The 72,089-nt window shown below is 34.2% G+C and overlaps 11 protein-coding genes across 11 annotated transcripts in view; 7 read left to right on the top strand and 4 right to left on the bottom strand.

Annotated features, from left to right (window-relative positions):
* LOTGIDRAFT_177989 (hypothetical protein) overlaps positions 1-8,195 on the top strand; it is a gene marked incomplete at both ends in the record, with an annotated part of 20,611 nt that extends 12,416 nt beyond the window's left edge. The window contains 17 exons of the mRNA XM_009050544.1: positions 1-9; positions 331-441; positions 893-1,004; positions 1,356-1,483; positions 1,671-1,782; positions 1,861-1,931; positions 2,140-2,247; positions 2,590-2,713; positions 3,147-3,248; positions 3,625-3,780; positions 4,090-4,189; positions 4,411-4,522; positions 5,132-5,266; positions 5,700-5,806; positions 6,228-6,343; positions 7,651-7,851; positions 8,077-8,195. The exon at positions 1-9 is cut by the window's left edge and continues 131 nt beyond it. Coding sequence (XP_009048792.1) covers positions 1-9; positions 331-441; positions 893-1,004; positions 1,356-1,483; positions 1,671-1,782; positions 1,861-1,931; positions 2,140-2,247; positions 2,590-2,713; positions 3,147-3,248; positions 3,625-3,780; positions 4,090-4,189; positions 4,411-4,522; positions 5,132-5,266; positions 5,700-5,806; positions 6,228-6,343; positions 7,651-7,851; positions 8,077-8,195 — 1,923 coding nt within the window. The remainder of the gene's footprint in view (positions 10-330; positions 442-892; positions 1,005-1,355; positions 1,484-1,670; positions 1,783-1,860; positions 1,932-2,139; positions 2,248-2,589; positions 2,714-3,146; positions 3,249-3,624; positions 3,781-4,089; positions 4,190-4,410; positions 4,523-5,131; positions 5,267-5,699; positions 5,807-6,227; positions 6,344-7,650; positions 7,852-8,076) is intronic.
* Positions 8,196-14,987: 6,792 nt separating this feature from the next.
* On the top strand, positions 14,988-18,043 carry LOTGIDRAFT_157959 (hypothetical protein; the record flags this gene model as incomplete). The annotated part of the gene is made up of 6 exons (XM_009050543.1): positions 14,988-15,163; positions 15,555-15,711; positions 16,208-16,442; positions 16,905-16,952; positions 17,062-17,245; positions 17,638-18,043. The coding sequence occupies 6 exons, from the start codon at positions 14,988-14,990 to the stop codon at positions 18,041-18,043; spliced, it is 1,206 nt and encodes a 401-aa protein (XP_009048791.1).
* A 1,679-nt stretch (positions 18,044-19,722) lies between these two features.
* Positions 19,723-21,680, top strand: LOTGIDRAFT_157958 (hypothetical protein; the record flags this gene model as incomplete). Its single annotated transcript, XM_009050542.1, has 5 exons — positions 19,723-19,776; positions 20,213-20,330; positions 20,816-20,870; positions 21,092-21,185; positions 21,570-21,680. 5 exons carry the CDS (start codon positions 19,723-19,725, stop codon positions 21,678-21,680), a joined length of 432 nt encoding a protein of 143 aa, XP_009048790.1.
* A 3,106-nt stretch (positions 21,681-24,786) lies between these two features.
* Positions 24,787-25,044, bottom strand: LOTGIDRAFT_77680 (hypothetical protein; the record flags this gene model as incomplete). The annotated part of the gene is made up of 1 exon (XM_009050541.1): positions 24,787-25,044. A coding segment is annotated over one exon (258 nt), but the record flags the coding sequence as incomplete, so codon positions are not given.
* Positions 25,045-28,914: 3,870 nt separating this feature from the next.
* Positions 28,915-50,205, top strand: LOTGIDRAFT_157956 (hypothetical protein; the record flags this gene model as incomplete). Its single annotated transcript, XM_009050540.1, has 7 exons — positions 28,915-29,869; positions 42,558-42,723; positions 43,072-43,174; positions 43,363-43,534; positions 46,079-46,215; positions 48,849-48,899; positions 50,056-50,205. 7 exons carry the CDS (start codon positions 28,915-28,917, stop codon positions 50,203-50,205), a joined length of 1,734 nt encoding a protein of 577 aa, XP_009048788.1.
* A 1,003-nt stretch (positions 50,206-51,208) lies between these two features.
* Positions 51,209-52,336, bottom strand: LOTGIDRAFT_157955 (hypothetical protein; the record flags this gene model as incomplete). The annotated part of the gene is made up of 2 exons (XM_009050539.1): positions 51,209-51,328; positions 52,127-52,336. 2 exons carry the CDS (start codon positions 52,334-52,336, stop codon positions 51,209-51,211), a joined length of 330 nt encoding a protein of 109 aa, XP_009048787.1.
* A 1,984-nt stretch (positions 52,337-54,320) lies between these two features.
* LOTGIDRAFT_157954 (hypothetical protein) lies at positions 54,321-55,178 on the top strand (the record flags this gene model as incomplete). The annotated part of the gene is made up of 2 exons (XM_009050538.1): positions 54,321-54,743; positions 55,095-55,178. The coding sequence occupies 2 exons, from the start codon at positions 54,321-54,323 to the stop codon at positions 55,176-55,178; spliced, it is 507 nt and encodes a 168-aa protein (XP_009048786.1).
* A 2,538-nt stretch (positions 55,179-57,716) lies between these two features.
* LOTGIDRAFT_149783 (hypothetical protein) lies at positions 57,717-59,311 on the bottom strand. Its single transcript, XM_009050537.1, has 3 exons — positions 59,145-59,311; positions 58,404-58,508; positions 57,717-58,232 (listed from the first exon to the last, which is right to left on the bottom strand). Exons 1-3 carry the CDS (start codon positions 59,211-59,213, stop codon positions 58,035-58,037), a joined length of 372 nt encoding a protein of 123 aa, XP_009048785.1. The 5' UTR covers positions 59,214-59,311; the 3' UTR covers positions 57,717-58,034.
* Positions 59,312-59,484: 173 nt separating this feature from the next.
* Positions 59,485-64,174, top strand: LOTGIDRAFT_186398 (hypothetical protein; the record flags this gene model as incomplete). Its single annotated transcript, XM_009050536.1, has 5 exons — positions 59,485-60,263; positions 60,663-60,819; positions 61,197-62,919; positions 63,184-63,569; positions 63,995-64,174. Coding segments are annotated over exons 1-5 (3,210 nt in total), but the record flags the coding sequence as incomplete, so codon positions are not given.
* A 734-nt stretch (positions 64,175-64,908) lies between these two features.
* Positions 64,909-66,187, bottom strand: LOTGIDRAFT_157951 (hypothetical protein; the record flags this gene model as incomplete). Its single annotated transcript, XM_009050535.1, has 2 exons — positions 64,909-65,614; positions 65,886-66,187. 2 exons carry the CDS (start codon positions 66,185-66,187, stop codon positions 64,909-64,911), a joined length of 1,008 nt encoding a protein of 335 aa, XP_009048783.1.
* A 669-nt stretch (positions 66,188-66,856) lies between these two features.
* LOTGIDRAFT_112447 (hypothetical protein) lies at positions 66,857-69,871 on the top strand (the record flags this gene model as incomplete). Its single annotated transcript, XM_009050534.1, has 6 exons — positions 66,857-66,936; positions 67,402-67,526; positions 67,984-68,114; positions 68,571-68,669; positions 69,132-69,284; positions 69,707-69,871. 6 exons carry the CDS (start codon positions 66,857-66,859, stop codon positions 69,869-69,871), a joined length of 753 nt encoding a protein of 250 aa, XP_009048782.1.
* Positions 69,872-72,089: the final 2,218 nt, after the last annotated feature.

Raw genomic sequence — 72,089 nt, 5'->3', positions numbered from 1 at the left:
TTATTAAAGGTAAGCTATTTATTATATTCAAATGATTTTTATTTGCAGGCTAATACCATCAGAGTTAAGGAGTTTAAATTCCAGGAAGATGGCACCTTGGCATTTTTCATTTTGTTTTCCCATGTATTATATAGTTGGGTGGAGCATTGATTCTTTACATAAGTGGTTGTGGATTCTAATTTTGGTATCCGCCTGTAACTGGGAAAGATCAATGCCAAGAGGGTTGGCCAAGGACTAGCTGATAGAAAGGAACCTAAGTTGTTAACCTTGTAAAATATAGTTGTTTCTTTCTTTTTCTCTTTATCTTAGTATATTTTGATTATTTTGTAGGAGAATGATGCGTTAATGATAGATGAAGTTAATGATATTAGAATCATAGGAATGATAACTATAGTATTCTTACTAGCTATTGCTATTATTGGTATGGAATGGGAAGCCAGGGTAAGACATACCAATTCTTTTTAGTTTTAAAGAGATGTTTGGATGCTTCTAGTCTTCATATGCTTTATTAAACTGACATGCTGGTTCCAGAGCAGAGACTCATCAAAATGTATTCCAAGTCCTTCAGGGTACATTTTAAAATATCAATTTGTACCCAGCTTGTACCCATCTCGAGAACGCTCAATCATTATGATATAGGATCTTGATGTGTTGATATACGGAAATACTTGTGAATTTTTCAACCCATTTTTTCCTTATGATAAAAACAAATCAGTGAGTTCAAGAGTGTACAGTCCTTTGACTTGGAACTGAGGACATTATTGCTATATCTGTATATGTTACAGATAATAGGAAAGGAGTAGGCTAATGCCTCCCAAGGGACAATCCTGTCCGTCCACCAATAATAATTACAATATGCAATGCTATAAGTATATTTCTTCATATATTTAAGGCCCAGTTAATTCTATTAGGAGTATTAATAATAGCCTTGATAGCAGGAGCTGTAGGAACCTTCATTCCACCAACTCAAGCTAAACTTGTTAAAGGTTTTGTTGGCTACAAAGGTAAGATTGGAGTTTTATATATTTGTAATATGAAACTATAATATGATGATATTAGTTTAAAAGAATATTATTTTCACATGCACCTGTAGCTTGGGTTCAGTGATCATGGACAAAATCAAATGTGCTGATTTGTAACACAGTGTTATATATGTATTTTTAGTGTACTCAATGAAATGAAATGGAGTTTACCTCTTATATATCTAGAATTGGCTAATTAAGATGCAATGCCATACAGTGTGCAATGAGTGAACATTTGCCATGGGAGCGATTTAGTGATTTTCAACATGCACAGTCTATAGTACATCTGTTGACTGTAAGATATAATTTGTGTATCTTACTTCTCCATTTCAGTTGAATTATTTAAAGAGAATTTCACCCCTAGTTTTAGAGATGGTCAAAGTTTCTTCTCTGTATTTTCTGTATTCTTTCCTGCTGCTACTGGAATTCTTGCTGGTGCCAATATTTCTGGAGATCTAAAGGTAAAGTCCCCCTCTGTTGATAATATTGTTTATGATACTGTTTATCTACAGGGCATTCAACTCACTTTCTGTCTTTACTGACATCTATAAGTGTTTGATAATAGATACATTTATCTACATGACGTTTCTTATCCCTTTCAGTATAATAGATTTTTGACCTGCTAAAAACTTTCTGATTTAATTTCAGGATGCCTCCCATGCTATACCAAAAGGAACCTTACTGGCCATTCTATTATCTACTATAATATATCTTATAGTGGGCTGGATGTTAGGTGCTTGTATGTTACGAGATGCTACAGGTTTTATTCCAGCCTTTTCTAACCTAACAACAGTTATAAACGGTAGTTTAGTAGAGATTAGTAATCCCTATACTATAGATATTGTTAGAAACTGTACGTTAGTTGAAGGTGGTGTTTGTAAGAAGTATGGTCTAATGAATGATTATCAGGTATGTTAATTCTTATTAATTCTTTTACTGGCATAGAAAATTCTATCATTAGTAACATGACAGACTTTGAATGGTTAAATATGACGTCATTAAGGCGTTAACGTTTGTTATAATTATTGTTATAAATTGAGGAGAGGTGGCCAATAAGTTCTAGATATCATATTTTAATTGAAATAACTTCAATATATTATGTTGTTTATAATTATAGGTAATGGAGATGTTATCAGCTTTTGGACCACTTGTTACAGCTGGAATATTCTCTGCTACATTATCATCAGCATTAGCTAGCCTTGTCTCAGCACCTAAAGTCTTCCAAGTAGGTTTTCTTCATTTTACATTTTGTTCAGTGGTTTTCAAAAAACCCTTCTGTGAGTGTGATCAAAAGATTGTTTGACAAACTTCTTGTAGATGCTTATATAGTGGCCTAAAGGTTAAAGAAAAAGGTTTTTTCACTTCTCATTTGAGATCTGCTTTTAGCCTTCTTACAGACTATGACTGGTGAACAAATTAAGGCCTAAAACTTGTGTATATTACAGATCCCTTAACAGTTAGAAAAAAGTTGACTGCCCTGGAGAAATTTCTCTCATTCCACAATGTATTAGCACAATCAGGAATAGAATTGTGGGAGGTAAAACTTATTATTTTTTGACTTTTTCAGGCTGTATGTAAAGATAAAATATTTCCTAAGATACATATATTTGCCAAGGGATATGGGAAAGATGACAATCCTAGAAGAGCCTATCTCTTAGCCTTCGCCATTGGTTTTGCTTTTGTATGTATAGGTTAGTAAAATAATAAAATATTTTCACTGTTACATTGCTGTATTTTATAAGCATTAACATTTATCATAATATAATATTGTGTGCAGTTAAAATAAGGCTCTTGGGATTATCCCATTTGGCCAATAGGGCTGCTAACGTGTTAGTATTTTTCAGTCATAATCTGTGGACGCATGAAGAAGTCAAAAAAGCTTTACCAAAAGGCCTCTTGTAGGAATATAATATTCCAAATTTAGCCTAGTCAATAAATAGTTTTATTCAGCAACCATGAAAATATTTGACTGCGGCAGTAGTACTCATTAAGTAAAGGTCAAGGACCATTTACCCAGTTTTTCTTAATTACGAGACTATTATTATTATTATTATTATTATTATTATTATTATTATTATTATTATTATTATTATTATTATTATTATTATTATTTTGTAATTTCAGGTGATTTAAATGCCATTGCTCCTGTGATATCTAATTTTTTCCTCATGTCTTATGCTTTAATTAATTATTCGTGTTTTGACGCCTCGTTAGCTAGGTCACCAGGTATATATATATTATCAATATACATATTTTTCTCGTCGTTGAGTTTATTTCCATCATGGTAATACTGTATGTTGTAGTTACCTCAACCTGATCAATAAGAGTATACCGGATCTTCGGAATTTACTTTTTACATATGACTTGGAATCGTCTGCTCTCATTTGCTTGATTAGCCCAAGTAGGATTTGACAAGTATTTCTGCATTTCATTCAACAGTCTTACTGTTAATATACAGTATATATACTACATTTCCCCTTTTGATTCTTTTTCAAAAGTTGGTTCAGAAAATAGGATGATGACCTATGACCTTCTTTTCATTAGCAAAATCTTGTCCAATAAAGATCATCTCATCTCATCTTGTTTCATTTCTGTTATCTAGGTTGGAGACCAGCGTTTAGGTTTTATTCTATGTGGATAAGTTTAGTTGGAGCTTTGATTTGCCTCGCTGTGATGTTTATTATTAATTGGTGGACTGCTCTTATTACATTTGGTGTTACTTGTGCCTTGTTTGTTTATGTTCATTATAGAAAACCAGGTAAGAGCATATTTTTCGGATTGAAAAACAGTGGTTGCTCTGGTCAAAGTCTTGCTATATTTCAAAAAATTACCATGTTTTTCTACTAATTTATTTCTGCCTGTAAGATAGAATATCTTATACAGAATAGTGTCTCATTATTTGTGTGACTATTTCTAATTTTTGAAGTGCCTTATCATCTCTTTGAGAAAATGACTGGAACTTAGCAAATTTGAAGTTCGGAGTTCCAAGTTCAATTTTGTTGATACTCATAGTACCTTATGATTTAGTTCGAACAGTTATTATTAATATCATACCTGTATTTTCTAGATGTAAATTGGGGTTCATCAACTCAAGCCCATGTTTATAGAGGAGCTTTACAGTCAGCTTTAAAATTAATCTCTGTTGAAGATCATATTAAGAATTTTAGGTAAGTTTCTTACTTTAAGATATGTTACAGTTTATGTGCTTTATGCATAGCATCATCTTAATCTGATAAAAACCAAAGCTTACATAGTGACTACAAGCCTAATTTGATTTTGCTTTTACTAAGTTAAGGGCAATAACTCAATAAGATGTCCTAATAAGACCAGTGAGAAATAGAAGTATGATGTAAAACTTCATTTCATTTAATTATTTGATATTTTGTAGACCTCAGGTATTAGTTTTGTCAGGTAAACCAGAAAATAGACCAGCTTTAGTTGACTTTGTTAGTCATATCACTAAAAAGATTAGTTTGATGGTGTGTGGTAACATTGTTGTGGTAAGTTTATTTGTATTTAGCTTTTAAGACATGTTCTCACGAGCATATTATTATTCATATTCATAAACTGTTACATCGAAACATCCATTACAGAGAGTATGGAATTGAGGACTGCTTACAGCCCAGTCGTTATGGTGGGGTCTGTATGGGCTAGGCCCCAGCAAGTGAGAATTAAGCCCCCAAGCAAAACCTTCTTCAGTTCAGCAGAGTTTGACACGTTTTTGGCACCTCCAAATTGTCAGAAATGAGTTCTCAGGGCCTCTAATTCTTAAAATTTTCTGAGTACAAAATCTGAGCCCCAGCACCAATTCATTCCTGGCAACGGGTCTGGCTGCTTGTTATATGTGATGGAGTCTACATAGCTTATCATTTCATTGTCAGCTCAGCATTCTTTCCCTTGAGTTTCAATATATAGCTACATCTTGGTTATTTGGTAGATTTTTGTCAACTTGAAAACTATTTTTGAGAGCCTATATGGCTAATAATTGATAGGCGTCTTTGCCAAGTCAGCAGAAGTTCAATATTTACAATAATGTTTGCTCAACGTATTTATGATTTGACTATACTTTTGAGAAATAGGTCATTAATCCATTTGGTTTATTATTTCAGGGAGAACAACGAGATAATTTAAGAGTAGTATTATCAGAAGAAGCCTACAGCTGGTTAAATAAGAGACATATTAAATCCTTCTATAGAACATCTACTGCCCCCTCTTTTAGACTGGGAGCACAGGCTTTAATGCAGGTAGGAAATCTCTTTATTCTTCTTAGTACATAAAGGATTGTATTTCTTCAAAATCTAAGTGTGCTATGACGTCACCATCGAAAAAGGCCTTAAGATATTATCAGCGGCTTTTTCGATAGTGACGTCTATTGGAATTGAACAACAGACGTCTGACTGAAGATTGGAATGGTGAAAACTGATGCTATAGGTGTCTCTAAGACACATCAAAAGTTTGATTGAAAAGATTTATAGATCATTTACTTCTATGCTAAACTTTTTCTATTTCAAAACTGATCGAATTATTTTGAAATGCTTGCTGTATTTTGGAAGATTTTGTGGATAAAGTATTGTTTTAGTAAATACTTGTATGTTCTTCTTAAGAATATTAAAGCACAATAAAGACTTAAATCAATGCCGACTGTTCCCCTTTAATATTAAAACTATTAAATTGTAGTTATCTGGTATTGGTAAACTACGACCCAATCTATTAATGATGGGATTCAAGTCAAACTGGCATTCTTGTAAAGGAGAGGAAGTGTTAGAATATTTCAATGTTATTCAGTAAGTCTATTGTTTTATTATCTTATCTTGGGGCATCTTCAAAGTACTGTGGTAGCTTAAAGTACCATCTCACGATAGTGATCACCAGTAGCGTATGGTTTAGAATAAGAATATCGGTCTTTACATTAGAAGGCATTTCTCAGAACTCATGGCCTCATTCGCAATCATACGCAACTGGTAATCGCTATCGTGTAAGGGCACCTTTATATCTTTGAGCCACCTGCTTCATTATCCCAACCAAGGGCAGAAAATATGACCTAAAGCTCCCCTATCAATTTTGTTATAAATCTTTAATGCTTTTGTATCTTATGTTCAAATTCATCGTTCAAAATCTTTTGGTTTCTCTGGTTTGAAGACTCTAAATATCAAATAGCTGTTATTTTACAACACTAGATATAAATTTGTTGGTTGTTTTTTTCAGTGATGCCTTTGATATGAGATTTGGAGTAGGAATATTACGTCTAAAAGAAGGATTTGGACTAGATGTCGACCACGAAACAAATTACTACCCCGATACTTACGAAGATGAGGCTGATGGTAAGAAATGTTAATTTAAACAAAATTCTCTCTGTTTCTGCTCTCTCTTGTCTCTTGATTCTCTAGAATTCTCTAACACTCATATATATTTTGAGTTTTTAATTAATAATTTTGTTAATTGCTCGTTAAAGAATGTTAATTTTCATCTTTATTTTGTTTCCTAAGGAATGCATTATAGAAAAAAACCAACTAAAGGTAAAACTATAAACTACAGTTGGTTGTTTCATGTATGTTTAATCACTTCAACAATTTTCATTTTTATTTCACAAAAAATTCAAGACATTTCAGTTCATTTTCATTTCACTTAGTCATTTCTGCAGTTCATTTTTCATTTCACTTAGTCATTTCTTCAGTTCATTTTCATTTCACTTAGTCATTTCTGCAGTTCATTTTCATTTCACTTAGTCATTTCTGCAGTTCATTTTTCATTTGACTGTGGACTATTTGATGAAATTTCATATCACAAACACTTCACTGGATACTTTTCTTAAGACTAGAGCTTATCTCATGCTGCTGACACATGTTTCAGATACATAATCTTCATCAGGACAGCTTTATTGAAAATGGGAATTAACGAGCAATGTTAGCTTTGAATTAACTACACATAAATGCCATCATTATATAGTGCCATTGGGCAGTTGGTGAAATTGATATTGTAATGTTACTGTCCTGTCAAAGTTCGTCCATCATTTCATAATGTTTTGTCAAGTGTTTCTCCCAGAAATTGTTTCCATTTACTACAAATAAAATTCTTACCATGCATGCTTCATCCAACACAATAAACACAAGAAAAACTTCACATTTTTGAGAATTTTTAATCACAGTTTCATAAAGACAAATGTCTTCTTAAAAATTATCAAATTTCTTAGTCCTTATTTCATTAGGGTATATTGGTCACTTCTAAGGCATATAGCCGTCCAAATATGTAATGCATCTAAGTAAAAGCTTCCTGCATCACTTATAAGAATACAAAATCTGACATCTAGTTTGTCTGTAATTAAAACAAAATGCATTTACAACAGTCCTAAGTCAAAGTGTTCAGGGCCTGTTCCTCAAAAAATCTTTTTGAAAGTTTCACATTTATGACAAATTCTTATTGTATGTTTTTTTTGAGGAAAGGGCTATTATTTGTTTCTCCCAATTCAAATGTCACAGGTGTGATATCTGTAAAAACTGACCTTTGAAAAATATGTTCTAAAATCCTTTGATTATGTTCTTATATTATGTTCATATGTTATGTTAATATATATCATGTTAATTTATTACTTATGTTCATATATTATGCTTATGACTATGCTAATTTACAGATAGTGGAGATGATTTAACACCAGAAGAAACACTGATTCAAGAATCTAAATCGAAAGTAAATGGTAAAAAATCACAAGATAATGGTACACCACCCAAACCTGATTTACAAATCAATAAAGAGGTTTTAAAAGCCATGAATAAATTTTATCGTAAAAAAGAAAAAGGAACCATTGATGTTTGGTGGCTCTTCGACGATGGAGGTAAGAAAGATCTTGATTTATAGTATTGTTGGTGACGCTCAGTTGTTGAGTTCTGCTTATTCAGAATTCATGTAATGGAAAGTTGAATAAAACTGTTTGAGCTATTCTACTACCACTTTTTGTTTAAAATTGTTATTTAACAACGAAATATAACACATGATCACTGAGATATATTCATATGGTATTTTATGTACATTTGTATATATTTTTTTACTTATTTTTCAGGTCTAACCCTTCTGATTCCGTATATATTAACAACTAAATCTCACTGGGGAAGTTGTAAATTACGTGTATTTACTGTCAGTAAGAAAAAAGGAGAAATAGATAGAGAACAACAACAGTAAGTAGAAAATTTATAATTAAACACTGCAGTTTATGCAAATCAAATTATTTTTCCCTGTGAACGTGATAATGATTGTATTTTTATTTCCTTATTTCGTTACTTGTTTAAATTACAAAACTCATATACCTATCTTACAGGACAAACTAACCTAATCAATCAAATTTGAGAAAGTTTGAGAAACTTGGGTTAAATTAAGAGGGAGTTTGCTCCTCCCTTAATAAATTTTAGATATCGAATAAGAAATACCAGTAATGTTACTTTAATATTCTTGATTAATAAAATTCTGATCAGGGATATGAAATTTATGTTCTTATTATTAAATTGATAAGATATCTTTCTATTATACAGAATGGCAACATTATTAGCGAAGTTTAGAATAGAATGTAAAGATATGGTAATAGTAGATGTAACAAAACCACCTAAAGAAGAAAGGTAACTTTCAGATTATTATGTTTCCATTTCCAAATACAGTGTCTGTAGATTCCAGCTTCTGTTAATTGACTTTGTCTCGGTGATTTTGCTAACTCGTAGACCCGTAGGTTGGGTTGAGATAATGCCTTCGAATTTTTGAACCCCTTTCCACTTGTTTGAGATACAGGTTTGAAGGGGCTGATGTGGAAAATGATTGGAAACCTTCCAGAATAAATGTATGAACTAATTATGTATACTATATGTATAAATGTAAGAATATTTAATTACAGTGTTCGTGAGTTTAACTCTAGGTTACAAGATTGGTGTTTAGATGAAAATAAGGGAGAAACACCAGAAGAATCTCCATGGAAAACATCAGCTGAAGAACAGGCATTACTGAAAGATAAGGTAAGAAATTATAAACCATCTAATAACAAAAAATCAGCATTTTACCTTTGTACATATGATGACACATTGTGGTCTTGAAGGGAAAATTATTGTGAGATAGCAAAGTCCAAGGAGCAATATGACACATTTTTTAATGGAAAGTTAATTGTTATATATTTAATTTTGTAGACGAACCGACATATCAGACTAAGAGAATTAATGATAGAGAATTCTAGTGATGCTTCATTGATTGTCATGTAAGTTATTATAATATTATAAATTATAGTTAATAAATACACCAAATACTAACGATCCAAACGAACCTGAAATCTAAAACAACATTCTGGTGAAACATTGGTAGCAGCTAATGAATATAAAGCAATGATAATTGTACTCATTCAGGGATGATTCAAAATAGAAGTAGGAGATGTTTTACCAAACTGAGATGACTTATATTTTCGCTCTTTTTAAACATATATGCCTCTCCCCATTTTATTATCATGTACTAACACTGTTATATAAATTTCTGTTTATTTATTACAGGACCTTACCAATGCCACGTAAAGCCAACTGTTCAGCTAGTATCTATATGTCATGGATCGATACATTAACAAGAGACATGCCACCAATATTGTTATTACGAGGAAATCAAACTTCAGTTCTTACTTTCTATTCCTAGTCCAACATTTATTTGGTTGTGAAAAGACAGTTTACACCAAGTGTTACTAGCTGCTGTTTATTGGTCCAATACTCGTTCACTTGCTTAGATAATGTTCATAGGATATGTTCTTATATTGGAGTAATTCTTCAAAAATGTGTTCACTTACTGCAGACCACTGAGTTTGAAACATTATACCACAAACTTTAAGAAGAATTTTTAGAAGAATTGCTTTTTCTGTCTTGTCTATAAAGAAGATATAGTCATAATAGACAATTTATAAAAGTATACATCAACAAGTAATTATCTTCAAGAAATGGAAAGGAGATAATTAAAACTGTATAACCAATCCCATGGTGAAGAAAAATGGAATCTCAGAATACTATTTAGAGGTTGTTTAGCTCTCACTGCTGTATTAAGAATCTGATTTACAGATTGATACAAGATCTCTACGCATTAAGATCCCTTTGAAAATATATATAGTCTGCTTTGATCAAAACAATACATAAAGAGTTTTATTTAATAGAAATAATCTCAGAATGTTATATAATGTTAGTAAGATGACACTGCCACATATTGCCGCATTTTGAAGGAATCTCACTTATATTGATACATTTATTAACGAAATAGAGATATTCCTAGACACAAGGGACATTTTTGATGTATTAGCTAACTGATATCTATAAACAATAATTAGTCATTGAAACTAAACCAATAATGCCTGTTGTATGACATTTAATATGAAATATTGGAATAAAATTAACTGGTTGACAAAATCAAAAACTTGAGAAATTAGGCTAGAAAGGATTTGAAATAGATATATTTCATCTGATGAAATAATAAAATCTGATCAATGTCCATGCTTATTTAAAGTCCATTACTTAAACCTTCCATCCACCATTAGTGAAGTAGAATAATTAATATAGAAAATTTGTTAATATGCAATATTTTTAGATGCATTTGTATATAGTTGTTAGAAAAATATTAAAACAGCCAGAAATGGAACAGTTTTCTAAAATCGCACATTGTCAAACTTTGAGGAATAACAAACTTCAAGACAATTTCGAAGATTACAAAAGATCTGAAACTCATGTTTCGAGATCAGTTATCTGAAGATCGCACAGTTGAAACTCCAAGTAAACACATGTTTCAGGTTCTGGTTTGATATTTCTATTTTGTCCTACAAAAGGTTGAGCACTATTTTAACAGTGAAAATATTTTTTTCTTGTAATTGTAAGAGATCTATATTTTGCTTGAATTGCTTAGTATTATTCATGATAATGTGAAAATTAAAAGGGATTGATCTAAACCATTTGGCCAGGTTGAATAGCTTCTATTTTATTAATTAATTTGAATTAATTTTGTTTTAAAGTTGTTAAGATACTGCTTGGCAGGGTTGTTGGATGCATTTGCCAGTCTTGTCTTGTCAATGTAACAGAAATATTTTGATGGTTGATTCCAAAGATAAATGTAAGAATTAAGAAATTGATGTTTATGTATTAAAAGGATACAGCCTAAATATTCAAAAAAACATGTCTGAGAAAGGAAATGAAATGAAATTGAGTTTTAAGTCCTACTCTTCTGAAACTTGTTAATCCAGATGATCTGAAAGAGATTAATAAGTGGACAACCCTGCTGTTAAGTGCAATAGCCATATCTCATTCCATGCTTGTATATATTAATTCTTTCTTTATCTTTCATTACTGTACAAATTTATGTACATATTTCATTGTTGAAATGTTTGCTATAATGCTAACTTAATATCTACTGCAACAGCTAATACGTGGATAGCTGAAATTCAGCTCTATTAGCTAGTGATGTTTACATTTTTATAAATATACAGATAGATTAAAAGAAGCTCTATCAGCTGTTAAAGCTAATATTGAGATGACTATACAAATACCAAAAATTCAGCTCTGTCTGTTGGTAAAGCCAATATGTAGATTATTATACAGATAGCTGAAATTGATCTTTATAAGCACGTAAAGTAAATATTTAGATGACTATATAGATATCAAACATTCAGCTGGTAAAGCCAATGTTTAGGTGATTATACAAAAACCAAAAATACAGCTCTATCAGATAGTAGAGTACTATATAGATACCAAAAATACAGCTCTATCAGATAGTAGATGACTATATAGATATCAAAAATTCAACTGGTAAAGCCAATGTTTAGGTGATTATACAGAAACCAAAAATACAGCTCTATCAGATAGTAGAGTACTATATAGATACCAAAAATACAGCTCTATCAGATAGTAAAGTACTATATAGATACCAAAAATACAGCTCTATCAGATAGTAGAGTACTATATAGATACCAAAAATTCAGCTCTATCAGATAGTAAAGTACTATATAGATACCAAACATTCAGCTCTATCAGATAGTAGAGTACTATATAGATACCAAAAATACAGCTCTATCAGATAGTAGAGTACTATATAGATACCAAAAATACAGCTCTATCAGATAGTAGAGTACTATATAGATACCAAAAATACAGCTCTATCAGCTGGTAAAGTACTATATAGATACCAAAAATTCAGCTCTATCAGATAGTAGAGTACTATATAGATACCAAAAATACAGCTCTATCAGATAGTAGAGTACTATATAGATACCAAAAATTCAGCTCTATCAGATAGTAAAGTACTATATAGATACCAAAAATACAGCTCTATCAGATAGTAGAGTACTATATAGATACCAAAAATACAGCTCTATCAGATAGTAGAGTACTATATAGATACCAAAAATACAGCTCTATCAGATAGTAGAGTACTATATAGATACCAAAAATACAGCTCTATCAGCTGGTAAAGTACTATATAGATACCAAAAATACAGCTCTATCAGATAGTAGAGTACTATATAGATACCAAAAATACAGCTCTATCAGATAGTAGAGTACTATATAGATACCAAAAATACAGCTCTATCAGATAGTAAAGTACTATGCAGATACCAAAAATTCAACTGGTAAAGCCAATATTTAGATGATTATTTTAGTATGTTATATTCTTGTAATAAAATGTTTATTAATGAATCTCAAACCACATTATATTATATTATTATAGTATTATTATGTCATCTGTCTCCTGGGATTTTCTGTCAATTTAGAAGTGTGATGGTTGACAATCATTGTTACGTAAACTGTACAGTGAGATGAATTGAAATAGAGTTTTACACACTGCTTTTCTGTTGCTGTTAGGGCTAATGAAGACAGGTAATGCAGCCTGCAATGAGGGAAATATTTGGGTGGTATTTTTTAATTCCATCTGCCATAGAATCGTGATCAAATTATATGCTTACAAAATTTAGAGTAGGTGTGCAAAACTGCAAAATTTTTCGTTATCGTTGGACATGCATCAAAAATATTTCATAAGATATTTTGAGAAATGTTTCCCCTACACCTTTTAAACCAGTGGATTGTTTGTGTTCATACAGAATGAGAACAATTTAAATATAATTATCAATATTTCTTGGGTCAAAGAAGTTTATGAAAACTATGAAAAGTTGGTTTAAATGTGGCATGTATATAAGAAGATGTGTGTTGAATTGTGTGTTGAGCTAATCTGACAAATCGGGCACTATCAGTTCCTCAGAAGTGATTTATTGATTGGATATCTGCTTCTATAGGTACAGATATTCCATTAGTTTATCACATCAAAGGAACAGAATCTGTTATCTATATGATAGAGCCAGATTTGTGGAGCTTAACTTGAGCCAAGTTGATCATTTGAAATACACCAAATACATAATCATTGTGATATCATTCAAGTGTCTTCATATTTCTTATTGTTATTATGAATGTTTGAATCATTATACACTGTAAATAACTGAAGTTTTCTCAGACAACTAATAACAGTATCATCAGGATACTTATTATAGCAAGTCTTCATACTCTTTGTGATACAGTAAGGCAGGGGTTTTCAACAAAGGGGTAATTTTGAACTTTTTGGGGGTAATGAGGCACTTTGTAGTCTAGCATAAAAATTATGGACAATTATAATTGTTGTTGTTTCAATCAGTCAGTCTGACATGAAATTTTGCAGAGAAACTTAAAGAGAGAATAACATAGTAAAGTTTAAAGGGGAGTAATGCAATCAATCAAGAATCCTGAAAGGGGTAATAGAGATAAAAAAGGTTGAAAACCCCTGTGTTGAGGGAGACACATATATATGTCAAAGATTTGATTTTGATTTTTATTTAATTGATTTTGTTTTTACAGAAAAAAATCTCATGTCATTTTTGCAGTTGATGACAATATTGACTTACAGATAGGCTAGATATAGTATGTCAGTCATCTATTGAACATCCCTTAATTTCCTATTGAACTCTTCCACACATGCATAACTTGTATCAATATAAACAGTATATGTATGATTGGGAGAGCTCATTTGTAAAATTAGGGATGTTTTTGCTGCCTGTCAAATTATATCTAGCCTTGCTGGTTGAAATCATGTTGAAAAGACTTTTTCATGCACTTTTATGATATTGCTACCAAAATCATTCAAAAATAGGGATTCACATCTTCGGTAAAGCCATTTTCTAGCGATACGATAGTATAATTTGCTATTGACACTGTAGTGTTCATTAGGTCTGCCACAGACATCTTCACAATGGTCAAGGCATTTTGTCTTCTGTTACCTTTTTTCACAGAATGCAGCAATCTGGGCTCTCCATAGAAAGACTGTAACAAAATACTTACTTATGAAATCGAGAGCTCTGATTTGCTGTATTCACTGGCATACCATCAAATTAAATCGCTGACTATTTAACAAAAAAGTGGACCATTGCAGTCAAGGTAAAAGATGAAGACGTAATGCCTCGACCATTGTGAAGATGATCACAGTGGACTGTCCACAATTCCCAGAAGTACTGTAGTGCAGAAATCTTTGTTACGCTATTTTATATATACTGTTTATTTGTATTGTAAATATTAAAAATTAGATTTGCATTTAAACAGTTTGTTAACCAGCTTTTGTTATGTTTATATCCCATGCTAATAACAGGAATATTATTACTATAGCAATGTACTGTGTCCTATCTCCGGCTTGAATCTGAATTTCCAAATCCCCTGAGGACAGATCATTTTGGGTATACTTAGATAATCTGTGTGGCGGTATATCGAGTTATATCATAAGAATATAAATACACTCTTTTATCATGTGGGCTATTGAAGACGGGCAACGCCATGAAGGTTGCAATGAGGGAAATTTTGCCATGACAGCGGCATTAGCTTGTTCTTTTTTTCAATTTCTACCTTTACTGTCGATAGACCTTTTTGGAGCATTGGACAATCCAAGTCGTTATTTTAGACGAAAAGCAATATGGCGGCGCCCAGGGCAAAGAAGAAAAAGAGAGAGAGGGTGTTAAAAAGCAAAGTAACTACTGATCCAGATTCTGTAGAAACTGATTGTGCTGCTTATGTTCTCACCAGTTTCCCTTACATACTACAAAACATATTTGAAAATTTCTCAGCTAGAAGGCTTACTAGCTGTTCACGGTAAAAAGTTTTATTATTGACATTCTACTCTGACTTTATAATATGCTATCATATAGAGAGTTGACTATTGATAGAAACAGGCGCCTGTGTTTCACGGGTCATTCGTGACCCAAGGAATTAACGGTATGTTTTCAATGGACTGATTACATGGGCGTTCATTTGGTACACAAAAGACATTCATTATTCGAGAAATGAACATGTTCATTACTCGTTAAGTGAACTGGGCGAGAAGCAAGGTAGCCAATATTTCGTGACAATTAAAAGTGAACCCTATGTAACCATTCAGGAAAATGAGGTGTGAACAGTTAAAACGTCTAAATACATCTAGACTGAACTGTATCGCCTATTAAGAAATTAAGAAAATGTTTAAAATGAGTGTTTCAACTTTCAGTGTATGTAAAATTTGGAAGGAAATAGCAGATAGAGTTTTAAAAGCCCGTCCTCCATTCTATTGGGATTATTTTACCGAGAATGAAAAGGAAGCTAACAAGGCTGGGTTCAACGATCCTATATTTTATATGTTAGCTGAGATAGCCAAGTCAATAAAGGTAGGGGTTTTGTAAGTCTAGAATTTTTTAATTATCATAGATTTTCATGGAATAACTAAATAGTGGTACCAAGATTAGATGACCTTATTTCTGCCATCACATCTACTTTCAATTAATCTTATATTATAACTTTGAATGACTATTCTGGGTGTTATCTTATGATAGATATTTCTGACGGTTGTAGCGCTCGATGTTGATCATGCTTACTGTAGTCGACACCTGATGGTACTTCTCTTTGGAGGAGTCCACTACTATGCTATTAAATAATCCATTAGTGACATTTAGGGGTAGAGATCACATTAAATAACGGAACACAATTTTATGGTATACTACTCTTTAGTTCATTAAGAAGTTCACTAAGAAGTATACAATAAAATTGTGTTCCATTATTTAATACTATACTATTATTACTTCAAATATCATTTTTAATTCCAAAAATATTTTCATCTAGAGAATGCCGATAGTGCCTAAAACAGTGATGATATTTATGTCACAGATGTTTGCTGATAGAATAGAGGATTACGCTACACACGGCACGGAAGATTTTGTATCGGACATAGAATGGAGACTCAGTGATTTGGAGGATCCTTTAGTAAATTCGAAGGAGTTATTCCCCCCTGGAAGAACAAATGATAGATTAAAGAGAAACCATTTTAATCTTGTTGAATGGATTACTTATCAGATGTCGATGGAATGCCTTGTTTCAGCAGTTGTAACCGATGGTGTAATAGGTAGGTCAAAATCGTCTTGAACCCTGTGGCTAGTGAGTTAAATGAGCCAAAAGGTCCAGGGTTTGGTCATGGTTGAGTTACTACCCTCAGAGGGGCTGACATGGTAAAGGCGTCTGGTCATTTGGATGGCATGAATTACAGGCTGTGAATATTAAAGATCCCTCGAAAGTTGGTGATGGAAAAAGAAGGAGGTTAATGCTGATGGCAAAGGGTGTTATATGATAAAGCATATTTTGGGATTAGTAACGTTATCAGACAGTTATTTGTTGTGGAATTGCAGGAACCACAGATATCTAAAATGGTGCAAATTGATGATAATAATGTCCGCGAAACACATACAAAATTTTAAAATCTTCTTTGTAATCCCTTTAATTATTTAAATGGAGTTCAAAGTATCAATACTCTTACAAACTAGCTTGAGAATTATCGAATAATACTATACTATGATTTTCTGTCTTCCAGGAACACCTTGGGATAGCAGTGGTAGTTCATATGAAACCGAATGTGACAGTGGGTTTTCCTACTTTTGCTGCTCACAAGAAAATGGAGAAAGTGTCTTTATTACCAGCCCAATTTTGCGAAGTAAAAATAGAATCTTTTATAAACTACTGGATTTCAGGGCAACATTGGGATATATTTAATACTGACCTTGATGTGAAGAAAATTATGTTTTTTAGAGATGATGAAGCAAATGGGGATGTTGCCTTGGCATTGTGTGAGCAGTATGAAGGGCAGGCATTAGTAGCCGGTGCTGTCGTTAACTCAGTGCAGTTTCCTGTACTTGCAAAGGGTTCTGGAGAGATGTAAGTTACTATAGACTTTATACATGCCTCAGGCTCATAACGTAAAAAGGTGACATCACTGCAGTGAATTCGCCAACTTGACTTCATTTAAGGGCATGGTTCAACATTTTTGGGGGTTGATTTCGGTCTGATATTATGTAAGAAGATTTCAGCATTACTAAAACTGTACGAAAATCACAGAATTATCTGCCTGTCTTCATTAGCCTAATTAGAAATCTGATTCGATTCTTCATGGAAGATATGAGAAGCTATGTGTTGGATCTATCGAATAGAGCCCTTGCTGCTGTTCTTTCAAAATTTTCCTGATTGCACACTTCAGTGTATCTAATCAGGAACAGAAAACATTTCATTGCTTTAATTGCTGTAATTTGGTTTTTTTTTATACATTTCAGTATTATAAAAACTTGTTGTATAGCGTTTTGTGGTCAGAATGTAAGAGTAGCATCTGTGGTGATAGACTCTGTAACCAGAATTTCCGAACTGGAGGATTATATGAAAGAACTTAAATCACATGGACTTCCAGAAGAAAAATCAATCGCGTTTATGTATGCTTCCGTCTGCCACGGCTATAATCAATATCAAAAAGACAATGTACAATCAAAATGTTTTCGGAAATATTTTCCAAAGACTCCATTATTTGGAACATTTGTAAGGGAAGGAATCGGATCTACAGGATCAGTGCCAGAACCTCCTGAAATTGATGAAGATTTCGATATTTGGTTCACCTACCGTGATGAGCTTTATTCAAAATTATACCATCAATATAAATCTATACTGTGCTTGGTTTCATTTCAATGAAGATATAGAGTGGAGTAAAGATATTTCTTCACAGCTTGGCATCATGTAATACATAGAGAAGACTGTTTCTGACAGATGCAAGTGAACATGTGTTACCCTGCCTGGCAAGACGTCAGAGCCCTCAAATGAAAGACTTTAATGAATATGGCAAGCAATCTTTTAGGTGGTTGAAATAGTAGTTACTGTTAAAATAGTAATGAGCACAATTATGACTTAGTTCAATTACAGTCTACTTCATGACAAAGAAATGGACAAACTCTTGTTTTGGTTTGGATTGGACTGTGATGAACATAGATATCTTTGCTATAGTATATCATACAAGAATAAAGCCATCTAAATATTTGCTATATCAAAGTATATCATACAAGAATAAAGCCATCTAAATATTTGCTATATCAAAGTATATCATACAAGAATAAAGCCATCTAAATATTTGCTATATCAAAGTATATCATACAAGAATAAAGCCATCTAAATATTTGCTATATCAAAGTATATCATACAAGAATAAAGCCATCTAAATATTTGCTATATCAAAGTATATCATACAAGAATAAAGCCATCTAAATATTTGCTATATCAAAGTATATCATACAAGAATAAAGCCATCTAAATATTTGCTATATCAAAGTATATCATACAAGAATAAAGCCATCTAAATATTTGCTATATCAAAGTATATCATACAAGAATAAAGCCATCTAAATATTTGCTATAAGGAGTTGTGGCTTAGTGAAGATGATTATACCAACCTCAATATTGAGACTGAGAATTTTCAGAACATTGACCTGTTCTCATGTCCCCAAGGAAGTGCAGAAAGGATGTAAAACTCCATTTCATTTCATTTCATTTGTTACATGTTTCACTCAACTTTAAAGAGGGGGTTACACAAATAACAATTGTTAAAAAATTATGACTTCCCTTAGGTACTCAGGTATATCAATATAAACAATATAAAATTATTCTTGGATTTTCAATTAATGTCATTAGAGGAAGTAGCCTTATTCTTGTTTTATAATCTTCATTTGTTTATAAACAGTTTTTATTTAAAAAAAATGTCTCCATACCATCCGGTTTTAACTCTTCTTTTAGACTGATAGGCCCTACATCGATATATCAAAATATGCCAAGTTAATCATTGCATTCTCTTGCTTTAATTTGTTGATGTTGTTTTAAGTATGTTGTTTATGATTAGCAATAGGATGTAAAATTATGCAGCCTATTTTTTGTCCATCCTTTGGAAGTTTTTTTGATCATTTATAAAGTTATAAAGTATTAGGAACTTATGCTAACTTTTTATTTGACTTTTTATGTCAATTTTTGCTTCTGCTGAAAATACAGCTGCCAAAAAAATTGTTGATGGGAAAATATATCCTGTTATTGTTAATGTTTGTTATGCAAATTTAAAACTATTCAATAAAAGCTATGAACAGTCCACCAAGAAGTTTATTTTCAATGTACTCAGATTTGTAAAAGCGTCTGAATATGTCTAATTTCTTCCCAGAAGTTCAAAACTGACTTTGAGTCATAAGCTTATTAGTTGTGGTCCGTTTCCAAACAAGGGGCGTAACTCCAAATAAAGCTGGATAATCAAGACTTGTTTACAATTTTGTACACGTTGAACATAATTCATTTAACAAAAAGAAAAGAAAGCTTTGAATTCATCAGTTGGAAAGAAAATGGATCCAATCAATGTGAACGAAATTCAAGGCTTATGGAGCTACTTAAAAAGTGTAAGTAGTAAGAACATGTTTATTTATCAGCTGAATTATGATTAAAACATACACCATAAATGAATCTCTTGTCTTGGCTTGGCTGAAGGTTGATTTTGAAATGGCATTTCACATAGTTGACTTAAAAACTATGGATTGGACGCTTGGTAATGGCAACCTTTACAATTTTAGGTCTTGCACTTGTTTCTGAGACAACTGTTCTGCGCCCTGGCACAGGGTCTAATATTTTGTCAATAATATTTCTTCAAAATATTAGGCCTAGGCTACTGATACTGAACGTCTTCAGGTTAATGAAATTGTACAGTATAAGAAATGTTTATTTGACTCAAGTCATGTCTACCTTTATTGGCTCGTAGACAATACAAATGGATTGCCATTTCTACAGATATAATAGGTTTCTTGCCTTTAAAATAGACCTTTTCTTTCCTATTGACAGATTGATTGGTCAGACCATTGGTTAAAAGCACTGGGAGCATTTCATCTTACTTGTATTACAATAACAATTTTATCTCGAAACAGTACCACAGCACAAGCTTTTTATTTTGCATTTCTTTGTAAGTATTCGCTTATAATACGTTGGTTTTTTGAACGAGATTTCTTTTAGTTTTGAGAGTGGTAAATGTACAAGTGAAAAGCTTCAATTTAAAGGGATTGTAAGGAGGTTTTCTAACCTTTATACATGTATTGGGGACACTGATACCATCGATTTACACCATTTTGATGTTCAGGAAGATGTCTGTGATTCTTATGATTCCACTGAAACTAAATATTTCATGGTGTAGCTATGACAAAGATCCTTATTGGCAGCTTTTGCGATAGCTGTTAAAATTGCCACAGAAAAAGCTGGGAAACCTCTTAAAACCCAAGTATAGAACATTTGTTGGTAGACTTAAACATAATTTATGTAGCAAGTTGGATTGTCGTCTGCTAGGCAATAAGGTTCCATGGGTTCGAATCTTCCTTACAAATTCTGATGCCTGTGTCTGTGCTTTCGAGAATCAGTAACCCATAAATACCTAATTTAAATATATACTTACAGTAGTAGCAGTATATGCAGCAGAAACCATTAATAAATGGGCAGCCGAAAATTACAGGTAATATAATTAACGTTTGTTTTTAGCGCTGGTTCTTAACATGACGTCATGTGCTTGGTTACCTCGAACAAATGGCGGCTGTGGGTTCCAATCTCCGAGATCAGCGTGTGAAAGTCTGATGACCTTGAATAAGTCATCTTCACTATTCCAGTCGACCCCTGAGATATCAGAATTAGCTGAAAGCAGAAACAACAACTCTCACACTTGTATTATCATTTCAGATTATTTTCACGTCAACAATATTTTGACAGTAATGGATTGTTTATATCTGTAGTTTATTCTTTACCAATTCTCTTCAATTGTCTGGTTATTGTGGTAAGTTAAGTTAGAACTTGGGAATTGTTAACCTAACATTCCTATTACTCAATTTGGGTTTGTCACGAATTTAGTTTTCAATTTTTGTCCAGTTATTTCCCTTGACTAAACCAGAATTTATACTTGTTTATAATAGAGGATAAAGTTTAGAACGAATTTCGAAATAGTTTTTTTATACTGAAATGGAATGAACACATTTTTCTAAAGGTTGTTCCAGTTATTGATCTTGGCATGTAAATGCAATAGAGCCTAGTATATTGATAATTACATGGGACATGTAAGAGACATGTCCTTAACTCAAAAGGCTCAAATGATCATGAAATTGGCTGCTGTGGGTCTTTTTTTTACATGTAAACCTATATATATATTCAACATTTATTTTAGATATTATGGTTAAGAAATACAGTATTATTAATGTCAGAAGTAAAAAGATTAAAAATAAAGAAAATTATCATAGATGATAAGAGGAGAGAAGAGGAGAAAAAAGAAAAATAAGACAAGATAAAAATTATTAAGGAACATAGCACCTGTCTTGGGATTTGTTTCATATGTGATATTAACTGAAAGTTTGAATCTTGTATGGATATATACTTTGTGAACTTGAACTTTAAGCTTTTAGTATTTCACCTCAAGAGCTTAAATAGGACCTTAATTGATTGATAGTCTTCGGATTTATTTCATGTTATATTCACCAACACTGACTTGGTTTGAATCTTGTTTAGATGTTGACATTGTGAATTTGAGCTTTGAGCTTTTAGTATTTCACCTCAAGAGCTTAAATGGGATCACCATTGTTTGAATTACTATATGCTTGAGATTTATTTCATGTTGTATTCACCAATACTGACTTCAATGGAAGCTGAATTGGATTTTGACTTTGTTAAGTTGAGCTTTAAGCTTTTAGTAGTTCACCTCAAGAGCTTAAATGGGACATTAATTGATTGATAGTGTTTTGATTTATTTTATGTTATTTTCATATAAGAGATAAAGATTGGCTGTGCGACCAGTTATCCCTGATTATCAGTGACTAGTTTATGTTATTTTCACCAACAGTGACTTGGATTGGCTATATTTCAACATGTATTCACCAAGAACGGCTTGGTTTGAATCACGTTTGGATTTTGAATTTGAATGTTGACTTGATAAACTTGAGCTTTAAGCCTTAATTGGGTTGTGATCTGTGACGTTTGGGCCATATTTCAACATGTATTCAACAAGAATGGCATGGATAGAATCTGGTTTAGATTATATTTGGAATTTGTAGTGGAAGGGAGCTAAAATGGTACAATAATTGACGAATTTCTACATGCTCGAGCTATATTTCAAATGTTGCTTTATTGAATGTATTTTGAGCTTATTTTTTCACCACTGCCTACATTTTATACAGAAGTATGTTTTTTTTATGGGGCTATGTGTTTTTACAGGGTTATGATGGTTGCAAGGATTTTTAATGAAAATCAGCTTTCAATTGATCTGATTTTAAATGTATTGTTACAACTTTTAGAATTGAAATTTGAAAATGAGATTAAGAGTGTTTGAGTGTTGACCATAAAAAATTCAGCTTTTCACCAAATATTTTGTCATCTTAAAGGAATTGTGAAAAGGTTTTCTAAAACTTGTATGTGTTTTGGTGACACTGATATCATTGATTTGCACAATTCCAATTTTCAAAGTGATTTATTGAGAAGTATTTTAACTGTGGTATTTCAAGACACTTTTAATAACCTCAAAATGAAGCAAAATGGAACATACTCAGATACGAAAAAAATCAGTGTCTGACTAACGTTCTCTGTTCACATTTTTTTCATGTAGTGGGATTATCTGTTTTTTTTATCAGTACCGGTATTAAATTATTATTTTTTTTAATGTATTTGTTTCTTTCTCAATTAATATGTGTATAGTGCACAGTTTTTTTACACTAAAAAAGCTTGCCAAGCAGGAAGTGCGTATTATAGACAGACAAAAACAAAAACTTTTGCATTTGACGATACCAATGCCATATTGAGGAACAGCCATTTTGTAATTGATCACAAATTGTATATGCCTACTTATTCTTAAAACTGAGACAGTGAGTATAATATAATTAGTATATACTCCAAATGTTGTTTAGCAATTTGGGCACACCTGTTTCTAGTTACCCTTGTTTGATGAATGGCAAAATTGAAAATAAAGTAGATCGGTTGTTTCCATTCAAATGATGCGATGAATATTTTTAATATTAGAACTACAATAACAAAGTGTATCATCTAGTTTGTGAATCTATATTTATTTAATGGTTACTAGATAAATTATATTTTACGTAAAATATAATAAAAAATAAACAATTATTATTCATAAAATGTTATTATTTGAATAGAATAGTTTTTTTAAAATGAAAAGTAATTTATCTTGAGTATCATTTAAGTACACAGTGATTTGAAAAAAACAAAATCTTTATTTAAAATCAAGTTAAAAAAAACCAGTCGTTTGGCTGGCTGGCTTTATCTTAATACAATCAAGTCACATTTCAAATCTAAATAATACATGAGATAAAATCAGTTTTCACCCCTTGTATCATCTTCACCATGTCAAGCTATAATAAACTTCATCTTTGACTGAAATGGCCACCTTTCTTGTTTCACGTAAGTTTATTTGGTTGGATTGAAGATAGGCGAAATACAGCCAATCAGAGACATCATCAAAAATGCTGTGAGGGCTTCGATTGGCTGTATTCGCTGGTTTACCTTTAGGTACGCAAGCAAGTGTCTAACTCACTATGCTACCACGGCTCCCATTTATTACTTAGGGCCATAATAAACCAAGGTGTGTCAGTCCAGTTGAACACCAATACAAATAGAAATATTATATATCATATAACAAATTGACATTCAGAAAAACAATAACAACGATTCATGAGAGCGATTTTTGTATACTGAAGATTAAAATCTCACTAAAAATATTAAAAGGCCAAACAAAATGATTACACAACAAAGTTTTTGTCCAACAAGAGAAAAGATAATCTTGATCTTATATGGAACTATCACATATACACATAATCACATGAACATTCTTCTACGTGAAAATGCCTTGCATTATATCAATATGTCTTTTGATTTTATCAATAGAATTCATTCCAACGCCTTAAAGCCTTCACATGTGTATTCAAATGCAAACTTAAATGCTAACTCGGACCATAGCAAACCCTATCTGGCTAGGTGCTTAAAATAGGGGAATCCTATTCATGATGTCATTAGTGTAGGGTATTCTTTTCTTCTTCTTGTTTCCTGACCAAATACTAAACTAGTTCATCTTACGTTGATACGTCAGACACCAGGCATCATGGCTTGAGTTTGAGCTCACGTTGGGTTTGAGTTGGGCTAACTGATACATAATCCTTGAAATTCCCTGCACCTCGTGACTTATAAACTTATACATAAAGAAGTACATCTATCAGCTTTTGAGATTATTGGAATGAAACAAGGCTAATTATCGTTGTGTAAGCATGATACAACTTGGGAGGATGTCTTCGTCGATAATTAGATGAATCTTTTAAAAATTCATGCATTTCACAATCGTCTGTATCTTTCACTGGTTGTATTGGAGATGGTTCAGGGTACCGAAATCCTATTTCACCGTTTCCGAATAATCCCAATATCGGTGTTTTTGGAAAATGTTTACGAAAAATTGAGGATTCCACATTAGGAGCACTGTAATGCATTTCACCACGTCCAACACAAGCATACATAAAAGCTACTGATCTTTTTTCAGATAATTCATGTGATTTTAATTTTTTCATACAGTTTTCTACTTCTGCTGGTTCGCTAACACTCTCTTGTATAATCACTGAGGCAACCTGAACACTATCCCCACAGAACGCAACACAACATATCGATGGTAAATCATGTCTACAAAATAAAAAAAATAATAGCAAGCAAAAAAATAATTTCTGAACAGTTTCACATTTGAAATACAACACATTTTTATTTTGGAAAAAAAATGAGAATTTAGCTCTCATTCCATTATTGATGTGTTGGCTGTGAGAGAATTGCTAGGCTTAGGAGGGATAGATCTGAACTTGTTTAATGTACACAGCTTGTAGCAAGGATATATCTGGACTGTCAACATATACTGGAATCGAACTCTGGACCTTCAGGATGGTTTTTATTTACACTAAAGAATATAAAAGCGATCCAAATAGGACATTGAGAGATTGAACAAAAACTTACTTATGTTCTGTATCATGAAGCAGTGAGGGGAATTCTAGAGAATTAACAATAGCACCTGCTATCAAAGATTGGTTATATTCATGATATAAGGCGAACCCTAATTCCTGGGGCGTATCAACCTGATCAGTAAAATACATTATCTTCTTTACTTCTTTTCCAGTTTCAAATAAATTTGACGTAAATCCACTCTGTGTGTTCCATCCTATAACTAAGTCTAAAGCTTGTTTTATATCCAACTGTTTAGGAATCAACGACATTTTCTCATCATTTTGAGAACAACAAAACAAGGAAAATGCAATTTCGTTATCAGTTTCTTCTGTCTGAGTTATATTCCAATTTGTACCTGAAATAAAATTAATATTCACCATATCTTATATTACTATCAACTCAAAAACATTCTAAGACAAATGACATGCATTTCAGGGGCAGTCTGAGGCTAGCCTGCTTTGCTCCCCCATTGCCCCGTGACAATGAATTCTGAGGTCCCTACAAGTACCCCTCCACTTCATAACAACGGAACATCCTATAACAAATGACACTCATTTGAGAGGTGACCTGCGGCTAGCCCTGGTTTGGCCCCCAATTTCACAAGAGATCCCTTGACAATTCATTCTAGAGGCCCCTACAATTACACAGCCCCTCTGATTTCATTCCTAACAGTGCTAGTTACAGAGTAAAGTATGTCTTTCTCTTTCCTACATTTGCCCCCCTATTCTCCAATTTCTTATGATTTTACACAGGAAACCAATGCTTAAAAGACCCACTGACCAGCCCCACTGACCAGCCCCACTGACCAGCCCCACAGACCAGCCCCACAGACCAGCCCCTCTAACAAGCCCCACTGACTGAACATACCATGATTGTCTCTTACCTACAACACCATATGCTGTAACAGCGGTGACTTGACAAGATGGTGGCATCTGTTTCTCAAACCATTGTATCAAATTAAATCTTTGTTTTCTAGCCTTACTGGACCGTCGGCCATTTTCACTGGTGTCAAAGGTAACTTTTGGATTAATGACTCTCTTGAGCCTCGTTTCTAGATCCGAAGCTTCTATTGGCAGTCCTTCAACACTATAGTCATCTAGTCTTTCTTCTAAATAGGCTGTATAAAATATTATTACTACTTTTGGTTGAATTGGAAGCTTCTACAACAGATAAGTACATGTATATCAATAAATAAATAAGAACAGATTATGTCTTTAAGGAGGCTGAAATAGATCAGTTGTATGAAGATGGCACAGCTTGAAACTCTGAGTAACAACATGTTTCAGGTTCTGTTTTAATATTTTTAAGAACAAATTTTACATAAAGAATTTAATGAAACGCACCTGAAGTGCTTTTACTAACTGACAAAGCAATCCAAACACCTCATCAGTAGGGTGTGTTTTAGGGTCTTCATCAAGTATTGGTCCAGGAAAATGATCCCAATAAAACGGAAAACGATCTTTTAAAACTCTATCTGCAGTCTTCTTCCATAATTTACATACACTGAAATATCATAAATATAATTAAAGCTAACCCTATGGTATTCAGCCAGTATCAATTAAAAGGATTATAAAAAGAAGTTTCCTAATTTCTCATGTATTGCAAGGATATTGATAGCATTGATAGACTATGCTGTACTTAATTGAGGTATTTTTGAAGGGATTTAACAATTTCTGTGCAGACTATCTATATATATTCAAGATACTAATTAACCTCCGAAAATGGTGCATCTATCCCTTTCCCTTTTTTATTTTTTTGGTCTATGCCAATTACTTCCTGCGTATAGCTGCCATCAATATCATGGAAAATAACCTCTACCATACATATCCATGTAAGAAAATGCCCATTTTTTGTTCATTTTTCCTGCGATTTTACTCATAGGCTACAACTTATAGACTAAAACGTCTTAATTTTATTAATATCTGAATTCAGTGTAGATCTAGTATACAAGTATTCAGATTCATCAGTGGTAAAGATAACCTTGTAAACTATAATCTATTAACTTACTCAAAAGAAACAAGAAATTAAGTGAGCACCCCAATCAATCAATCAATCAATCAAATCAGCCAAATTTAGAAGCGGTAACGCTTACCAAAGACAGAATACAGTATGAACAGTATCTATGAATAAGTCATAAGACATAAGAATTAGTAGAAAAATATCTGATTTTTACCTTGCGCAGGTATTTAGCCTTTTCGCTGGGAAATGTTCAAATATGGATTGTAGTATAAGAGGGAAACTTGTGAGAACATAAGAAGCAAAGTCTGTTTCTACAGAATCTGGATCATTAGTTACTTCGTTAGTTTCTTCTCTCTTCAATAGTTTCTTACTGGTCGACGCCATATTGTCTTCGTCTAAAATAACGATTTGGATCGTTTACACTCGCAATGGTCTGTTTAATGTCTTCTCACAATACATCTCTAAGCTGATGATTACAGAATATTACATTCTGTAAGTAATAGTGCTGTAACACCGGAAAGGCATCTTGACTGCAGTGCTACGGCGATTGAAAATTGTCTGTATCCGCTAGCGCAAAATCCTATCAACTCGCTGCAATTACAAACTTCCATGATACAAGAAAAGTGCTTTATCTTCCACAATAAACAACAAACTAGATCCAGCTTGAATAACAAACTGCTAATTGGGGTGAACCACAAACTAGATTCAGAGTGAATAACAAACCAGATAAAACAAGAACTATGAGCAAATCACCTGAACAACAAATGGTTGGATTCTTTTTTGTAGATATCACCAAATTGTAGGAGAAAATGTTGATAACGACCTGAATATTGAAACTATCCCTTCCTCCGATATGTTTCAATTTGTTCCCTTTCCAGAGTTCGAATGTTCAGTCTGAAAACTTATCGGGATAGCCATTGTCGAAATTCCACTGCCCACTCTTGACAGACGCTCCAATGGATGGCTTGCGACTATTGCGCCTCACAATTTGAATCTCAACCTCATAAGTCGCCCCCCTATCAGTCAGTCTGTCAACTAATTGTACCCCCAGTCTCGGGAGGTTGGCTCCGCCACTGTCCTTTAATTCAAAGAACTAACGAGCCAGATTATGTTTATGAAGCTTGAATAATGAACAATGAACAATCACACACCAAGAATAAACCAAGTTTGCTGATAAAGGCAGATTTCGGTAATTATGTCATAAATATTCTAAAGTTTTTAGCTTTGTAGATTATACAAAGTTTCAAGTATAGTTAAACCACATTAACAATATTTGTTTGATTTGAGATCAGAAGAAAAACAAACACAGCAAAACATCTTGGTCCTCTCGACTGCCGCTTGACGTTTTGTTTACTGGGCTGACAGCTCATCGCTCTAACTCGGTTTTTCGTGGAGTAAACCATTAACCACCACATTACTGTAGCAATTGTCGAAGGGAGAAGGTGGTTAGTGTAGCGAGTTAGGAAGTGGTATCGTGTGTCCTTTCCCATTTAGTGGGATAGTGTAGCGAGTGGATCTTACCCAGTTCAGTGTAGAGACTGAGCGGGTCATCATATCAACCAATTATGTTTTTAGAAATGTTTAAAATAAGACTGAAATGGACTTTAATGGTTTTAACGTTAGCCTATTTTTGGAATTTTACAAAGTGTTACCGACATCGGTCGAGGACTTTACCGATTTATCCATGTACTTCTATGGGAATACAGTGGATCCGGCATCCACGGAACTGTGCTAAATACTACATTTGTGGCTATGGGAAGCCTCATTTATTACCCGCGTGTCCCCCTTCGTATGTGTGGTCTCAGAAATATACGAATTGTGTTCCTTCAAAATCTCGATGGGACGATTGTAACTTATATAATGTTAAAACAACTCAACGACCCGTGCGGAGACGATATCCTCATTATAATCACTTCCATTGGAGAAAAAAAACCAAATCTACCTCACCTAAATCTACGACCCGACATTATTTCAGACGGAGGAAAACTACGCCGCGTTGGTCATTGATTAGTCGCATTACGCCTACGACTACGCGTCTTCCAGTAAGACATACAACTCCTACGACAACAACTCGTCGAAAGACAACAACTCGTCGATCGACAACGACTCGTCAAACGACAACGACCCGTCGACCGACAACGACTCGTCGACCAACCACAACTACGAGTACGACGAGTTTACCAACTACCACCCCTTCAACTACGGTTACGACTACAACCAAACCAACACCTACAACTATAAGAGCAATAATTCCTTCCGTCCACGACCCTGTCGAGACGGGCTGGACGCCATCTTACCGGAATAGATGGAGATATACAACTGTTTACCCAAAATATAAACTTTCAAATGACGAGTGGGACACTACATTACAATATTTCACAGAGACGACCGCAACATCATCTCTACCGGAAACAACAACGATAACGTTACCCCCTCCCCCACCATCCACCCCTAGACGCCCTATAATTATAGAAACATCAACCAGGCCTTCATTTAAATCTTCAATGCAGCCCCAGTTCAAGTATAACCCAGGTAAGATTGAAATTAAGGAATAGCCTTATCCATTTCTCGAACGCGATATACAAAGTCATTGCAGAGAGTTGCACCGATTGCTAACAAACAGATGTATATACAATTTTTCAAAAAAGCGAAAAAGAACATTATAATCGTAAAAATATGCATGGTCTGGAAATCTGGAAATTGAAAAAGAGTAGACTGATGCCACTGTCCAGGCAAAATTCCCATCATAGCATACTGCATGGCGTTCCCGCCTTATTACCCCGATCAGATGCCGAAAATAGGACCTAAATTTCTTTTCATTTTATAATCTCTCAATTCGCTCATTTTACCATTATATTTCTTTCTTCTTGTATTCAATTTTCTCTTTGAAATATTTAAATCTAAACTTTAGAAATAGCCTCGCCTGCATTTTCTCAAACAAAATGTGGATATTATTCAAAGAGTGAATGATCGATTTGTTGTCCAAGTTTACCTTTCACAGTTTAATTACGTTAGTAAACGTTTACCTGTGTATAATATGCCCAATAAAACACAGGCTTGATACAATATTAGCTGTGGATACTGAGTGAAAGATAGAGAAATCGAGAGGAAATATTGACAAGAGTAATCACAAGAAGACTTAGCCCGACAAATCAGGACCTACCCGTTCCTAGGTCGGTCTAATCTGGCCCTACCTTTTCCTTGGTCGGTCTAATCTGGTACTGCCCATTCCTTAGCCCAACAAATTTGCTCCTACCCGTTCCTTAGCCCAACAAATCTGGTCCTACCTATTCCCTAGCCCAACAAATATGGTCCTACCTATTCCTTAGCCCAACAAATATGGTCCTAAACATTCCTTAGCCCAACAAATATGGTCCTACCTATTCCTTAGCCCAACAAATATGGTCCTACCCATTCCTTAGCCCAACAAATATGGTCCTACCCGTTCCTTAGCCCGATAAATCTGGTCCTACCCATTCCTTAACCCAACAAATCTGGTCCTACCCATCCCTTAGCCCAACAAATCTGGTCCTACCCGTTCCTTAACCCAACAAATATGGTCCTACCCATTCCTTAGCCCAACAAATCTGGACCTACCCATTCCTTAGCTCAACAAATCTGGTCCGACCCATTCCTTAGCCCAACAAATCTGGTCCTACCCGTTCCTTAGCCCAACAAATCTGGTCCTACCCAGTATTTTAGCCTGACAAATCAGTTCCTAGCCGTTCACTAGCCCGACAAATCAGTTCCTACCCGTACCTTAGCCCAATAAATATAGTCCTACCCAGTATTTTAGCCTGACAAATCAGTTTCTACCCGTTCCTTAGCTCGACAAATCAGATCCTACCCGTCCCTAGTCAGACAAATTTGACCCTACCCAGTTCCTTAGCCCGAAAAATCTGACCCTAACCAGTTCCTCTGACGTGATATACAGACGTGATAACGGCACGTTTATAGTTTCTACGATCAATTCTTGGATGGCAATTTTGTGAGAATTTCCTCCATGACAAAAGTCAAACTTTGTAATCATCAAGACATTGGCGGATATTATACAACGTCGCTATATGTCCCACACAGGACCAAAATACAGTCTAGGGGTAGGCTAAACTTACGGAGTTTTACGAAGAAGGGGAAAGCCCATACCCCTCGAATGTACTGTTAAGTGCCCGACGAATCAGGACCTACCCACTCCTCGGACGTGATATTGGCACGTTTAGGACAAGACATAAAATATAATTTATGGCAGTTGCTCCGATCCATTTTTAGATTGTATTGTAGGGCATAGCCAGATTTGTCGGGCTATTTTATTACCATGTGTTATTGATGACTGTTCAATTATGTCTATAGAGTCTTCTCCACTCTTCTCTTAATATACAAACACCTTCATCCTGGCCATTACCTGACCCCCAACATCCAATTGTCACAAATTTACTATAGAAAAACACTAGGGTTACGATGATCGATATCGTGTTCCAGATTTCCACCCACCCCTCCCCCTCCCCTTGGCTCCGCCAGTCAGAATTGTTATATTGTTAGATCATTTTTGCCAAATGTCTGTTTTGACTATAACCCTTTCTGATAAACACGAGCTATAGAGATTATTTCAATTTTTCAGCCATAATTAAGTCAATTGAACCAAATCCCCTGCTAAAGTTACTGATATAGGTTAATATGGTTGACTCTTCGTTTCATTTCTATCATTTTGTCTTCTTTTAAAGATTGCCATTTTCTCGCCATATTTACAAAACGAATAAAAACGGTAAAGATCACTTGTAAGTCGTTAGGAAAACAAGAAAAAACAGTAAATCCAAATTTACTGAACTTGAAACTGTATCACAGGTCACGTTTAGTTAGAGAACAAGCTTGCTAAAGTAAACGTCCAAACTTGCATAAAAACTGGAGAAAACAGAAAAAAAAGTCGAATCTGTCTGTAAAGTCAAGTCAAGATTTTAATGACCCAAAATAGCTTCTAAAGCAAACAAGAAAACATCTGAATTATTTTCTAATTCGGATTTAAACCTTGGTATTTATTTGATCATTTCATTAGTTGCTAGATCAAGTTTTTTCTTTCGCCTTTATCTTGTATTTCAAAAGGTTTTTTTTCGCAGTGTAGACATAGAAAAAACACCTGTATGCAACCGACAATGTACTTTAAGATCCACCAACAGTTGAAATTGAAAATAGTAGTCTATTGTCGTAAATTGCAGTGCAGAAGTGTAGCCTACAAAATCATGTAAGCAGATCAATAGAAGATCAGATCTGAATGTGTATTGACAACAGTGACATAGAATAAATCACGGCCATCATGGGGTAAAACAGGGTTCTCTACTTAGTGTACTTTTATTCATTATTTTCACAAATGAACTCAGTGTAATTTGATGATATGACTAATTCAACGACGTTCCGGTCTAATTTCTATCTGGTATCAGGTTCTTCAGGGGTGGGGAAATCCATTGGTCGGAGGTTCAGGAGCTGCTCAGTACGTCCCTGGGAATATCACAGGCGCCTAAGGTATCTAAAAGTGACTTATTTTTCACCCTGGTAACAAATACTACATGAATCATTATTACTGTGAGGGAAAACAAGGAATTCAGTTTAATTGGCTAAGGTTTTAAGAACAGACATTTTTAACTCATCGAAGCGAGAAGGTCCATAAAATATTTGCATTGATATTGATATCCATCGACGTAGGAAAATTCTCCGAAAAATATCGGGCAACAACCCTCCACCCACAGGCTTGTACGCCTATCTTGATATCTACAATGTGTCGAATGTTCAATATTTATAGATTCAATTAATTCCTTTCAAGTCCAATCTTAATAAATACACAAAATCGACTACTATAACAGTTAAAACGTGCGATTAGAATGTTTTTTATCATTGACTTTAAATGGGAGTGTGTCCTAACTTTATAAAATCTGATGACGTATTTTGAAACTTGTATCTGTTGTAGGGGATTGCTCCCGATTTTGTCATGCTATAGACGAGATTTTTGGATTGGAATTGTTTTGCTTGTACGGATTTTAGCATTGACTTGCACTATACCAATTTTCAGTCATACGTCCGTAGATCTTGCAATTCCACTAAAACTAGGTATTTATGACGACCGCTGACATCTGACAGAAATTGGAATGAATAGGTTCCTGTACACATAAACTATTTATTAGAACACATCTGTCGTCTTGTTCACGGTTTGCGTTTCGAAACTGTTTAATAGCTACCCTCAACATTTTCGAAATGGTACATAGTCTAAGCGTATGTACACATAGCTTGTACGTAGAATGAAATTTTTGCCAAACACTTGTCTCTTCAACGCTTTAAATCTTTAAAACTTATAAAATTGTATGATACTTAACATGCCAAAGTACACATTATGAAACTGTGCCAACGACGATCGTAACAATATAATGAAAGTAACAACTAATAAACTTTTAAAGTTCGTTTTTGATCTCTAAAACTGGAGAATCTAGGTATTTTGCACACCCATATTCTGAATGGAATAATATTGTCAAGGCATGGAATAACTTACTTTTATATATTTCGTCAATCATGCATGAAATAAATTTTAACTCCTTCAACTTTATGAAATTGTAAACGAACCAGTTGTAGGAATTAAATTCAGAAATGATACACAGAAGTGTATCCTCTGCCGATTCAACTATTTAACGACATTGACATTAAGCATTAAATAGCACGAAAAAGAGATTTTGAGTTTGATACTGTTGCTATAAGAAATCACAATACTCACATTTTTAATAGCAACTTGTTGAAAAAGAGATTTTGAAAGTGATACAATGCTCACATTGTCTCTGAATGGTGTATAAAAGATTAATATTTGCGTTGATATTAACCCTCATGAAAATATTTGTGATATGTTTATATTATGTTATAAAAACAGTCGATATTGTGTTGGAAGACAGCGTGTTAATATTGGTTTTGACAATTATTTTGGACATCATTTCTCTCGCTTCACCAGACTCCATCAGATTGTAACATCGACTATAGAATCATCTTCACAATGTCAAGGTATTACGAACTGCGTCTTATACCTTGACATTATTAGTCACCTTATCATTGAAGTTTTTTAATTCAGCGATTTGAATGGGTTGTATGCTAGCGAATATAGGCTAGCTTAATAGAGATCCCGCCCTAAAGCCTGTAATGAATACGCCATAATGTTTACATACTTTCTTTCGAGGGCTCTGATTGGCTGTATTCGCTAGCGTAGGCTTTAATCCAATCAAATCTTGTATTTACAAACCTCAGTGATGTAAGAAAAGTGGCTATTGATGTCAAGGTATTAGACACAGTTCGTAATAGCTTGACATTGTGAAGATGCTGGCAAATATCGGTCTGTATTATCACAGACAGACAATAAAATATGTAGGATATTCGAAATGAAATAGATTTTCACACATACTCCGTCACGTTGTTCTTCATTAGATCAATCCTTGCCAAAGGAAATCTGATTTAAGATCTAGATCTCCGGCTCCAACCTTGGGTAACTAGGGCGAGGCGGTACATGTAAGTACCACAGGGCTACCTGAGAAGCCCCCGAGTCTATTTTTAAAATGTATAGTTGTATAATCAGCGATATATTAAACTTTGTCCATGAAATATGTTTGAAATTTAAACATTTAAATATGTCCACGGTAAAACATTCACTGGAGACTTGGGTGTTTCTGGCTGACGAAGGGGGGTACCAAGACTTCATTGTATAAAGGGTGGGGGTAACTATAAGTCCAACAGTTTGCAATTTAGTGATCTTGGATGTTTCGTTTTAAGTTTTAACCCTAACCCATCTAATCGTTCACTCCCTCGCTACACACTGTATGCCAGGAACATTTATTTCATACCCAGAAGAGAACGATTCCCAGTTCATTATAACGATCAGAAATACATTGGCATTGTTTGAATCCCAAAACATAAGAGACGTGCATTTTTCTTTTCTGTTTGAGAGGCGTTTTGTAGCCGACATTCTCCCGTAGACCTTAAGCTACAACGACACAGATTGCGAGATATTTTGGGAACACTAATGACACAACAAAGTCTAAATATCCAAGAATAGCAACAATCTGCTATCATGTTCTAATTGTCTACAGATTAGATTAATTCAGTTTAAACAACACTTATAATTACGTTTTATAATTAAGTCAAATAGCAAGAAAATTCAATATAGAAATATTGAATGGGACATTGTTTTAGGTCATCCGAAATATCAGGTCCAGTCTAAGTAGCTATAATAGATATGACAGTTGTCTGCAGTCAGAATTTGTTTCTGTCAGCTGATTATGGTAGTCCAAATTAACGTTCAAATACGACACACTAGATCGTGAACATCATACGTGGAACCACTTTTCCTGTAATCTTGAAAACCCTAAAAGTCTTCTATATATTTCAAATTTTGAAGGAATAAAAACATTGATTGGGTTTTGAGCAGCCTCTCCTGTGCTCAAGTTTAAAACGTGTTACTCCAGATCATTTATAAAGTTGGACACGTTAATGTCACATCATGGTTCACTTAAATGCATCAGCTCATGTGTTGTTTTTCTTCATCAGCGAAATCAAATGCAAAAATGACGACGTATAATTCAATTTTAATTAAGGTCAGAACCCAACACCTCGTTGAAATATACCGTCTGACATCCTTTGGACGTGAGTCAAGTAGATTTCCGCCTCAAAGTTTAAAGATCTATCAACTTTATAAACACCTTAATACTTTAGTCTAAGTAATTAACTGAATAGGTCAGCTATTCCAACTAGATGGCAATGTGACATTGAAGGCTCAAGCCATCTTCGTCATTCTTACCAGTCGCTGACCAGGCAAATACACTGATCCTTAAGGATTATCTAGTAATGTCTGGTCGAGTTCGTAAGACCTTCATACATAAACCTATTGACAAGTCAACACGTAGATATATTGGCTAAAGAATGACTTTTGTTGGTATCCGCCAAGGCTTTGACATATCTGTCTAAAACCCCCTCTTTTATCCTTTATTATCATACAGCTAGAACAATTTCAAAACAAGTTTACTTGGACCTCGCCCAATGTCTATTTCTATGTGTCTTTTTCCATTGAACAGTGAATTCCAGTTGTAGAAATTGTTTCAGGTATGTCTTTAATATCTCTGTCTAGCCTCTTCGGGAACCTTCGGTAATTTCCGTGAATGAATTTTGCAGGTCTATAATCCGTGTATATCTCTTTATTTGATCGGGTTTTCAAGAGGGATTATGTTCGGTCAATATGTAAGGGTGTAAATATTTACCAACTATACATTCGGCAATATTCAACATATTTTCAGCATATTCCCCCACATTACGGGAATGTTACGGCAAGTCTTGTTTTGGCACAAGTAGAATAGCTGAGAAATTCTCCGCACTTTATCAAAACGGCAATTCATAAGTCAGTTTGCTTGAAAAAGCAATTAATACATCTGGATATGGTTTTCTATTTGAATGGTGCAGGTTTATGGTGTTAGTAAATTTGAGCACTTTTGGAATATCTTTCATTACCATGGGTCTAAAATGAAATGAAATACCCAGTGTCCCAAAAAGGCAACCTCCTGAATGCATGCATGGCGTTAAAGTTAGGTTCAGATTCACCCATTTACACAGAAGATCCAAAAGGAGTTTTTATTCAGAACTTGTACCGAAAAGGCTTTACATGTCTGAGTCTGTCGAATTTCATTTTGACCTTGACATGGAATAAGCTAGTTGCATTTGACGCTGAGTTTTACATTGTCTGAATGTATTTAGCAATGTAGTGTAAAAGGAAGAGTGTTCTGTAAAACTACATTGAGAGTCTTTGTGAAACTCTCATCAATATAATAGCAGTCAACTTCTAGAACGTCGTCACATCGACTATAAACCAACTACTGTCAACTTGTTAAAATTCTACACTTTCATAGTTCAAGGTTTCGCCAAATTTAACATTACATCAATGCTATTGTCGTCCAGAAAAAAATATGTATTGACTGTGTACGTCTTTCCTTTCGAGTGAGCTAGTTTCAGTCTGTATTTTGTCAAATGCGTATTTCGTAGCCCTAAGGTATTAAGTGTATTCTTTGCTGTCCTTGATGATTATCAATTAAGCTTTGCAGTGGTGGAGCCCCTCGCAGCCCCGAAAGCATGTTTTTCGGGCAAATCTCAGATATCTCGCCCCTCGCCGCCTCTCGGACATAACCCTGGCTCCGCCTCTGAAGCTTTGTCATCACTTTTGAGAGATAAACTAAATTTGGTTTGATCCTTGGTAAATGTCTCGACCAAAATGATTCATCGCAACAAAATGTTGGGTAAAATGCTTCTGAAAAGATGTATCCATTATGTATCTATAATATGTAATTACATGTACATCTGTAAAGTTGAATAATGACGTTACTGGCACTATAATATGAAAGCAAGAGGGAAAGAAAGAACGATATTTTACAAGGATACGAATTTACCAGCTTGTCCATGGCTTTAATCTTTCCCGGATTATCTGAATCAATTTAAGACTGGGTCGACTGGAATATAAAGGTAAGATGACTTATTCAAGGTCATTTGTCGGAAGTGGAGAAATATCGTCATGCGCAGTTGCTTTTTACCATGCATTGTACAGACAGGATACAAATTTACCAGCTTGTCCATGGCTTTAATCTTTCCCGGATTATCTGAATCAATTTAAGACTGGGTCGACTGGAATATAAAGGTAAGATGACTTATTCAAGGTCATTTGTCGGAAGTGGAGAAATATCGTCATGCGCAGTTGCTTTTTACCATGCATTGTACAGACAGCGATATTTGGCAGCGTTCTGTTACTCTAAACAACATGATGTTACATGAATTATTTCTGGTGTGCTTGTCATCTGGTCGCAGTGTGTCTGGTGGTATTGACTTGCAATAGTTTTTACATTTAAAATGTGTCGAATTCTCGCTCAATACTGAAAAATATATCAGAAAAGTTTGCTAGAATGGTGTCTGTTTAAATCTTTGTAAATAGACTCGGTTTAACAGTCGCCGTAAATGTTTCTTCTCTAATGTTTTAAAATGTGGCTGTTCAAGACGAAATAGAGAGTTACTTTCCATTTGACGACGGACTTACGACAGTTTTTAAAAGGGGGTTTTATTTTTAAAAACGGAATCCTTTTGCACCGTACGAAGGTTATAATTACGGCAATACAGTACGTTTTCGGCCAGGCTCGTAGCTACAAGGGGGAGGGGATGGGTGTGTGGAGGAGGGGGTAATGTCACCCCCCAAAAATGGATTGCTCCCCTGATATACGACCAACCAACAAACCAATTCCATTACTGCAACTTAACACCACCATACCCCATTGCCCCTCCGAACTATCAAATCTGTTTTCTGTACAGAATCTTGTATCAAACTATCCAAACTAGAATGTCCTTCCTGATAAGTAGGCTATATTCCTATTAATTGTCAGGTGTAAGGTTAAACTTGCTTTTAGTCCCTTTTCTGAAACTTCAACCACAAAGTCTTAATCACTTATAATCTTTATAATTTAGCCGATCAATAAACCCGCTTGACCTTTTTAAAATCAATACAAAATGGCCATGAGATTTTTTTGACAGGGCTGTTTCTGCCAAAATTGATTTAAATGATTGTTTGATTAGTAAGATATATTTGAGAGTTACAGCCCCTTGTTAAATAATACTACGCTACAACAAATAATCCCCTGTCGTACTTTTGGTTTACGTTAAAATAACATTGAACTTATTCCCGTTTTTTCAATTATTTCAAAATTGTCAAAAATTGTCGTTGTTATTCTTTGAATTAGAATCAATTTAAACAATGAATTAAGTTATACTTCCTCAGAAATCCTCCATTTTAAATTCTCTTTAATCTTGTAGAATGGGAATATATTTTTTTTTCGTTTCGTCCAAATTTGTTTCATCTCAATTGTAATGAGATACAACACAGAGATAGTTTTCACTGGTACAATAGTGCAGATCTGTGCACTTTGGTGAAAATTATGTGAAAATGAGATTCAAATTTTTTTAGCAGACTTACCCGGTGTTATTACAACAGAATCCCTGTATAATCTGATTAATCCATAAAACTAAGTAATTATTGAAGTCAAAAACGCTCCATTTTGAGAAATTGTATGTACATTCTACGAGGAAATTGGAGAAAGGATAACTTTATAACATTTGGTAATATATCAATTTATTTTTTATTGTGAACGAACGTGGGATTTTATACTGATAAGTTTTACAGGATGCCAAAATTCCAACATGTGTTCAGAAAAGAAACTAACAGTAAAGTCCAAAGGAATTGCATGAAAAGAGATGTTTTTGTTCTTCAACAATACCCGTTTACTTCCCAAGATATATTCCCAAAACTTTATTTTTCCCACCCATATAGAAACATTTTTTAAACCAAAAAAATCAGTTAAATTAAATCTTTCAACGCGAGTCTGTAGATTGTTGAACGTGATTCACGACGGAATAATGTGTGAAACTAAACAGAATTGACAAATACGTAAAAGTATTGTCTTTTTTTTTCTTTGAAAATCATACATATTTCACATGATAGTGTAAGTTCCTTCAAATACAAATATATCTACGGCTTTACTTAAAGTACATCTTGACTTTTTTGTGGGTTACACTTTTAGCCAGATTCAATGGCAGTTTTGAGGGTGAAGCAGTGTTTGGAAATTCAAAGATTTAACTTTCCAGAATCGATGATAATCCCGAGGATTCGCGTAGTATGTCGATAAGTATTACGTTTCCAAAGTTTGCACAAAAATAGCGGAGAGAGTGTAGCTTTAAATGGCGAACCACTGACATCTCTTATTCTAGCCTACGCCAAAAAAGAAATTGAGGATTTAGATAAAAATACGCCTTGACATGGTAGGTAACAATATAGAATCACAGCCGACAAACCGGAAATAAAATACAACGAAATGCACAAAACAGTGTCTGCTTAGGTAACGATATTAACCACGACCGACAAACCGGAAGTAAAATACAACGAAATGCGAAGAAAGTGTCTGCTTAGGTAACGATGTAAATCACGACCAACAAACCGGAAGTAAAATACAGCGGAAAGCGGAAATAGTGTCCACAGACACCAGGCTACGTCCTTTAATTCAAGATAGATGCTGAATACTTGCTGAAGGTCCTCGAAAGCTTAAGATGTTATTAGTCATGCTTTCATCATATACAAACATTCCAAATATTTAGGTCTGGAATACCTTTGACTGTGAATGTTAAATACTGAGGTCTGAAATAAGCGACACAAATGTTTCTGTTACATTTACCAAATTCCAAAAGTAATGAATTTTTCTCTGAAAACTGTTTACTGAACGCCCTTCCAAGTCGTATAAATATATAACTTAAACGCTAAAAGATGAAAGCTGGGTCATATCTTTAAAATGTCAAGCAAGAACTGGCGTAGTTAAAGGGAACAGTTGATTTAAATCAGGGATTTTCTACTTAGGGTTAATTACTCGCAAAGGGGATAAGTTTGGAATTTTTGGAGGGTAATGAGAAGCTTTGTAGTCTAGCATAAAACTTTTGAACAATTAGGACTTACGTCGTTTTATTCGGTCAGGTTATATTCTTCGACTCGAAACAGATTGCAGGGAAAACTTAGGATAAGATGACGAAATCGAAAGATTTATATAGGGGAAAGGTGGCAATAGTAAGGATTTATAAAGAAAAGGGTGTCCGTGCAATCGATCAAGAATCCTAGACGAAAAACCCTGAATTAAACAATTATTCATTATTATAAGATCAAAGTAAACCAATGCTGGTAAAACCCTGGATGATCAATAGTTGTCTAAACTTCAACAAACTGTTGGCTCTGTCAATTAAAAATAAAACAGAAAAACATCCATTGGGAGAATTTGTATTGAATTTAGAGCAACATTCTTCAGATGTTATTCAACTAGTTTCTTTACATCTAAAGGGCCATCACATCATAGCGATCACCGGTTTTGTATAGTTGAAAATAAGAATAGCGGTCATAAGTTTCGAACGCGTGAGTTGCGTTGGGAGCTCATGATTACTTTGATTATTCACAACTATATGCAACTGGTAATCGCTTTGGTGTGAGAGCCCCTTTAGATACAATGAAACTAGTTGAATTACATAGCTTACTCGGTATATCATAAGATAGTGTCCCGCCCTAGAATTAAGTAGATTACAGTATGCAAAATCATGATTAGCGACAACCAACAATTACCTTGGCCGTGATTCAACTAATTAAACAAGTCATATATTTACTCTTTAAAACCTTCTCATTGCCCTTTGACATTGACAAGATATCAGTATGTCTTTAAAGTAACAACATCAAACATGCATTCTGTACAAAACCTACAAAATTACACACAGTGAGAGAAAATGTTATCTCACAGCTGTTATTTAAAAGCTAACCCTCAAAGCCACCTTAAAACTTTCTCAATGCCCTTTATATTGACACGGTATCAGTTTGTATTTAAAATAACAACATCAAACATGCACTTTGTACATCATCAGTGACATGCCGACTGTAAATAGTAAATACTAGTCAATAGTAAATTGTAGAAATAGAAACCAAATATCACACAGTTACAATAATCTTACAATAATCACCAATAAACTCCAAACAGTTCATTTAAACTCAACTAACAGTAGATTACTACCTGGTGTCATTACTATATATCCTGTATAATCCAATCAACCCATAAACCTACAAGTAGCCTAGTCCTTTTAATACTACTAGTCCGTTGTAAAAGTGTATGTTAGATGGCAGGTTAACGCCAGCTTCCAGCTTACTGATATCGGAACTGATGGTTTGGTAGTTGAGAAATCGTAAGAGCTGGTCGCGGGGTCAAACGAAAATATAATTCCTAAATTCAAAATCTCCCTATTACTGACATTGGGTGCTCACTCTGCAGTCCGCGTTCAAATGGCTGTTTGTCAATAAAAGTTTTCCGTTACATAAAGAGTCTATAATAATACTGCAGTTTTACAAATAATATACAATTACAATGTCTGCGGAGCTTACTCTGCGGTCCGCGTTATTACAGCATTAAAGTTTAAACATTAACCGTTTAGTTTTTTTCCTTTCTTCCGCACCGGGATGAAAGCTTGGTATATGTTTCAACATTAAGTAGAACCATGAGTGGGAACGTTGGTTCAAATATTAACAGTGGAATGCTTGACCTCTGAGGTTTCGTTCCTGGACTTCATTGGAACACGAAGCAAGTATTGTTAAATCCCAATTTCTCTATTACAGAATGTGGTGTGGCTGTTTCAAAGATGATAGTTGGTGGTACCCCATCTCACGGTGGTCGTTGGCCGTGGGTAGCATCGTTACGACTGACATGGGCTAATAGACATGTCTGTGGGGGCACCTTGGTTCATCCTCAATGGGTAGTAACAGCCGCTCATTGTGTTTTTGGGTAAGTTTTTTATTGTTAAGTGTCTTATCGGTTTCAAGTTTTCACAAGTCGAAAAGCGTTATCAGCTGATAGTGGTGTGTTGTTTCAGTGGATCTGATATCAACCAATGCAAACTGCTCTTCGTCTCGCTACCGCAAAGATAAAAAGAAACTGTTTGACCAAATTAAATAGCTTTTATTATTCTTTGAAGGACGATGTGCCATGGTACAACCATCAGTTATTGAATCAAGTACCTTCAGGTTAAGCACATACTTTTAATGGTGCGATATGTTGGATATATCTTTTTTAATCTCAGAGTAAAAATTGGAGAAGAAATTCGGCTAAGGACAAATGACTTTTGAATTACAGGTCCCAGTTTGAGAAGGCATCAGATTGGAGAGCTATACTTGGTGAAACTCATGCTGGTAATGCCGGTGCTCAATTACAAAGAGAGGTAGACTTGATCGTTAGGGTAAGTTTTATAGTTTATTACAATTCATTTCTCAAGCTTTCTATACGTTTTAAGTCCTGATATTTGAAAATGAACCCGATTTTATTTTCAAACGAAATGTTTGGGAAGTTTTTATCACAAACGTGTCACCACACCTGTCATTTGTACATTAATTTTGTAAAGATATCATCCACTATTTAACCTTTCAGCATCCCGAGTTTGTAAATGGTGGTAACTATCCTAATGATATCGCTATGATGAGGTTAGATAAAGCGGTAGACGTTTCCGGATTGTATATCCGCCATGTTTGTTTACCCGAACGGGATGCCAACTTTCAACCGGAAGACTCGTGTTGGATTATGGGGTGGGGTGAAACGAAAGGTACGTCTATATACCAGAGAGGTGAGATATTCCATAAAAATAGATGTGAATTTCTCCTCTTTTTTCTTTAATATTTTCCATTTCTTTACTAAATGTGACATTGGAGACTACTAAGCAAGCCTTTGTCAACCAGTTTCTCAGTTTAATTTGCTCTCTGTAGATATGCAGTTGATTTATATGTGTGTTTGAGCAAATGGACAGTATTACTTCAAGGCCTTGCTGAAGAAGCCTTAGTGGCACACTTTAATTCAGTGACAAATGGGACTCCAAGGATTCAAACATTGAGACATGCCCCTTACACCCATTCATCCAAATTCAGCAAGGGCGTCAATGGCAAATTTCAGCTCTCAGTCACTAACGTGCATCAGAGTAGAGCTCGTCAGTTTCAATCAGATACTGGTACATTGAAAGATCCTATGATTGACCCAGTGCTTCGGAATCTGGCTTCTAACCGCTATAAATGACACTGAACCATCACATATCTGTGTCCGTGTCTGGCAATATCAATATCTCCTTGATGGCTTTGTAAACGTCAATACTTCCCTCTGACACTGGGCTTGAACACTGTTTTTAGTGACAGGAATAGCTTAGTCGGTAGCGAGTTGGATTGACGTCTGAAAAATTCTGATTCCATGAGCAGTGCTTCTGAAAGTCGGCCTGATGTTGGCTACCATCCAGTTGCAATTGAAATGTTATTAACCATGTTGTTTAGTAAGATATTTTCCAGGCATTGTAACCCGAGTGTGATGGTGATGACGGGAAATGATGACGGGTAGCGACCCCTGTATCATTTAGCTATCTATATATCCTCTATACTCTACAGTATCTTCCTGGTTTGGGCTTTTATTTTCATTCTCTCACTCACTCACTCGCTTACCCTTACAGCCTGTGCTCAATGGTGAAAACAAAAACAATATTCTCAACCGTTAATCTAAAATCAAGATGCAACTGTCATTGAAGAAAAATTGACAACGAAGAAACTAAATGGAAAGTAAAAAGACACATACCAAACATTTGGGCTGTGGTCGGACATTGGACGCCTGTCACCCTTGTGGTGTATAAGGGTATTTCGAGGTACTACTAAGGCCACGCGTCACAGTCTAAATTGATAGATCACGACTATAAGATGCTCTTGGTATTGAAACGGAGTCCTGACAGCTAATCACAGATCAGTTTTTTTTTTCCTTCTTGAACTAGTAATTTCCATTCGTAGCCATTGTGGCTTTTTCAATCAGAAATATTAAAATATATAATCTATGTTTCCAATAGGATTCAGAACATTGAGGCGTAAGACTCTGTGACACTCCACTAGTACATTGAGCACAGGTAATAAGGGTCCAAGCACCTGAATGTCACATCACTTGATAGTTAGTAATCACTTTTTTCACTCTAACCTATTAACAATTTTAACTCATTTTGGTGAGTAAGTCACCCTTTTTCCTCTAATATTGGGTATCGGTGAGTTTTAACCAAGCACACTTGTAGTAAGCAAACATATATTCATTCACCTATTAATCTTGGTACAAGGTAAACACATTTTTGATTTTCTAAATTGGCAAAATATTCCTCGCGTAAGTAGCTGAGCTCGAATGTTATAAATCACCTTTGCACATCTTGCTTTGTTGCATTTGTCAAAGAGTTTCTGTTTCTTTTAAATGTTTTAAGAATTTGATAAAAGCCAACCAATAAGATAGGATTTCACGTTTTCTCGCTTTTTATGTTGTCATATGCTTGCTTTTAGTGCACTATCGTCGTAAATGTATTGTGTACACATTAAAAAATGCTGGGGTTTCTTTTGCAAGGTCTTCATCTGTCCATAAGCTAGATGTTGGAAACACACATAGGAAAGGGGGGGGGGGGGTCCTTTTACAATGGCCCTGATGCCATGGGGGCCCAATACAGAGTCTGTTCGGGGAAAGCATTAGCTAGTATTAAGTCTTGATCTCATAGTTTCCAAAATTAGCCGAATTTGAGTTGTTTTGTATTGTTTTAAATGATGAGTTGTATCATTTTAATTAGCCCGACAACTCTGGGACTACCAGTTCTTCCAACGTGTTATACTGATGTGAACCATGACATCGAATCCGTATAACACGTCTGGAGGCCTGATAGAGTCAGTATTATCGGGATACATTTCGTGTTGCATCAATATTGTCATTATTAGCATCGTCCCGTATTGGTGTATTTATCATGTGATAATGTTTGTACCATATTATAATGGTAACGGTGTATTCGAGTGATGGTAACGGTGTATTCGAGTAATGGTAATAACGTGTATTGGTAATGGTAATTGAACCATGTTGTATCGTAACTGTAACTGGTAATGGGCTAGTTGTAACATGGTAATGCGGATTGTATGTATACATGTATAGAATGACGCTTCTGGAGAATCATCAACACACAAGGTAACATGCTGATCTGGAGTGTCATCAGATGATTGACGTGATGCTGACTCGTGCTCGAGTTCTATCGGCGAAATATTGACTATACATCGTCAGGTAAAGTATTGAATATGTTGGAGACAATTTCTTGTTGGATTTTCAGAATTCCATGCTCAAGGCGTTCTTCAGGAGCTGAAGGTTACTGTCCGGAAAAATAATGCTTGTGCCGCTCGGTGGGGTTGGAAACGCATTCTTAACTCCCATATATGTGTTGGTAATGGAGACATTGGTGCCTGCAACGTAAGTACCACGTTTTTATCACATTTTTCTTAATTTGATAAGAGTTTTCGTGTGAGTTTTTATCAAGAGATAAGTAGCCTTGATCATTATTGTATTTGTTCTTCTTCATCTAGTCTTTTGTAAGTCCTCCTCCCTTGGGCGTCACCTCGTCAAATTTTACGTAAGATTTGTTCATAAAGTTTTAGTTTTTTCTTAGATTTTGTACAGATAACGGTTTGTAAATGGGATTTTTTTTTAACTTAACTGATCAAAGGTCAAGATCATTCCTTCAAGGTCACAGGGAATTGTGCCTGATCGGAGCAGTTATGCGGAATGAATGCTTGTCTATTAGTTTAACACTTAAAACGGATGAGTCTCTTAGATTTCACTAAGTTCTAACATCAGCTTCCAATCTGGAAATGCATTGGAATTAACACGGTAGTGCAAAGTGGTGGAACTCTCACAGACTAGAGTCACAAAAGATGAAGGCACTGTTGGATGAATAACGATAGAATTAACACGATGATCTTTGTAGTTGTATCTTTCTTTATTTCTTGTTGCAAGAGTAGTATATTAGTTCCATCCCATCTTCACAATGTCAAGCTATTACGAACTATGCCTTACACCTTGACTGCAATAGTCGTCTTTCTTTGGGTCCAGGAATGCAGCAATTTAATTGGATTGTACGCCAGCAAATACAGCCATTCAGATCCCTAGTAAGAAAGACTGAAACATGGCTTAAAGCTTACAGGCTCTTTGTTGATGACTCTGATTGGCTGTATTCGCTAACATACAATCAAACCAAATCACTGCATTAACATACTTCCGTGACTGTGGCTATTGTAGTCAAGATATAAGACGAAGTTATAGCTTGACATTGTGAAGATGGTTCCATTCCAGTAAAGTTAGTATAGTAAACCCTTTCAGATAGTTCTAATAATAAATGTTGTTGAGTAGATATAGTCCATCACCTTATATAGTTCTTTATTCCTAACCGTTGCATGATGCCAATGCAATCAATGTCTATTGACGTTTAGTACCTTTATGTTGTACATTTGTTGTAAATAATTAATATTATTAATGAAGTAAGTATAACTTAGTCTTTTACTCCGCCGCATCGGTGAGAGATGATATTTGGTGTATTGATGTAGTACTTGTCGCTTTGTGGCCTCAATGAAATGTGATGAAATGAGAATCTATCAAGACTGGAGAAGACATTATTCATGAGTTAACCGTTTCTCCAGTTTCAAATACGAGCCCTTGTACGTTTAAATTTAAGCCCAGGCTCAGAAATTTGAGCTTTTCTTTGACAAAGTTTGAGCTCTTCCAAGTTGAATCTATACAGACGGAAGAAAACATCGTTCATGAAACTGTAAATCATTCCTACACGAGCTTTCTGATTTTTGAAATTCAAGCTCAAACATTGGAATTAATCTCACACATTGGGATTAAGCCCAAACATTGGAATATAAGCTTACACATTGGAATTTAATCTCACGCGTTGAAATCTAATCTCTCCTAAATTGAAATTCTTGTTCATCTTGACTGAAATGTTAGTCCTGTCATGATGTACTTTGAGCTTCAGTAGAACTCGGAATGTATTCAGAAGGAATGGGCAATGGAGCAAGGCTACGGGGCGGGACTTGGCTCTATCAATAGCCGGTTCGCTTTTGCCAAGCTTTCGCCATTGCTGCCGCATTATGTTATGGCTCTCTTTGCAAGACTCGTAAGAAGAAATTCACCCATGATTTTGTTACCTTATTATAAATTTTGAGACTGTTTCATCACATTTCAGCCACAAAATTATATCATTGCTTTCGATGTTAACGAAACATCCTTACAATTTATATCCCTGTCTAACCTACAGCATGAGGAAACTATGTCCGAGGCCCATAGCTATAGGGGGGCAAAAAATAGATTGTCCCCCTGAAAAAATTCTGACAACCGTCCCAGTTCATTACTGCAAATTAACACCATACCCCATTACAACTCCGAACAATCAAGTCTGACTACGGGCCAGCTATTTCCATCTTGTCAAATATAAACGCGTCCGAATGCAGCTGCATTGCATAAAACATAATATTCTATGTTTGTAGAGAATGTCTGAAAGTTGCAAGCCTATACATGTGCAAACAGCATCGGGGCACATTGCTGCTTTCGTCATTATGTCACTAATAGTCTATAGATCTGCTGCATTGCAAAAGTAGTTGAACATGTTCTGTCTGAAGCGAATCATTCACCGAAGACAAAATCAGATGAAAAGTCTTAGTTTTGATTGTCAATATTTCTCAGTCCACAGTCACAGAAGTATAGCCGCCCAATGGCGTTACTGTTCTAGGGATACACTGACTTATTGGCATTTGTAAAACTTGTAGTGGTTCTAAGACTAATATTCAATTCTATCTGCTACTTCAATTCAATAATTCTTTAAGATTCTGTATCCTAGATCAGACATATCCCCCTTGTATTTTTAACATCTAGTACATGAATATACGTTGTGAGACATTCAACAAATAACCGCGTCTCTTTCCTTTTTCTATTTGGACAACTGATATATTGAAATGAATTGTGCCAAAATGTACTTGAGAATTTGGGCCAATTCCCAAAGAATTCGGTGTGAATGTTTTCTTAATCATTTATTGTTGTTATTTTAGGGCGATTCCGGTGGACCATTAGTTTGTTCGAGACGAGGGTATTACTATTTGGTAGGTGTGACGTCATGGGGGGTCAGTGGTTGCCAAACTTCCGGATATCCCAGTGTATTTACAAGAACATCGTTTTACCACGATTGGATGGAAGACATAATACAGACTTACTCCAAGAGTTGATGAGTGTGGGAATATAAATGGAGTGTATGAGACAATAGGAACAGGTGCGCTCTCGTTAACGAATGTAAATGAATGGGACAATACGAACAAAAGATGTACCTGATTTCTCGCTTAGTCGTAGGAGGAGTCGCTTGCGATGCAGACATGCTCACTCTTCAAGATAACATGATGCCTTGTTAACGGTACATCTTAATACATGTACAATCGTGGGACGAGAACCGAAGTCAAGAGGCTAGCTGTTTTCGAGAATACGAAATTATCGTGTTTAAATCTGTGGCAATGGTAGTTCTCTGTAGTCAAAATGTTTGGGGGTTTTTTGACGATGGTCTGAGAAAGCTTTGTCCAATACATAAGCGCTCCTCCGGATATGGTAGGGTAGAACAGAACTGCAGTTTTGTGTGGTTCTTGCAATAATTGTTTGAATGCTAAGTAAGAGATATGAATGAGTGAACACTAGACAATATAATATAATAATATGGAGAACCATTTCCAAGATGACTGTGATTAACCCGAGTAATAGGGTGTTGTAAATATTAATATTATTTATATTCCTGGTTCCTAATCTGGGCCCCAAATACCCCTGGGAGAACCTTAATGCATGTTTTAAAAATAGTGTTTTCGGCTAGCAATTCATATACTTCTGTAAACTGTATCAACCATTACAGATTATGAACGAGGTCCACACTTATTCGCAATATCCAGGGGCTAGTTTTCCAAAAATCTATTTATTTTATTCCACTTATTTTATTAGTCCAATTAAAATACTATACCTGTTTAAATCTTGAGTTTTATTGGCCCTGTTCACTGTAAAGCTTCCCAGTTCGTCATGTTAGCAGAGGTAAAAATATAATAAGGGGTACGTGGAGTTCAGGAGGTTGGGGACTAGGAATCTATTTATTTATATATATGCTCGGTTCATGGTTTACTAGTATATATACAGATATCATATCATGCATTTATATATATTTAGTAATACCATCGTACCAATCATAATAATAGTGTAAGTATTAATATAATGTATATGACGTTGTAGATGCGTGAACGGTTAGGGACTGGGCGGGAGAGAGTCATCGAAACCACCTCACAGAGGGCATGGTTTTCCGGTCATTTCGTTACTTTTGGAATTTTAAACTGCTTCATCTTTGTGGATTTGAAGAAAATAGAGCAGTTTTACACGTCTTAGCTTTTAAGTTGAAAACATGTCACCGACATGCCTTCATGGATTTTCACCCCTCACCCAACCCTTTAGAATTAACTATTTGGTTTGATGTATATAATGAATAATTTTGTATAGTTTGTACTATTTGTATATTACTGGTGAACTGTTGTATTATTATTGTATATTAAACGTTAAGACAATTAGAGCAAGATTTTTTCTCACGAAAATACCCGTCAGAAAGAGTCCCATCGTTATATCGCGAAGTTTTTACTCAACTCCTTGTGGGGGAAATTCGCTTTACCATTTAGGGGCTGATCAGCCTCGGCTACCCGGATGGTATATTGTATGAAAATCGGACTTCGATGTGTCTGCATGCAGTAAAAATTATCTGCCCTGACCAGAAGAGTTTACCAGAATTGCAGGAACTTTTGTTTGTGTGTATTTTAGAGCAACGCAATGTCCGATATTCATTCTGAAAAGTCTGTCAGCTAATAAATACATGTACTTAGAGACCAATATTCGTTTGACGTAGATATTTTTTAATAGATACACACACACTCCTGCACTTATACTTCCAGAGTCGTTTCCAACACAAATTAAAGCGTCGTGATTTGGAGTGGGGTCGTTGGAGGATAGAATGAATGACAGTCATTCATTGGACATTGGGTTGAAAATTCCTGCCCGAGTTTCGAGGTCGTGAGAATGAAAAGACTACAGAGCTATGGAATTATTTAAAACAAAACATTTATTAAAAGCAAGTAACAGAACACAGTACAGTAAATACACAAACATTGAAATATCAAAAATATCGTCCTAATTTCCTGCATTAAAAATGAAAATATCTTCTAGTGCTAACAATAACATTTGATGTCCATGTTTCAAGCATTAGAAATACATTGCTAGTTAGTGGGCGTATCGTTTCCAGTTTCCAGGTTAACAGTATTAAAGCCCATTAAAGACATAACAATTTAATCGTAAACAGTCTTATTTTTTATTTGCTGCAGATTTTCACTGTGGTATTGCTGATTTAATTGTATCCTTGCCAAGCATAAGATGAAACCACGCCCATATCTTTATAAATAGAAGATTCTATTCTTCTGTCACTATCTGGTATCTTGACATTCTCGGTATCTGTTAGCCTATCCATCTGAAATGAAAGGAATTGATAATCAGAATAATAATGATGATGATGATGATGATGATAATGATCATAATAATAATAATAATTGATTCATTAATAAGAAATGAAATGAAGTGGAGTTTTACATCCTATTTTTCTACACCTGTTTGGGCTATTGAAGACGAAAAAGAAAAATAAAGACAGTACCGGATGCCTAATGAAATTATTGTTTCCAAATACCAAGCCCCAGTTTGTGAACCAATCCTTCAACCTTCAACCTCTTAATCCCCTTACACCTCGGTTGTGTTTTAAACAATGTTTTTATTCTTTGTTACGATTTATTGTGTTTTGTTTGAATGTTTTGTTTTGTGTTGTAACCAGGACAGCGTAGAGCTAGTATACAAACGTCTTTCTAACACGCAACCAACACGACATTTCTAATTATGTCAATTCCGGAATAGAAAATCAGAATGGATGTCGCAATTCATCTATTAGTATTAGATATATACCTGGACTCTAATAGACTTGGACCTAAGTGGCAGTAAGAGTTATCAAACTTTATTTTACCGATTATATTTAAGAGATTTCGAATATCACCTTCTAAATAGTAGTCCTAATGATAAATATTTACTTGTGTTGATAAACAATAAAAACATAGGCACATAATATCATTTTAAAGTTGGATCCTTGGGGGAGGTTAATTTTCAACAAGAATTGAGCTATTATGTTGAAGCCAATATTCTAAATCTGTAAGAATAACCAATAAATAACGTCCATTCACCACCATAAATATATGTATAATAAAAGAAGATCAAAGACACCTACCATTGCCTGGAATTCTGTCCCTGTCATTCTTTTATTATTCCTGATATGAAGTGGTTGTCTTGGAGTCGGCACATAATAAAGTCTATCAACAATTTGATCTAATTCATACTTAGTTACATTCTGATATCCTAGTCCAAACTCAGGCTTTAAAATTGTCCCCCATTTCTGTTTGCTGCTGGCTGGCCTGACTGAGGATCGTAAAGAACTCATTCTTGTCTGAAAATTAAATATAAATTGATAACTAAGAGCTACATGGCTGTTTCCTTTTTCATAACGTCTTCTAAATATTTGCGTTTCAATATGGTTTAGGAATCTGATTTTGCCAATTATTACAACATGAAATATAGTTCTGAGAGTCTTGGGTTGTCTATATAGGTTGAAATAAATTCTTAACTGTGAGAATAAATTATTTGTAAAAAAAGGGAACTTTTTGAAAATGACAGAACAAATTTACAACCAAGAACCAAAGGTGTCGTGCAATACATAATAATAGTCAAATTTAAACAGATCTTGAAGATAATGAAACACTCATTTATATTATGAAGGTTGTCAGTAATAAAAGTTCCTTACCTTTCAATGTCGATGGAATACGTTCATTCAAAATAACCAAGGTCTATATACACGAGTTTATGTTCATTAGACGGATTACTGTGAACTAATATCGCTGGTAATCGGGCAACGTTCAAGTGACTGACTGGACTGATCCGATAATCTGGGAATTAAGAAAGGATATCCAGCCTATTGTTATTATGTTAATTCGAGGCTAGTTGTTTTCTATTATACTTTCTTACAACATGATTTACTTCTTATTTCAGTATCGATTATCGATCTCTTTCTAATGACTTTCAATTTAAAGTGAAGGTGCCTCCTTTTAAATGTAAAAACAGTATATTGGTTTTTAAAAAGCTTTGTAGCGGTTAAATGCTTCAATTTAAAGTAGAGGTGCCTGCTTTTCAAAGTATATATGGTATATTTGTTATTTAAAACTTTATAGCTGTTAACTGGATACAGTCTTATGACTTCAATTTATAGGCCCAGTGAAGGTGTCTGCTACGTATATAATGGTAGCCTAGCTTGGTTACTAAACTATATTATAACGCTTTGTTTTTGTTTTTTATCTCAGGCCATCTGAAATCCGTTGGCTTCTTGAAGTCTGTCAGCGCTATGGTACTAGGGTTCGACCCCCCTCGGGCCTCGCCTCGGAGAGACACCTGCCTTTAATTTGGCCTGAACAGGGTCTGAACTTACACGGTGAGCGTACGGTTTATTTGAATTGTGGGAGAAAGGGGTGAAATTCCAAAAATAAGAACTAATCGCAGAAATATTTACAATAAAAAATACAGTAAATATTTAGACGAGTTTTAGTCAAACGATTGGAGAAAATCAGTATCCGATCATCATTGCAAAATAAAAATTTAAAATTTAATTTCAAAATGATTTTTTATTTATCATCTAAAGTCCTTAAGGTTTATTCTGTTCAATGTTTAATTAATAATGTTTATTTGAATGTTGAGAATTGACGGGAACAGTGACGTACTTCAGAATACCATAGACGTTTTCGGGCTGGACAATCTGTTCTACTTTTCTTAACAAGAGTTATTTCCCTTTATTGATCTCGTTGCGAATGACGCTTTAGAGGTAGACGATAGTTTTTTTCACTTCTAACTGTAAACAGTAAACATTATAGAATCTTCCTTTCTTATTTCTTCCTATATAAGTTGAATATCAAATGGAAATTGTCCAGTAGTAAGTATTTTGTCATAAGTTGAGCACGCTTTGATAAAAGATGGCCTCTGAAATGTGAATAAACGTGCAGAAAAATAGAGTTGAGCAGTTGACTTTATATTTTTCATGTACAACTCAATAGAGAGTGGAAATAGGATAGGACGATAGGACATGCTATATCAAATATTAAAAAGTTCAAATTGTATCATTTCCTTTACAGCAGACATGTTAAAACTAGCCGTGAGTCCCTCTGTATCACTCCCAAAGAAAAAATATCTGAATTCAGCTATGCTTGCCATTAATTATTAAGATTTAGGCCTATTGTAGATAGGCTTTAGTTTATGATCATTTTGCTAATTCATAAGTGTAACAACAATATTGGATAGCTAAAGCCATTGCCATCCTTACTCGTATTGGGCTAGGACTTAAACTTATCTGTTTATTTGACAGAACCACAGACAAAAAAAAAATGTCCATAAGTAATAAGATGAGTGGAAATGGCAGGAAATCACAAACTAACTCAAGAGAGGATCCGATTCATCCAGAAATAACAGCAGATGATCTAGCTGATCCTGACACTTTGATAGAGAAATTAGAAACAGTGGAGCTTACCGAGGAGGACACTGAAGAACTTCTCCATGAAGCTTATAAAGTCAACAAGAAGCTTAAAGAAATTCTCAGAAGACAAGAAGAGGAGGAAACGGGAATTCAAATGAGAAAAATTCGAACTGCTGGAGCATTATCCAATCCTAATAAACTTTCCAATAAATCTCCTCTTCCACCAATTAACCATGTTCCTGATACAACACGTAATGTTTATACAGCTAATCCTTCCTCCAGATCTAAACGCTCTCCCACCAGACAATCTACTGCTAGAGTCCAGTCATCACAGGTAAGTTTTTAGTGTCTCTAATACCTTGACATGATTAGGCACTTTTCATGTTAAGTTACAACCAAATGTCAGCAAGCTTTTAAATTTACAATGTATCTACTGTGTGAAAAGAGCCAATATTTGATAGAAAGCAGTTACTGCACTTGATGTTTATGGAAGATTAAGAAAGTCCATTTCATCTATGTTCAGATAAGAACCAGTAGCCAGATTTTTTACAGTCTTCTAGGCTGTAATAGGATGTAAACAAGAGTTTTTACTACCACAGTACTTGCATTTTTCAGAGTTAAATTGTGTCAGACAGCAGCATTGAAACAGTTTTATTATTCTCTTAGTTTTTTTATATATTTGTAGAGTAAAAGAAGTCCAATTAGAAGAAAAAGTTCCTCGACAACAGATACAAAACCTGATTGGGATTCCAGATTTTCCTACAGCTAGTCTACTATATAATTCCTTCTACTGGTGCCAAATATGACTTATTTTAATCAGTATTATCTATCAGAAACTTATTAGTATTTCCTTACTCTAGTCTCTTTATGTATTTTAGCTACTTTGAAGCTATGACCAAAAAAGTTTTTAAGGATTGCCTTGTTGCTTTTTGTTTACAGTCAGATCTAATCACTTACTTTGTGTTTACAGTCAGAAATGGTGCTCAATTGAGTCTGGATTTCATTTTAAGTTCAAAAACACAAAGGGTTTTGCAGTATTTTTGCCAATGTCCATTGTCAGAAAAAATCGTCTTACATTTGTCACACCGTTCAAAATTTTTTCATATTTTACGTTGTCTTGTGGTTCGTGTTCTATAACTAAGTGTTTTTAATTCATTTACATTTCTTGATTTTAAAATTGGTATTCCCTTTAACTCGTGTATACTATTATTGTAGGTATAAATGTTATATTTATTATCATTTTAAGCGAAAAATAATTAATAAATATTGACTAGTTATTACTACTAGAAGATGAAAGATAAATACCAGAATCTGGGTACGGATCATAAAAGATAACTATTATCTGAGCTGTTATTCTGTCGCAAGGACACTTCGCTGTTACATATGTTTGTGTTGGGAGCCTCAATCTATATCCAATATGGCTGATGTGTGGATAAGGTCTAATGAATGAAAAGAAAAACAAAGTTAATTTAATGCAACATTCAACATTTATTAGACCATACTGTATATATACATGTTGATAATGAACTAATGATAACAAAGCATGGAATATTTACATAATGGAAGGAACATTTAACAATGATACTCAACAGGATTATCAATCTCATTTGTGTGGACAAAAATATTAAAGTTTTCTTTAGATTTGAACTGTAGGTCATTATAGTGACTACATAGTTTCATGTTAGAAGACCAGGTTATTGGCAACTTTTCTTAGTATAAAAATCAATCAACAAATTTCTTTTGGACAAAAATATGACAAAGGTTTCTGAAGATTCAATTTTACAGGTTACTTTGAGTGAAAGGTCATAGAGACTACCAGAATATTTTCAATCTAATTTACATAAAAATTCTCATAACATTTCAGTATCCACTTTGCAACAGTTAAATTACATCACTAATCTGAATTTATAACAGAGATAATGTTTTAGAAACTTCAACATTTAGTACAAATCTATTTACTAGAGACAAAAGGTTTCTTCAAAAACTAAGGATTTTAACTTTTTGTGCTGTTTGTATTTACATATTTTGATAATGCAGTTTAGTGGCTCATTTATTACAAAGAAATTGATCAAAAATCTAATAGTTAAATTAATTCAAGTCTTCTGTAGAATTTTAAAAATAAAACAAGAAAAAAATAACATCTAACAAGAGATTTAAAAGAAGAAAAAAAAAACACCCATCACAAAAAAGAAACATTTAAGAGGCGAAAAAGATGAAAGGAAATAGACATAAGGATAATGAAAGACAACACAAAAAAAGCACAAAAAGAGACCAAGAAAGAAATGAAAGGTCCGGGCAAAAATTATCTGGATCAGTTTGAAATTAAATGGAAATTATTCAGATACTGATAAGGCAATAAAGAAAATTTGACTAAACTCACGTTCTTAATTTGGTTAAGTATCCATGACGATAAAGTATTCAGCAAATAAACATAAATTATAAAGCACATGAAAATCAAGAAAGCACTAAATAAGATAAGAACAAAACATCGAACAGAATGATAATTTTAGGCAGTTTTCAAAATTAAGTCAAGTATGAAACACAGAACTAAAGGAGAATTTTTTCCTCATTCCAACCATCCTCCGATTTGGCGAAGTTGATGTCTTCTGGATGTGTTGGATGGTGATTGTGTAATTGGTTTGAATTACTAATCCCTAATCAAACTACATGATATATTAATTATTAACAAAACTAGAAAAATCATTGATAATATCATTCATTGATTTGATACAAAACTTATTAAATCATATATATATAGGGAAATTACTGTAGAAAACACCACAAACTAGGCTTATTTCTAACACCAAATGTGATAAATTTTAGCTCTTTATAAACTAAATTTCAATGACTTGATAATTGAAAGATTGGAATTCTCAGAGATACTTCATGCATTGCTAGAATATCATATTCATAAGGGAAAAATAACAATGTATAACACCACAAAGTGATATTTTGTCCATTTTTAACACTTACTGGTAAAAAAAGTTATTTTCAAAAGGAGTTTTGATGACTTAATTATCTAAAGAGTGGAAGTCTTGTAAAAAAATCTTGGCCTGTTTTAGTCTTATTGCATTATTGGAATATCATATTTATAAAAGTAGGAATCAACACCACAAACTAGTCTCTACATGACTGATAAAATAATTTTTTTTCAAAAATACTTTCAGTGATTTCCGAGTGAAATTCTCAGAGTAAGGCTTTTGTTTTAGTCTTCATAAATTACTAGAACTCTATTCAGATAACACAAACTTTGCTTTTTGTCTTTTTCTCAAAAATAATTTCAATGACTTAATACTTTTAAGATTTGGAATTCTCAGAAAGTCTATTACAATACAGGAAAAGGAGGCATTGACTCTAAACAAACTTTTGGCTTCTCGTTAATTTTTAACACCAAAATTATTCAAATTAAGTTTTTTTCAAAGAGAAATTTCAATGACATGACAGTCGACAGATTGGAACTAAAAAAACCTGTTTTAGTTTTAACAAATTAGAACATTATATTGTGGTTTCACATAACTCTGACATATTCCAAAGTTCAGTTCAGACAAGTTTATATTTGAAACACATTAAACTGGTGTCAATAACAGCCTTGTTGACTAACTTCCTCCAGGTTAAGAGCCTCCTGTCACTGCTTGGCCTGCTCTAACAATGGGTTGACTAATTTACTGGGTAAGGAAGCCTTTCTAGCAGGTAGATTTTCTGGTGTTGGGATAGCTTCTCCAACAGATTCTTCAATTAAAAACTTTTCTGACTGATTTAAAGGTTTCTTTGGATTATTTAGCTTAGCTTTAGCCATGTTGTAATCTCCAGAATCAAAATATTTCTGAAAATGAAAAAGAAACAATTCTACATCAAATGAAGAGACTGTCGTATTGCTTTACTTTTGGTTTAGCTAATCCACAATGCAACATTTTTATCAAAAAACGGGTCCTACACTATAAATTTTGATCGGTTAGGAATAAAATCATTAGAACGAGGTTGGAATATAACCTACCCCTTTGTTAATCAATCTCTTCTGTAAAATGGCTGATCCACCACCCTTCAAATTAGGATATTTTGAACGCAAACGAGCTTCTTCATTTTGTTCTACAGTTTTTGGCTGAAAAATAATTCAATTCTTTTACAATTATGGCAAATCAATCCATAAAATAATGGTACCCGATAATAAAATTTCATGAAATAAAATAAATTCTATTGCATGCGCGCAGAAGGTGATTACATCATTTCTCCATCAACTCTAGCTCGAACACCAGAGATTCAATCAAGGTCACCCTAAGAGGTAGGCTATTGATACTTCAACTGGTAGGCCACTGGTAAAGGTAGGCAAAATGGACATTATAATACCTTTCTTTACCAACTAAGTTCACCTTTACCTATTATAAATTGACCACATAAATATCCTTTGTAACTGTCGGGTTATATAAACACAATCTTTATAAATAACATTTTCTCCTATTTAGTATTTATCATGTATGATTTGTATGAATAGAATTTAGAAACGGGTTGTATACACAAGAAAGTATTTACTGAATTCATGATCAAAATATACTCCAGTGTATACAACAAATTTCATAGCTTGGACAAGGTAGCAATAGGATTAAGTCCAATAACAAATCGCAATAGCAGGTCAACCCATAACTAAATATGATATGGAATAATAGATGGCCATTTTTGTTGTGTTGTGGTTCAAATGCAATGTTGTTGTTTTCAATTAGATCTACGCCATTTTGATTACCTGGGGTTGTTTGAAAACGTCTGCATCTCCAGTAGGAACATCATTTCCAGTTTCAGATGCCATACTCATTTTGGACGAAAAGTTTTCCCAAATTAACCAAAATTTTCAATGGAATTGGCAAACAACAATTTCACCACTGAAGTTGTAAAGAAAATGGCTCGTTTGACGTCATAGATTCTAAATCAAATTGACCAATGAAATTTCGCGCACCTCGTCACTGCTGCATTACAACATGTCAGCGCCCAGGGGTAAATAAAGAAACAATATAATGTTATGATGTGGCCGGTTTATTGTCATAACTGTCAAAGTATTGAATGAAAATCAAAGTTGAGGATCGTGGTAAGGTCAGTTCAAGATGATCTCGGGGAAGAAACAGATTGGTTTACTGGTCTGGCTCAGTTCATTGTATTTTATTGGTGTTTTGATATTTACAAAGGGATTTTTGTTGAAAAGAACCGTTGTTGAGAAAAACAGTAGCTGTGAAGCGGACTTCACTTTGAGTACCGACGATCACGATGAAGAAGGTTGCTGGATGCACAAACGATTCAAGAAGGCAGTGATCATCATCATTGATGCTTTGAAATATGAGTTTTTGGAATTTGACCATAGTTACAAAGCCACAGACAAAGTTCCTCACTTTAAAAATAAATTACCATTTATTGAAAATTTGCTGCAGAAGAGCCCCAAGAATGCCATTCTGACAAAGTTCATTGCAGATCCACCAACAACAACCTTACAAAGACTGAAAGGCCTTACAACTGGAAGTTTGCCAACTTTTGTGGATGCAGGTTCGAACTTTGCCAGTACTGAAATCACAGAAGACAACGTCATTGATCAAATGGTCAAGGCTGGACGAAGATTGAAATTTATGGGAGATGACACTTGGCTTGGTCTTTTTCCTGGTAGATTCAAAAAACAGTTCCCCTTTCCATCATTCAATGTTAAAGACTTGCACACAGTTGATAATGGAATTTTAGAAAATCTGCTTCCAGAACTGAAAATGAAAGATTGGGATATTTTGATTGCTCATTTTCTGGGCGTTGATCATTGTGGTCACAGGTTCGGACCAAACCATCCTGCCATGTCTGACAAACTTTTACAAATGAACAGTATGATAAGGTAAACTTTAAGACTCTTTTCAACAATTTGTTCTCATGTGTTTCCTTATATTTTGGTACTTATTTTTGGAGAAACCTGGACAGCATTAGCAGGAAACAAAAATTATTGCTGGGTCATCAAAAAAACACATTACTACCACATAATTTGCTATATTGACGTCATTAAACACTTAGTTTAAGTGGAATTACAAGAACTACAGACATCTGGCTGAAAATTGGAATGATAAATATCAATACTATCAGTGTCTTTGACTCTTTTAGTCACCATTCCATGCATTATTTATTGTACAGTCTATAATTATAATTCTAGAATTCTAGGCAAAATTCTTTGGTTAGTCTCTTAACAAAGGTTTCTCAGCTTTTTTGTGTCAAATAAACCATTACTTTATAATATTTGTAGAAATGTAAGTAAGGTATTAGATAAAGATACAGTATTAATGGTATTGGGAGATCATGGTATGACTAGAACAGGTGACCATGGTGGAGACAGTGCAGATGAACTAGAAGCTGGTTTGTTTATATACAGCCCTGAAACATTAACAGCTACTTTACCAAAGGTAGGTATATTTCATAACGAGGGATCTTCAATGATAGAGGAATGCTCTATTTGCTCAAAAGTTCTATTGAATCACAGATTGGTTTAAGCCATGATATTTGAACTGGTACTACAGTCACATCCTGGAAATACACTCCAATCAACAGCCATTGGTTAAGGATATTGAGATAAGTTTAAAGAAAAGCGCTGGCAATCACAATCATAGGTATATTTTTATGTAAAAAATTAATTACTATTATGAAAAAAAACCCATTAGATTGGCATCTATTCTGGATGTTTTCTTACAAATAACCAATTGTACTAATGATAAAGGATGAACATCTTCATTAGATGTGGTCTGAAAAGCAATGTGTAAAAGTCTATTTCATTTCATTTCAGATGAAGAAGAGAGAAGTAGCTCAGACAGATTTGGTACCAACTATTTCTTTATTATTAGGTCTGCCAATTCCTTACTCTAGTCTTGGCATGATAATTCCAGAACTGTTCAATCATTGTCCTTGGTCTAAAACAGCTTCAAGTGATATCAGACAAATATATCATACTGTTAAAGCATTACGATTAAATGCTCATCAAGTTCGAGAGTTTTTGAGAAGTTATTATGAAATTTCGCCTGAATTTCCTCATCAGAAATACTCAGAGTTAGAGGCTTTGATAGAGCATGCTGAAGGAGATTTACAACAGTTATTAACAGCTATGGTGACAGAAGGAGAGTCAGATAATGTGTACAATAGACTCAATATACTGAAGGATCATTATGAAACTTTTATTCAAGAGGCTAGAAATATGTGTCAGAAGATATGGGCCAAGTTTGACTTGGTGGCCATATCATTAGGTTTGATAGTTGTTTTCCTGTGTATTTTAATCAATGTTTACTTCTATTTGGCCCATCAAAACGAAGAAGATCTTTCACCTATTTCACTTGCTGCTATTTTTGCCAGTACTGTTGTGATCCTGTATGCCTTCCTTCAAGCATTTTATATTGGCGACTTTATAAATCCGTTTATGGTATATTTATTCAGTGGTGTAATGATAGTCACCTTCAGTATCATGATCAAAAAGAATCTATCTGTGTGGAAACGATCAAAACGGGACAAAAATACTCTGAATCTCCCTTCATTTGAAAACTTCTTCGCAACATGTTTAATGTTTGTGTATGCGTTTGGCTACTTCTCAAATAGCTATGTGGTCTTTGAGGATTCTGTGACAGCCTTCTTATCTGTATCTTTAATATGGTTGTTTGGTATTAAAGCCATAATTGTGAACAATAACATCACCAAAGAATCCAAAAATGATTTAAGTATTAGGCAGGTTGTGAAAAATAGAAAACAGAAATTTGATATACTTGAAAAAGTAACTCAACCAAACTCAATAATTATATTAGTGTTATTGATTTGTAGCACAATGTTTAGATTATTGTCGAATTTCACTGTGTGCCGTGAAGAACAGATGCCTTGTAATGATACAATATTTCTTCAACCATTGGCTAACTTCACCCAAGAAGAATTCAAATTGAAAAATCTACGCTACTTTTTTTCTATAGGATGTCTAGCAGCTTTTGTGTATCTATCACGTAAATGGATGAAACATTTTGGAAATTTAAATGGAGAAAGTCCGGTTGTCATGTGTGCTAAATATTTAATTCCTTTTGCTGCGACTTGTGTTGGGCTCCATTGGGCCGTTATAGCTTTACCTCCAGCAGTATTAGATGCCTTGCCAGGCTGGCAACAAGTTTTAATGGCACAGTTAGCCTATGTTTCTATCATTTCATTGATTATATGTGTCATCGTCAGCCCATTAAGTTTATATCTAGTGTATGTTAAAAACAATCGAAATGTGACACTACCAAGTGTTGATGGACCACAGTTTATACCTCAAGTATTTCGACAATTAAAAGACAACCTGAATAGTAATAGCAAAGAGAAGCCACCTATGATATATGGGCTAGGAACGGTATATTCCTCCAGTTTAATATACCTAATAACTGTTATTGGTGTATTGTTATCATTATTATTAGGAGATGGCTTATCACCAGTTTTAATTCTTACAGCTTTAACATTTTTATGTTTCCTGGAAATTTACTCAGCTGCATTCACAGATGAAGGTAGGCTATAGTTTGCTCTTTTTTTTATTTATTTCATATTAGATTTTGGACTATTTTTATTGATCAGAACTTCAGGAAAAAATCTATCACATAGCCCGGTTACACAAACTGTAATTTATCAAATTAAACATTGACTTAGGTAGCACTAGTAACACAGTTCTCAGTCTGAGAAAGGTGGGACAGTAATGTTCATTGATGAACTTTTCATTTAAAGCACCCATTCATTTTAACAAATAATATATACATCATGCATGATATTTTCAGATTCTGAAGTTAGCTGGCCAGCTGTAGTAACCATAGGAATGATTACCTCTCATGTCTTCTACTGCACTGGTCACCAGGCTACTATATCATCTTTACAATGGAACGCAGCATTTACTGGTTTCTATGGAAACTTTAATAATAATGTGCTTCCTGCAATTCTTATGACATTAAATACATTTAGTGCTCAGATATTTCTCGGTGTTATGATGCCTTTATTGGTATTCTGGCCAAAGCTTTACACCAAATTAACTCTAATGATGAAAAAGAAATCTCAAGATAGAAATGAAAGGTGGCAAGGTGATTTTGTATTTTACGATGATGGTGAAAAGTTGAGACAGATATTCTACAGACTGTGTTTAGCTATTTTCATCTTTACAAGTATAAAGGTCAGTTGACAAACTTAGCTGGCGAACTTCAGCACCTTTACCATCTCACAAGTCAAAGTTGAAAAGCTTTGTTGAATATATGCTTACTGTGTATATTATATACTTACAATATCTACTATGTTCATCTTTATCTAACACTTTGGCTTGTCAATGTGGCAAACCTTTTGACGTTCATATTTGTATTTGGTATGTCATTAATCCATTTAACTTTATGACTTGCAAGGCTGTAGCGCAATCCAAGTTATATTGAGGCTAAGGGGAGTTGGATTGATGAAATAAGTAATTGAAAAAAATGACTCTTCTTAATTTTGGTCAATTCAAAAGTGACACACTTACCTTCATTTTGCTAATGTCTTGTTATAAGCCAACAAATCAAGTTCAATGTTTAAGTCTTGATAATAGTTTTTCTTTGTTTATTATTTTAGTTATTTGGATCAATGGGTGCTGCCGCTCTTCACAGAAGACATTTAATGGTATGGAAGATATTTGCTCCAAGATTTGTGTTTGAAGCTGCTGGATCATTCATTATGTATATCATTTCTATCGTGATGTACATGTTCGTTATGAGGATTGATGATTGTTTATCTAGATTTCTTAAAGCTTTGTGAGAATTGAAATTATGCCAAAGAATTATAAATTATATAACAAAGTATGATAAAATTTATGTCAAAGCATTTTTGAAAGTTAGGCCTAAATAGAATATAAAAGTGGTTGGATGCCAAGAGCTTACTTTTGAAAATCTGACTTTGTCATTCCTTTTAATCCTGAAGGATTGAGGATGACTATTTATCTAAATTTCTTACAGCTGTATGAGATCAGAAATTATGCTGATGAATAATTAAATGTATTCCAAAGCATTATTAAATGTATTATAAAACAGTGCTGTGGCTGGACATCAACAGTTGTTTATTTCTAGAAATTTCATTTTGTCCAGGATGACTTTTAATCTACATTTCTTAAAACTTTATGAGAATTGAAATTATGCCACAGAACTGAAATGTTACAGCATTATTGAATATATTACCAAAACAGAATATAAAAGTGCAGTGGCTGGACACTGTTGTTGTGGAAATGTGACTCACTTTGTCATTCATTTTTATCTTTAATGATCCTGCTTTTGTGTACAAATTTGTATCTTGTGTCTTCCTTTGATTACAGAAATTCTGAAATGTGTATAGCGGTTCTGTCAACTGGGCAAATAGTAAGATGAATATATTTTTGTTAAAATAATTGCTGATGAGCTTTACATATTTACAATCTTTTTTTAAAAAAACAAAATATTGTGTATAAATCTCTTTTCATTGTTCATTTATTATCTATTCAAATATTGTATACATTTTTATGGAATTTTGTATAAAAATTCTCCATCCTCATCATACACAGTTTTTCCTTTTTGATAAACTTGACCTTCTGATCTTTGATTGGAAGGCACTTTGATTTTATCGAACGAATCATCTTTCTGATATTCCAGTGTCACATATTCCTTTTCATTTGTTTTGCCTCCTTCATTTTTCGGAAACAAGTCTTCAAGAATTGTTTGATAAAATGCTAAAACTTCAAAATCATTGACAGTATTTTCACTTTTCTGAGGTTTTTCACCACTTTCTAAAAGTCTGTCGGGTTGTACAACTCGCTTGAAAATATCTGAGAAAGGAGTGGGATGATTCAATTTTTTGGGGGTAGGCTTTCGTCTAAAGGGCAAGTCTGGAACTCCTGCTGCACACATTATTCTACTCAATCTATCATCATCAACATCATTTCGAGACCATTCTCTCCATTTTTCAACAACTCGACTGTCATGTTTTTTAATTTCATTTTTGGAAACCTCAATGAATTTGGATTTGAGAATTTTTGATACACCGTAAATTGAAACAGGGAACACTCCAGCTAGAACAGATATTGACCATTCTTCTGGAGAAGTTGCGTGTAAATATCGTATCTGTTCTTTCGCTCTCCAAGTTAGTACATTGTCTTCTTTCTCAGGTTTGAAGTATTTCCTTTTTATTATCTGCATTTTTAATCTTTCTTTGTTTCTTATTGCATCTCTGAAAAAAAAAACATTTAAAACTTTCTTTCTTAATCAAAGAAATTCATATATATTTCTCCAAATTAACCTTAAAAATTTGTTTTACCCCCATAATGAAATGTCAATCATGCCTTCACATAAATGATTATTAATTAGCTCCTACTAATATTACAGTTAAAGAGCCCAGTATGATTTTGAGGGAGTTGAAAATATCTGGTAACAAATTTATTAAATGGTTGACTCATATCCAACACCTATTGCAATCTATCTATTTTAAAGCTAATGACTACCTTTTCAGCTGTTCTTTAAATTTTGAAGGTTCCAGATCATTTTCATGAAGATTAATAATCCTTTCTGAAAATTCAGATTCCATAATGTCCTCGACCAATTTTTCATCCATAGCTTCATTTGATGGATACCTGTCAACTTTTTTCCTTTGTGACTTTCTCGGTTCTCTTGGATAGATTGTCAATTGGTTTCCAACTCCACTCCTTGCATGTCTTACTTGTTGCACACCATAGAAATTCAATAAGGAGGGGTTAAGAGAGTGTTTTCCAATAAAAACTGTAAAATATTTACAGAAGGCAGCCATGTTTGAAAAGGGACATTACTCTTTAAAGATGGGCGTCCAAAATTTGGATTAGGACATGTATATTTATGTATAATTATCAAAAATTGTATTATTATGTCAGTCTATTACTTTAGACTTTTGGGACTAATTTCAGATGTTCTGCATTTTATCGGGGGTTATTTTGTGCATGAAAGCATAAAACTCATAGAGCTCTCCATATGTATTCAAAAGGAGATTTAAATGGTTTCAAACTATTCAGTCTCAAGCATCCAGTCCCGCCTTGTCTACGCTGAAGATAGAAGAAGTCTGGGTGTCAAAGACTATTGTCAAACCCGTCCTTTGATGCTTTCGTACATTTGTACCTTTACAAAATACTTAGAAAACGAAATATATCGCCAAGCGTTATAGTGTCGTACGCATCACAATAACGACACTATTACATTTTGTAACTTAAATGGAACCTCATTTATTAAGGCCTCTTTTGGCATTACCTTGGAATGAGATGTTTCAGCCAATCACCAACCAGGTTTAGGATGAACTACATTTCATCAATAGAGTTGATTTCATCAATAGCATTGATGGACGACGGTTCGTCATTGACGGGTCGACGAGATTAGTAGACTTGCGTCGAAAAATCACTTTTCTTGACTTGAAAATTCTTTCAAATTTATACCAGATTTTTATTAAGAAATGGAACATTTGCCCTCTGTCACCATATCGCATACACCAGTATCAACTATACCGGCCTATGTATTAGATGACTTGTGTAGGTAAGCACGAAGACGAAGGGATTCCCTTTTCTGATTCAACAGAAATTCATTCATTGTTTCAACCCGGGATGTTTCCAAAAAAAATTCTGTTTAGTCCGAGAAATTTGTTGGACCCTATTCATCTGCCCCAACGTAGCCTACTGATGTTGACATGAAACATAATAGTCAAATAAATATTATTATTATAATCGTCTTTCAATGTCGTAATTTTCTCACTACTAATGTCTAGAAGATGCTACAGCCCTACTTTCGCTTTATTTTGTAATAGTTTGATCATGATTCTCAATCAATGGGACTGGATGCCAGACTACTAAAAAAGTTTGATTGGTCTTTTATATAGCTTGTTCTATGGCTGTTCTTAGATTGAACACATAGATAAGCTTGATGAATGGAATGAATCATTACTAATTTCTCAAACATGTTTAATGCCATGCATTTTTATTTTTCCTTCCTTTTTTCTTTCAGTCGGTTTATTATTAATGTACCAGAACAAGAAAGAGAAGATTCAATCCGTGTGTTTTTTCAAATAGAATTAGCACATTGGTTTTATTTAGATTTTTACTGTGCTGAACAACCAGAGCTGAAAACTTGTGGAATTAAAGATTTTTCTATTCAAAATATCCTTTTATTATAGACCACTGATATTTAGGTGATAATTCTTCAATTTGGTGTTGTATTTGAAAATTTATTCCATTTGAAAGGTTATTGTCATCTTGTTATTTGCTCAATTAGAGGTACTGTACTTGTTGCTGATATTAACTTAATATAATAGTACAATCTTTCATAACAAGGGTGAAAAATTAGGCCTAAGGCCTCTTTACAATTTGGCCCTGTGAAACAAGATATAGAAAATTAATACAATATATCAATTAATATAACTTCAACTTACAATATAATATTTAAGCATACCGTTTCCGTGGTAATAATCTTTTTAAAGTGCACAAACACTTTTCAACAAACGGTGTTAGTGTGTTGTAATCTTGATCGTCGTGTAAAAATCTGGTGACCGTAGAAACAGCTATTGTGAACAATATTCCTTAACCTAAGTAATCTTTAGACATTGTCCAGTTTTAAATGGCACCCCAGACGAGGTGGAGAGAAAACTGGTGGAATGGAAGGCGTATAAAATGAGTGTACCTACGTACGGGGCCATTATACTTGATCCAGAAATTAAGTTTGTATGTCAGATTGATTGATCTACGAATAGAATTCAGTTCATCCATTAGGATTTTTTAAATAAGAAGGTTCCAAATCCCATTCTTTCCCCTTGGAAACAGAAAAGGGTTATTATAATAATATTAAACTCTTTATTTTACATGAGTCAGAATACACAAGCATATATCAGTACTTGTCAAAAATTTGCTTTGTCAGACATAGCTCCTTATATCAACTTCTATTGTTTGTCAGATTCATTGATCTTTGAATAGAATTCACTGCTTCCCTTAAAGAGATTGTAAAGAGGCTATCTAATTTTTTATGTGTATCGGTGACACTGATAGTAGCATTTAGCACCATTCCAACTTTCCTGTGGTTCCTGCAATTCCACTAAAACTAAGTGTTGTAGGCCAAATAACAAATGGCACTTCCATAAGATGCAGTAAAGGATATAAGATTTGAATTTTTTTATTTTGCAGTGTTTGCTGGTACAAGGATGGTGGGTAAAATCCAGTTGGGGATTTCCCAAGGGTAAAGTAAATGCTGCTGAGGCACCCCATGATTGTGCTAGTAGAGAGGTAAAGCATTATTTTATATCCTTGATGTTTGTTTTGTCTGGACGTTTTCTTTCATTATATAGCATTGGCTGTGTAGACCTTTAGCAGTCTAAGATTGGAAACAAAATCTGCACTTTTTGTGGTCCTGAATTCATCTCATTTAAATGTTTTTAGTATATTTTATCTATTTTTATTTCCTGATCTGTTTGTATATATCAGAGGCTGTTATATCTTGTATATTTTCACCATTACAAAATTCAAAATATACTGGACCAAATTAACATCAATTTACCATTTTGTGTTTGTGGTATTTGCTTTTGTGACATCATAATATATTGAGACATAATCATTGACTTTTAAAGAGCATTTATAGCTTGTACTTGCACCATTCAATTCCAAAATTCAAAAATACTTGACCAAATTAACATCAAAATACTGTTTTGCGTATGCGGACATCATAATATTGTGAATTTGTAATTGCAGGTGATGGAGGAAACTGGGTTAGATATCAGTCAGTTGATAGATAAGAATGTATTTTTAGAATCTCAGATGAATGGCCAGTTGATAAGATTATATATAGTACCAGGTGTTTCATTAGATACACATTTTCAACCTAAAACTAGGAAAGAGATTAAGGTGTGTCTTATACTTTTATTTTATTTTTATTATGAAGCCTGTTGATTTATCCAGGTTAAGCTGCGAAACGACGAAGTACTGTGTCCGGTGTGGTGTACGGTGCAGAATAATCGATGTAAACGAAAATAGAAGAAAATAAGGGGGCAGACACGGTGCCAACGCACTGGAACACCAAATGGGGGTGCAAATCATTGTTCTGCCCCCACTGTACTCTCGCAGTATCCCTGCTGCTGATATATTGATAGCCTGATTAGAGCAACAAAAAAAAACCAAAAAACAAGCCATATTGCAAATGTCAACCCGCCATAGCACAGGTATTCATATTGACAAAGATCCTTTTGGGCAATTATATTGTAAAATAAAGATTATACTGTATACTGTATATCCAGGGTTTTTATTCATTTATTTTGTATATTGATCAGAGCATGCAGTGGTTTCCAGTTGATGTCTTGCCTTCACACAAGAGAGATCAGAACTGTCGAACACAGTTAGGAATGAATCCTAATAATTTCTTTATGGTTATTCCATTTGTCAGGTATGAGTTCAGATGTTTTTATTTAAATTTTATATCCCTGTGGACCCTCTAGCAAGGTTTCTGAATTGACAAGCTCACAGATTGGGATCAAGTGTTGAAAAAGATGTTCATGCCCTGCCTTATGAGCCACTCCGATCTTAAAGGGATTGTAAAGACGTTTCCTAAATTTTTTACGAGTATCGTAGACAGTTATAGCATCAATTTGCACCGTTCCAATTTTCAATCAGATGTCTTTGATTCTTACAATCCCACTAAAACTAAGCGTTTTTTGACATCACTAAACTAAGGACTTTTCGATTCGTGACGTCAAAAAAACCCTTAGTTTTAGTGGGATTGTAAAAATCACAGACGTTTGATAATATCAGTGTCCCCAATACACAGAAAATTTTGAAAAAACCCCTTTACAATAACTTTAAGAAGTATTATTCATGCCATCATTGTATAGCAAATCATATTCTTTGACGCCACAGTAAAACTAAATGGTTATGATGAGTGTACACAAACTTCGTCATTTATTCAGTTTGTCACATGATCAACTGCGTTTACACACCAATAATGCTAGTGAGACCAACGTTTAATTTTGATTAAATAACAGAACACAATTTTAACTGATAATGAAATAAAATTCATCTGATGATAATAAATGTAGATAAGTACAACATTATTTACAATAAAACCAGGATGGAGTAGTATACCATAAAATTATTCTCTATTATTTCATGTGATCTCTACTCCTAAATGCCGCTTTAGGATTAATGTGGCTTAAGCATTAGAAATTTCCAATATATTTTAACTATCTTTCAGGCAGTTGAGAAAATGGATAGCAGGAAAATCAGAGTCGGAGGCGCCAAAACAAGGAAAACAGAGAAGAACTTCAGAAACAGCTGAAAACAGACACAAGCAGAAACAAAGACAACAACAGAATTTTGCTCAACAAAATCAGAACGAGTTTTTAGAATATCTACCTAGTAAGAAGGAAAAGAGTGAGACTAATATACATAATTTATTTATCAACGCTTCTCAACAGCAAGTTGGCAACCAATCACCTAGACAACAGCCACAACAGCAACACCAGCAGCAACAATTTCAAATATTGGTCAGTAATACAGTTGTTACTCAGATGTGATCAGGACAAGCCTCCCAAAACGGGGGTACAAATAGGAGGCAGGCTAAATTCATGGCTGGGGGTCTGGGGGTCTTGTAGCCCCCCCATGGAGCGTCATAGAGAGTTCTACCCCAAGAAAATTTGGAAAAGTAAAATAGATTTGGTGCATTCTGACAAATATTTTAGGGCACAAACATATAGAAATCATATTTTCAAATTGTTTGGAAGGGGTATAATTGTAGTACAAACCTTTTTTCTAGGTGGACAAATTGTTAAGTTTTAACGGAAAAACATCTGACTGAAAATTTGAATGCTTTCAATGTCCCTGATACACATAAAAAGTTTAGAAAATCTCTTTACAATCCCTTTAAGTAAAATATAAATAGGTAAATATGATAGATATAGGCCTATAGGTTTTCTGTTTTATTTATTTAGAATCGTGATGGTACTATCAATGGAGGTTCGAGAAGAAATCTAACCAATCAATTTGATAATACTAACTATAATGTCAATAATAACGGTAAGTTGAAGACATCAGGAAAGCAAAGTGCTGTGTAGCGGAGCATCGTTTCCAAACCACACCTCCATTTTTCATACTTCATTGAGACTGTGGTAATACAAGTGAAAAAAATTACGTATTCATAGCTAAGTTTTGGTCTTGGTAGTTTTATCAATTCTACTAAAACTAAGTGTTTTATGATGTCGAACCTTCAAATGTCTTACGTGATAAAGCAAATTTCGCTGTGACGGCCTCATAAAAGTTAGTTTTAGACAAGTTTTAGTGTATTTGCAGGAATTACAGCTGCTGATTGAAAATTGGAATGGTGCAAATTGATGTTATCAGTAGGCCCAATACGCATACAAAATTTAGAAAACCTCTTTACAATCCCTTTAACAAAAACATATAGATTTGTGTTCAATGGAAAAAGAAGTATGTCTCGGCTCTTGATAATTTGTACGTCATTTGCACATGAACTCACAAGTTCTCCTCGTTTGGATTTCATAGAATCCACTTGTCAGAAGTTCAATGAAACAAGTTGGAACAGGGTTCAGAATAAATTCCATATGTGCAAATAAAGTAGTGGGTGTAAACAGAATTCAAAATGGACAAGATGGAAACAGAAAGGTGAATTTGAATGTGACAATCTGGTTCTGTACCAATCGC

This window comes from Lottia gigantea (assembly GCF_000327385.1).
Source record: "Lottia gigantea unplaced genomic scaffold LOTGIsca_15, whole genome shotgun sequence".
Classification (NCBI taxonomy): Eukaryota; Metazoa; Mollusca; class Gastropoda; family Lottiidae; genus Lottia; species Lottia gigantea.
This window is presented reverse-complemented; position numbering and strand designations above follow the sequence as displayed.

Bases quoted from the DNA above. Each gene is read 5' to 3' on its own strand.
- LOTGIDRAFT_149783 (XM_009050537.1), bottom strand. From the start codon at position 59,213: ATGAGTATGGCATCTGAAACTGGAAATGATGTTCCTACTGGAGATGCA. The intron at 58,509-59,144 runs GTAATCAAAATG...ATTATTTTTCAG, and splicing joins ACGTTTTCAAACAACCCCAG to CCAAAAACTGTAGAACAAAA. The intron at 58,233-58,403 runs GTAGGTTATATT...TTTCATTTTCAG, and splicing joins AGAGATTGATTAACAAAGGG to AAATATTTTGATTCTGGAGA.